General features: G+C 37.0%; 1 long non-coding RNA gene across 1 annotated transcript; it reads right to left on the reverse strand.

The window, feature by feature from the left end:
- Positions 1–24,406: 24,406 nt before the first annotated feature.
- Positions 24,407–50,549, reverse strand: LOC131592617 (uncharacterized). Its single transcript, XR_009280686.1, has 3 exons — positions 50,441–50,549; positions 28,584–28,735; positions 24,407–24,542 (listed from the first exon to the last, which is right to left on the reverse strand). It is a non-coding gene; the product is annotated as an uncharacterized LOC131592617 (long non-coding RNA).
- Positions 50,550–72,089: the final 21,540 nt, after the last annotated feature.

Below are 72,089 nucleotides of genomic sequence, written 5' to 3' on the forward strand. Positions count from 1 at the left end.
TCAAGAGATATAGAAGTCATGTATTAAGTGCTTAAGTCAGCACTTAATCCTTCTTTAGTCTGCTTCAGCTGGGGTATATCCACTGAATAATGTAAAAACTACAAGGGTCTAGGTGTATTAGACTTCCAAATGGAAGCAACTAGTGAAATGGTACCTGTTCTCATATTGAAGGAACTGCAATGCAGGGGTGTTGCACACCTCACATCTGCAATGAAGTTAGTGGGCCGTTCTCTGGCATGTTGCATGATTTTACTTTCCCCTCAATGTACCATAATTTTAAGGTGTGCTTCATAAGCTGTAGACATGCCCTCATGTCTAATCCAGCCTGCTTTATAAGACAAGATATTTTAATAGATTTCTTTTAAATTGTTGAAATAAGAATGTTCTTCCCTAGCTAATGTGGATTCATCTCATGGTTTAACTCCACTTGGTGACTTAATAGCGTGCGGCCACTCACTCATACCCACCACCTCCTGTCTCGATGGGATGGGGAGGAGAGCTGGAAAAAAAAGGGAAAAGACATGGGTTAAGATAATTTATTAATTGAAATAGTTTAATAATTGATATACCTATTATAATTATTACTAATAATAAATAGAAATAATAGCAAAGAAAAGGGAGACAACAAAATCAGAGAGGAATAAAACCCAAGAGAAACAAGTGATGCCCAATACAGTTGCTCACCACCTGATACCCAGCCTGGCCTTCAGCAGCTATTGGCCCCTCCTGGCCAACTCCCCCAGTTTAAATACTGGATATGATATTCTATGGTGTGGAACACACACTTTGACCAGTTTGGGTCAGCTGTCCCAGCTGTGCTCCCTCCCAGCTTCTTGTGCAGCTCCTCACTGGCAGAGCACAGGACACTGAAAAGTCCTTGACTTAGGGTCAGCACTACTCAGCAAGAGCCAAAACATCAATATCACTGTGTTAGCATTATCCTCATACCAAATCCAAAACACAACAGTATAACAGCCACTAGGAAAAAAATTAACTCTATCCCAGCCAAAAGAAGAACTGTTCATAAGGCATGTTTCTGTCTTGTGAATTTAGCCCACTGTAAAGGGAACTTTGTTGTTTTGCTGGTGTCAAAACATACACGTAGCTTTTGAGAAGACAATGAAATGTGTTTTGCTGGCAGAGTCATTCACAGCATCATCAATTCTGTGAGTTTTCTCTGTATCCTGCAAATACTGAGTCAGGAAATTGTCACTTCAGCTGTGTTTACATCCTTTTATGCTCATTTAAAAAAAAATAAAGGTATTAAGCTTTCAAAAATGGCAGATTTGAAAAAAAAATACAAACTTAAGCTAAAATTTTTGCTAAAACATATTTATTATTTCTATTCATTTCTACACCTTAATTTTTGATGCTTGATTATACAGATCAATCTATCACAAAAGACATTAACATATGAGTTGTGTAAATAACAAAAAATATAGACATTTTGAATATTGATATTCACAAAAGAATTCTGTTGAAATAGCTCTAGACTGTTTTTCAAGTAATTAAATTAAAGTTTCTCTATTCTCTTCTAAATATTCTGAAAAAGAAAAAAAAAAAAAAAATCACTCCTAACTTTTATTTTTTCACAGAATGAATTAGGTTGGAAAAGACCTCTGAGATCATCAAGTCCTACCTATAACCCAACACCACCATGACAACAAACCATGGCACTGAGTGCCTTGTCCAGTCTTTCCTTGAACACCACCAGGGACAGTGACTTTACAGCCTCCCTGGACAGACCATTCCAATGTCTAATCAACCTTTTTGTAAAGAATTTCTTCCTGATGTCCAGCTTAAACCTCCTTTGGTGCAGCTTGAGGCTGTGTCCTCTCGTCCTGTCACTTGGTACCTGGGAGATGAGGCTCACCCAGCTATACCCTCCTTTCAGGCGGCTGTAGAGTGCGACAAAAAGCCTCCCCTGAGACTCCTCCAGGCTGAAGGCCCTCAGCTCCCTCAGCCACTCCTCACGGGACATGGGACATGTGCTTTGTTCCACTTCAGTCACAGATCAAAAGATTTCCTGTTGGCATCTCTGACTGAACACAAAAAAACTGCTGCTGAGATTTACTCAGGTGCAGCAGATGAAAATCAGCTGTGTTAGGATCAAATGAAGCAGGCACTGCTCTGCTACCTAGAGAGGAGATAGAAGGGTACACACTGTCTATTTAGATAGAACCCTACCAAAAATGTGTGCCAAATAATAACAAAAACTTCAAAATAATTTGTACCTTAAATATTTAAATATTTGCTGCAGAAGGAAGAAGGAATATTCAATGTGTGTTGAATTCTGTTGAACCCATTCATTTGTCCAACTAATTGGTGTCCTATGGGTGGTATTCACTATCACTGAGAATACAACTCTCATGTGACAAATTAAATGGAATTATAAGAGGTTTCCTTTTCCTTCATTTGGAAAAGATTTCCAGTCTGTGCAACTTTTGCTTTAAGCATAACATGTGGTAGATCTTTGATTTAGTAAAAGAAAAACCCAATAACTATAGGGTCATATGCAAAGACCTCCCCAAACAAAATGTTGTATGTGGGACGTTATATGAGTTTAAATGCAGGTTTGTTTGAACTGGACTACATCTACCTTTGCCTGACATGCCACTACACACACTGCAGGCCTGTTTAAAACCTGAAATACTGCAAATTCTGTCCTAGCTTTAAACTGATTTTTTTTTTTAACAGAAAGTTTGAAATTATCTTTTTTATTATTTGAACATGAAAAACAACAAATCTTATTGTATCGACACTTAGACCTGTGAGGTACATTCAGAAAATGACTTTGCCTAATTTAGATAAGTTTTATATTCTGTGCTATATGCAGTCGATGTAGTTTCTGTTCCTAAGGAACAGATGTACTCATGCATGTGCAGGTGTGTGTGGGAGAGAATGTGCCCTCTGATTCTTGAAAGAAGAGGAATCCATTTCCTTAAAACAGATTAATACAAAAAACTCACAATGACCTGTTAATAATACAAAGTCCAAAAGATGCAAGGGTTAGTGGAAGCTGTCTATCACCCTTTACTTTTCAGGATGGCCATTCTTAGACATCTATTAGAAACTTTTTAATAGAGTTATTTAAGCAAGAATTTATTGCTTCAGTCTCAGCAGTGTATTTAGCACAAGAATTTCACATATGTATCCAACAGACTGCTAAGTTTTCTGTCACTGAAAGCAATAGTCTCTTCACTCCCTGTTGCTTGTGTCTCTGGAATTGCCTGCCAAAGAGGGATTAGGATCCAGAACTAAAGGAGATGGTGGCATTACCACTTTCTCCTTAGGACACCACTGAGAAGGAAGGGCGAGCTAGCAGCTTGCAAAATCCTTCCTTGGCTACTGACTATCCTTTGCTCCATCCTGTCTCCACATGGTATTACCCATTTTCAAGGTTATGACAACTTCTTTGAATTTAGCTACTACTTCTGCACTCACATTTCAGTTTTCCCCTCCTCTCCCCGCCATCTCCCTTTGGAGAGCAGGCTTTCTGCCACTCCATGTCCACAGCATGGGATCCTGCCAACACAACTGAGACAGCAAGTCTGGAATAGCCTATAGAGCCTTGCTTTGCTAGACTGGAAACTTTTAAAAAATAGTCTGGAAAGACTTATACAATGGATTGGCAGCTGATTAACAGAAAAACACACCCAGGAGCCAAAATGAATTTTGAGTACTGTGGAAGGATGCCAGCTTGACAGCTCTGCAAACCAAAGCTATCCACAGGACAGGTGCAGGACAGGGACTAACTCCACCAGCTTCTGCCACCCTCTCTGAGGAAATCTGATGATTGTGATGAGCAACAGTCAATGTCCCTGGATGTGATTTTTCATTGTAGTAAGACCTGAGGGTTAAAGAGTAAAGGAAACAGTCTCATAAGCATTATATACGTCCCTTTAGGCTTTTTCCTTCCCTGAAGTTCATGGCAGCAGTTTGGATCTCATTAGCATTTAGAGTAGGTCAGACTCATACTACTACACTGATGTTTTTAATTGTTCAGCAGAACATTCTTTCATCTAGAAAAAATTAAAGTCATGTGACAAAAAGTTTCAAATCCATCTAATTTCAGGTAAGCTATCTGTTAAATTATATCCTACTGAGATAAAAAGAATGGACAAATGATCACTGGATAGCAAATATATCTATGGGGAAAAAAAGTGCATCTTGTCATGAAGATATTTTCCACTTAGTCATTTTAATACAGACAGAGTTAAGCCCAGGGTTATACTTAATATGTCACAAACTTTGGCACTTTTTTGTTGTTCCTTGAGTAATCCTTAATTTTCAGCATTGAAAACAGAATATTATGAGCATTTTAATACCACCAGCAATATATCAGCCATTATTGTATTTTGTGCTGCCCTGTATCCTCTAGTGCATGTTTTGTTTATTAAATTACAGTGATTCTAAGTGTGTATTCTTTTGGAATAGCAGTAGGAGTAATTGCTCTGATTTATATTATTCCAGTTCTGCAATTTTCTTTTAGTATTTTCAAGCAAAAATCCATTTGAAGCACTGAATAAACAAAATCTTTAATTTTTCTGTGTTGGTTTTTAAAATACTGTTTTTTACTGAACTGAATGCTCATAGATTTAAAAAGATATTCATAGAGAACTGAGGTTTTGTTGCCTACATGTACCACATTCTTGGAGCTTTTGAAAGAGCTGAAGACTCAACCAGGTGTTTGAGGGATTACTTGAAGTTTTCAATCAGACTTTTTTCAGCAGAAAACTGATTTCAATAAAAGCTGTTCTTGTAAAACACTGACTGGTTTCAGCTAACTTTATTTTTAACAACTGACCTCTGAAAAGTAAAACATTCTCTTTTTCAGGCAAAAATATAAAAACATAGACCCAAAGGAAACTGGGGTAAGCTACTACATTAGACAAAATGTTTGTTGCTCCCTATTACCTGGTTTGATTTGGGGTTGTCTTCCAAATGATAACTGGGCCATTCTCATACAAAGGTCTTTGTATTTCATTTCTACTTTATACTTTGGGAAACATCATCACTTCCAATCATGGCTGCCTAAAACTGTTCAGAATATACTCTTATTTCTGTGGGAAATAGTCTATGTTTTCTTACCCCAAAACCAAATAGTCTATCAGTGTCTAGGTTTGAAAAGACAGGTGTCTGCTAAAGGAAGGCAAGAGCCTCTCTTGAAATGGAAAATGTAAACCTCCTCCCTCTGAATTATTATAATTTTGAAATTAAGGGGCTCTCAGGCAAAGATGTGGGAGTAGCATAACCGTTCTTTACTAGTATGTAAAAAAACCCACAAACCCAAACCTACAACTTTGTAGGAAAATTAAAATGAACTGCAGTAGTACAAAAACCACTGACAGAGTCAGAATACAACCTGACTCCCTGTTGCTCAGGTTGTTGGTAGCAGTCCGATTAAATGGTGGCTGCAGTCTTCCTGGAGTGACAGACGTGGTCCTGTTGAAGCAGGGGTCCTGTAGAAGGTGTAGTTTTCCTCTGAAGGGTGAAGTTTCCCCCGTCACAATGGGATGATGTAAATTTATCAGTCATGCAGTGAGACTCAATGGGCCATTAACAGAAGATCCCCCTGGAGTTATGAGGGATGGGTCATGGAAGAGCTAAAGAACACTGACCCACCTGGTTTTAACAGATGGTAATAGAATACATTTGGTTACATCTTGCATTGCAACCTAAAATAATCAGATAAAAGTCAAAATCTCTTTGACACAGATAGTGTAGCAAGTTATTGATATTATTTTTCCATGAAAATATAATTAGAACTTACTTTTCCTTATATATATATATATATACATATAAATTATATGTCTGCTGTTCCTTATCATTTTTTCTTCCCTCCCTTTAGATTTAAATGTTCCAAGTTGTATGTTATTTTGCAAAAAAATTACTGTGGATAATGTCTGACACTCCCACTGGCCTTGGGATGGGCAGTAAAAAAATCTGTGCTTTAATTATTGGAAGCTAAGTCGTACTTTCCACATTTAAAACAAAGTAAAACCACTTTTAAGATCACCTTTATTTTCTTATTGTCGTCTCTCCTCTATGATTTTATGATTGTAGGATAGGTCAGGTTGGATGAGACCATAGGAGGTCTCTAGTCCAAACTTCTTTCTGCTCAAAGCAGGGTCATCTTGAGGTCAAACACAGATGATTAAGGTTTTTATCCAGTTGTGTCTTCAACATCTCCAAGACTGAACTTCTTCAAGAGCTGGACCATCCTCCTGGGAAAAAAAAACTTACATCTGCTCTGAACAGCTCTAGCTTCAATCTTGGTTCATGGTCTTCTGTCTTCCTTCCCTTCCCAGTATTCCTCACACCATGTTTCTCACACCATGCTGTTAGGAGTTGCTGCTCTTTGGTCTGGCCAAAGCCATCTCTTTTCTTCTATGGACAAGCCCAGCTTTTTCAGTCTCTCTTCACAGGACAAATGCTGCAGCATGCCAGCATCTTCACAGCCTCATGCTGAATGGTTCAATTTATCAATAATAGTTTTGTAGAGGGGGAACCAAAGATGCACATATACTCTAGAGGATGCTGAACAGAAGGATAATCCCTTTTCTCAGTGTACTGGCTCTGCTTCTGTTAAGATAGTCTGGAAGGCTTTTTTCTGCAAAGTCATTGCTTTTTCATCTCAATTCCCACCAGGAACCCAAGGACTGCTTTTTGCAGATCTGCTCCCCGTCATTACTCCCCAGCCTGTGTCGTTGAAAGAGGATCTGTCTTCCCAGAGACTGGGACTTGCATTTATCCTGTTTGAACTTCTGGTATTGAAAGGACCTACTGGCCCTTTCCACAAATTCATATTATTCTTCTTCTTTCTTTTAGAAGACTTATTAAAAAATTTCACTTGTTAGCTTCTCTATGATTCCTAAATAATCAGTACCTGTGAACACAGGACAGAAGAGGTACTTGGGGTTCGAGGCTGGAGCAAGCTGAATGGTATCAACTGAATGCATATGGCTGCTGTTAAGGTGGGCATGTGAAAATGCACTTCAGCCAAGTGTAAATATCCTTTTTTTGGACCAGAGATATAATATGTTGTAAAAATATAATATAATATAATTAACATAATATGTTATTATAGAACATATTATGTTATATGTTGTTATATAGCACTAAAAATTTTTGTTATTGTTATTGTTATTGCTATTGCTATTGCTATTGTTATTTAATTATAATATGTTCAGAAACTGAATATATTATAATGTCCATTATTGAGCCCTTAAAAGATAGTTAATATGGTTGAGCTTGACCTGCCAAGACATGACCCAATGATATATCTGTTACTTAAAATGTCCATTATGGATGTCCTCAGCTTTGCCTTTCTTGCTTTTTTATTCCATGCCTTTTTTATTTCATGGATTCATTATGTTCTTGCAGGACTTAATGATAACATTGGCTGCAGCTGAAAGCCATGTCTTTGACCAGTGTTGTAAATTCCTACAGGAACCAGGCTTTTCTGGAGTGCCACGTCAGTAAATCACTGGATAACAGCTACTAGTAGTACTTTCTTCCTGCAGAAGGTTTTCCCACAACCCAAATTGTGCTCTCCCTGATTCTGTCCAGCAGGCACAGCACTAATTTGCACAATTTCTCAAAGCATATTGACAAACATATTGAGTCAACCTCCAGCTTCCCCATAATCCAATTGAACCGTTCTGTGCAGAGGAAGCTGCTGAGAATACCTGAAATGTGGTTATGGGCCTGGTTGCTGCTACCACCTGAAGTATGAGTATATTCATTCAAGATGTGAATATCTGAATTTAGGGTTATTGAAACAGCTTTTCTAGGTATGACCTTTCATACTGAATTCTCCTAAGCTCACCTTCCCTTCCTTGGCTGAGTCTCTGTGCAGCCAAGATCTTGAGAATCATGGTATGAGAAAGAACCTTCACCCAGGGTCTGTCTGCTTTGGTGTCTGGGATATTCAGATGAGACAAAAGATGTAAGGGTTGAAATATCCATGTTTATGACCCTTTCTGTCACTTTCTGTCCAATGTTGATAAATAGATGCCAGGTAGCTTAACTTTCCTTCCTTTAACTGGGGCTAAAACTCTTTTACTTGCTTCTCTTGCACTGCTCTCTGCACTGTAATGGATTGATGATGAGATAGTTCTGGAGAGTGGTGGCTGGGTAGTCCCTAGAAAAGGAGAGTTAGACCTACTTGTACTGAAAGGAACTGGGAATACAAGTCTGATTCCTGAGGTCTTTTACTGCTAGGCTACTAAAATGGAGCAAAGAAAAAGGAACACTATGTTCTCCCAGGAAAAAAAAAAAAATTCCTCAACACAAAACACATCTAGATAATATATTGCTGCTTCAAATTTGAAGACACTTCCTTCTCTTATGGTAGAGGGCAGAAAAATTCACTTTGGGATATTGGATCATTCCATAAGTAATATGAATATAAGATCTGGATGTCCAGATATCTGTGTTTTAAGGCTTGGGATACACAGAGAAGTAGTATTTTAAATTTTAATTTGGAAAATATGTATTTTCCTGTCTTTAAATATCTGTTGTTCTTTTTCTCATTTTAAAGGACAGCAAAGTACATTTTTATAAATTTCTGGAAATAATAGAATAAGTCTTTGCTTTTACTAAGATTTAATTAGATAATTTAACACAACATTAACCTTACTATGAAGCTTTATAAAAAATTTCATCTCCAAGCAGCTCTCCTGTTCAGATATATGAAAGTGCATCTAAACCAATAAAGCCTGATTCAGGAAATGATGGGCTCATTTGCATCCTGGCCAGAACATCAATCAATAGCTTTCATTTTGTTTAAAGGCCAGGGGCCAAATTAGAGTTTAAAAAGTCCTTGTAAAACCTTTGGGTAATTTTGAGATTGGATCTAATGAAAGATTAATGAATACAGGCATCCATTTCTAGCCCATCTATTTACATATGACTTCTACCTTAAGTCCTGCTGAGTGGCAATCAAAGTGAATCAGTCTGTTTCTGCAGATAGTGCTGACTAGCTAAGAATAGCTCCTGCTACCATAGCAGTCTCTTCTTTTTTATGCCTGTATCAAAAGTCTAGAAAGTCAGATATAAGAAGGAACAGCAGGTGCACTCTGTGTTTATCACTCCTAAAATATTTACCAGAATTCCCTTTCTAAGTATTGGAACCACAGTAAATTCAGAAAAATTTCCACTGATAAATGAGAGCACAATAATCTTTGAATCACAAATTCGTATTTCCAAACAAACTGCTGAGTATATTTGGTTACATGGTTCTTTTTGCAGTGGTAATCACTAGATTGACTAATCAGAAGATTTTTTTTTCAATGTAATAACTACATCTAATTAATTTCACTTTTCAATATGATTTGATCTGCAAAAAAACCCACATATTTTCACTACTGTTACTTTATTTACTATTATGAAACATTTGATTTGCTTCCTTTTTAAGGGAGACTAAATATTCCTGGTCTGAAATTTTCTTATGAGAATAGCAGCTGAAATTTTTGTTTTGTTTTGTTTTTGTTTTGTTTTTTGGTTTTTTTTAATATGAAATGTAATAAATTATTTGTAAATAAAAATTCGTAAAGGTATAAATAAGATGTATATGTGTTAAAAAAATATAAAATCCAAAGATGTACATAAACCCTTTTTCCAAGCCTGGCCGGGAGTTTTCCTCCAAAGGCAACGGATTGCAGCCAACACCCAGATAACGAACATTAGCTCGGAAAATAGGCAGGATGGGAGCCATCAAAGACAACAAAAGGACTAGCTCGGAGGAGGAACCCACTCAGGGACCTGACCAACGTCCCTGCAGATCTCTGTTGGGAAACAATCAAGGTCGACAAAGACGAGCCTCAGAAAAAGCTAGTCCTGAATCGCCCACCTGTCAGACCAGTGTTGGAGATGCAATCATTGGAAACAAAGGGGGAGACTCTGCCGAGATTTCCATCGGCACCAATCCCGGATCACACCACTTCTGCCTTGATAACCCAAAATTAAAATACATACAGAGTCTCTTTACATATGAGGAGACTCTGTCCGGACACTGGTTAGGACTATTTTTCCAAGCCAGGAAATCCATTCACCAGACAATCAAGAACACTTGGTGAATGGAGCCTGCTTGGAATTTTTAGCCTGAGGACTTAAAATCCCTATAAAATCCCAAGCCTGAGAGCGCTCAGACGTGGATTTGGGAAACCTACACCTCGGGTGTAGACCCTGTCCACCCAGCGCTGCACTGACCATTTTTATTGTGGTTTTTTCTCTCGTTGTTGTTATTTGCTGTTTATTAATAAACTTCTCTTTTTGATTTTATCCCAAAATTGCCTTTGCATTTATAACATGAAATGAGCTATTTTGATGAAAGATTTTATGTCCCACACAAAAAGAATTGCCTTCATCAAACTTGCAAGATGTTTCTCCTACTACTTAACTAAATTTAAGCTTCATGAGAACCCACCCCTAAATTTCCTCTGATTTATTTTTTTACTGTGGAAATGTTACTTTGAGACTCAGAAATTATGTGAACCCTTTATTTTCCAGCCTATTTTCTAAAAGAGTGATGCAATAGTTTAACATGATGAAAATATTTTTTTTAAAGTAACCTTTCTTACAGATGCTGCTTTTTCTTGTTCCTTCAGAATTCAAACTTTATATATAAAAATCAACAAATGTTTAGAACTATGTTTTATTTTTTTCTCCCTTTTTTCCAGATAATTAGACAATGCATATTTGCTTTGTACTGATCTTCACCAAATATCTTAGTATATCTGAACTATTCTCATTCATTCCCTCACTTTCAAGCCAGCTTCCAGTCACTTTACCACCTGTGAATCACCACTCTAGAAACTGGGAGCTCCTGTTGGTTTTGCACTGACAAGTTCTTTTATGGTTATTAGGTGCTAATCAGAAAAGCCACTGATATTGAAAAGGTGATTTTACAGAGTTCTGTTCATTCTACTGGAAATTAATTCTTTTAATAGACTTAGGGATTAAATGTAAAAATAAAAATTTCTCTCAGGTATCTTTATGAATGTGATTGAAGATCTTGAAACAATCAACAGAAAGCTTTACTCATGCTGTATGTACAGAAATGAAAAGGAATTCCATCTGAGTAGAAAAGGAAGAAGATTGAACTTGAGTCAGACTTTTTTCTAATTGAAGAATGGGCAATAAAAACTTGTTTTTCATTTGCTGTGAATGTTAATAGCTTAATTTTTAATGTCAGTTCTAGAAAATTTGAGGCATTTTATACCAGGCTCAAGAAAAAAATATTGTTTAATTGAACATAAAATACAGATGGAGGAAAGCTACAACAGCAAGGTATCAGTCCTAAAAATACCAAAGATTGGTAAAGAAAGCAGAATCACGTTCAAGGTAATATCCTGATCCAACTGAAATTTCAGAGTTAGGAGCATGAGGGAAACAACCCCAGAAAAGTAATCTGCATTAAGAATTACCACTGGCTCAAAGAGTTCTCCTCAGTTTCCCTCTCAAGGTTGTACAGAAGAGTCAGATCCCTAGAGTAGGCAAAGACCCCGCCATCCTGAGAGGAATCTGGCTGTGCTAGGGTATGGTTGCACAGGATCCCAAATGCGGTGACTGAAGAGGTGAAGCAGCCATCGAGCATATTTTCAATGAGATAATCAGGAGTCCAGAATCAGAAGACGTCACAGGGAGCTGTAGCAATGAGATGCATCGTTCTGTGACTATCCACAAGGGGCCAAAAACCTGTGGATTGATTCTGGCACTACGAAATTCTGTGCAGTACTGACTTGTGCAGTAAACAGGCAGCCAAGTCCCATTGGTTTCCATGGAAAAGTGCCCCAGGATTTTTCCTTTGTGAAGAAACTGAATTAAACATATATGAAAGAATACAAATAAAACTCAACATACTTTGATAATAATGGAGAAACTTTCAATACAATCCTCCTTCTGATAGCTCATTGCAGCTGTTATTTTCTGAGGGTAGATGTGGTTTCTCAATATGATTATATAAAATTCCTAGAGCATGTTATTATGACATGTACATGTTATGACATGTACATATTTATATCAATAAATTACATACTTGAATTGTCTGAGGGAGCCACAAGGTCTAAAAAAGCATATTGTATGAGGAAGTTTTGAAATCTGTTTGATTCTGATGTCCAAATTATTTTTGTTAAAGCACTAATCTGTTTTACTACAAAGCTCAAAGAGACAGCTACTTAATGTGTGAAACAAAAGACACACAAATGCTCACCTCACATGCATAGATGAAGGGTGCACAAAACATTATTCACAAGAAAAGGTCTGCTTCCCTGTGATCACAGTTGTTTTGTCTCTGTAAGAAATTAAAAGCAGTCATATGCTCAGTATCTCAAGCTCTTACTCAAGACCTTGTCAAGACCATCTAGCACAGATGACACAACACAGACAAAAAAGGCAGGAATTTGACAATATGGTGTGCTGGAACTTTGTCTGCTCTTTCCAACTACATTAGATTATTTAAAAGAAGATATCTCACAAGCGTCTTCATGCAGTTCTCACTGCCTTCTGAAACTCTGACACCGCTCTGCTAGGATTACCTCCATCATATATGGAACCTGTTCATTTTATCCAGGAAATGAAGACTGGTGAATAAATACACAGGCTTTTAGTGATAGAGAATTTTTGCAATTAATTTTTCATCAGAGCAGAAATATTTTAAATCCTCTTAGAAAATTGTCTTGAAAAGTGAGCAACAAACTCAATCAAAAGATTTTCATGTCCTTTTACCCTTTTCTTTCAGATGTTACCATTTACCTCCAGATATTATATCATTTACCTCCAGACAAGACATTTTTCACCCAAGTGATTCCAATAACTGAAATAAGTAATGTTTATGAAGATGATATTCTGCGAACCATGTAAATGAACTTATCCAAACTCAGAGCTCCACAATGTAGATATAAATATCTGACCTTGTTCTCCCACAGATTTTTTTTTTAATCTGTGGAGAAAAAAATACTCTTCTTGCATGTTATTCATCTCATGTCAAAGTAGGCAACCAAAATAAATCAAATTAATTGGACTCTAAATTGTCATTTTTATCAATGATATAAAGGGATGTTAGAGAGACTATCTCAAATGTAGAATGCTACAAAGTAGATATTTAAAGTTAGGTGAAATGAATCTCATCTCATCAGAAAATGAATCCTATAAAAAGTGGCTGTTTAAGAACCAGTCTTTAGAAGAGGTTGTGACACCTAATATTTTACTATCTGATTTAATTCGATGAACCAATTATAACTTTACAGACTTCTACAGCTCCTCTTTCAATTGTCAGTTCTAAAAAGCTTTTGTATTATAATTTATTTGCTAATCCAATAAAAATTATTGTGCTTTGATCCCTATCCTCTTCTTCTCTCCTCCTCTGTAACTGAAAAGTTTCTGCTCTTCATTTCTTTTGGTCCTGCTGATTATATTAGCTTTTATTTTACAGAATTCTAAACCTGCTACATCCACATATGTGAAAAGGTATAAAGATTTAAGGTGTCAAGGCAGGAAAAAACCCAAACTGATTTCTTAACAATTTTTTAATGCTGCTAATTTTACAATCTTTAGTTTAGAAACAGAAGATTTTTTTTTTTTTAAGTTATTAAATTATGTGCCAAATTGACTTTTCAGTCCAAATCAGGCATGGCCAAGTTCATAATGTTACTCAATACAGCCTTACAGCATTGCCGAGGTGGGGAAAAAAGGACTTTGCCTTCTGGTGGCAGAAGTCGTGGCATGTGGGGATGAGTTGGTTAGTATCTGTCTATGTCTTCCATGTAAATTGTTTCTTTGCCTATACCTTTTGTTATTTATATTGCTGCAGTTACAGTTAGCTTTCTTATCTCATTTCTATTTCCAGTAAATTGTTCTTATCTCAACCCGTGATTTGCAGCTTTTGTGCCTCCAATGCTCAACTCCATCCCCAGAGCAGGAAGGGGGAGGGCGGGTGTGAGAAATGAGAGAGTGAGAAGCCTCTGCTTTGGGAGGGTGTCAGTGGGGACACTGAATTGGGAAGTACTAATCCTAAACACTGGTACACTCAGCAATGAAAATGTCATTTCATTTCAACCAGCCAAAAGGTACATTCTTACAAATGAGCTAGTTAAAATGAATTGTGGCTCTACCTTAAGGTGATTCTACTCCTCTCTAGTTCTGTTTCTGTATTGACAGAATTGCTGCTATTTGTATTGCTGTAGTATCTCTGTACAAAAATTAGCAATACCTTCTTTCATCCATTGAACAGCAATGTTTGACCCAGAGCAGTTCTTATCTCTGTATCTCTGGCGATTTTACATGGAAATAGTTGTGTGGCTGGAGTGGACAGGCATCGTTTAAAAGACAGGGTCTTTTAAGGCCTGTTTTCATACTGAAGCAAAATGTATTTTGATGGTGTTATGCTATTTCCTAGGGTCTCCCCTGTAGTCAGTAAGTGGAAATGTCCTCAAATGATAAATAATTTCAACTATTTTAGGCATTCATAATAGCATGACATGAGAAGGGCATCATCCGTAGACAGCTGTCTTTATTACTTAGGAGGAAGTCTAGACAGCCCTGCTGCATGTTGTAGTTTTGAAAAGCTGAATTTGAGAGAGATAATCTCATTATAAATCTTTATGGGTTAATTTGGGTTAATTTGGGTATACAGATTTGAATGCCCTTGTGAACACATAAAAAAGTAAACTTACAATAAGAATTCATGTGGATGAAAAAGGAATTTAACAGTACCTGGTGAGACATACACATACTGCCATAAACTAGCATAGCAGTTTTTTATGTATTTATAGGTTTTTCTTAGGCAGATGAAAATTGGTAACTGTGCTAAGAATTAGTAGGTGACCACTAAGGCCTTTTGGAAGACAGTTGGTATTTTTAACCCTTTAATTGAATAATAAATTAACCTTGTGGGACCTATATCAAGACCAGAGCTGGACTTTTCTGATTTTTCAGAGGAAAATACAACACCTGCATAGGGAGGTAGTCCACAAGACAAACACACACACCCAACTTTGCAGGCTTCTGGCCTGGGTACCAAGGCTGGAGAAGCCTGTGCCCTGCTCCCAGCAATGCAAGTGAAGATCAATACTCTGAACATCAATGAAAGACTCTGCCATGGTCAGGGGCTCCTACCATTTGGTCTAGTATAGATATACGTGTCAATGTCCCTTGTGATGCTTTCAGGTCTTCATTTACTGCCCCTCCAAAGGTATTACTGTAGATTTCCAAATATTTTCTGTCTGTTTATCATCATAACAAGAACCAGCTACCCTGGACTCTCTAGAGGAGGCCAATGATGTAACTACTTTAGTAAGGCACACAGCTTTCACAGGAAAAGGTAAACACTGTGCATTTCTAAGGGTTCTGGATATGCTGCCCCAGCACTGACTTCTGGAATCTGAAAAGTTCTGTTCCAAACAGACAGAACTGCAGCTAGGAGCATCTCTGTGACATCAGTTCCACTGCTTTACCTTTCTCAAACCCATGTCCCCACTGATTTAATGAAATGGTAATTCCCAGAATGGCTTATGATAACTGAGTTCAGATTTCCCTCCCAAATATTTCATCTGTTGTGGGAGATATTTCAAGGAGAGTACCTTAAGTACTACAGTACCTTAAGAGATAGAAAATTGGACTGGTTTAATTTGTATTAGCATCACTGCATTACTCCTTTGAAGATATCCTTAGTTATTTTAGAAACTTCACTCTCTCACCAAGCAAGCATGGCAAACTAGACCTTCCACCTGATGGAAACAGGAATATATTTTATATTTTGCTGCCTCAAAAATATCAAAATTCATCTTTCCACAACCAACATGTGTCCATAAACAGTGACTGACTAAATATAGAGTATGGGAATATTTGAGATATTTCTGTGTTTGTCACGGAGTTTGTGGGACCAAAGCTAACTGTTTGCACGGATATACATCACAGTGACTCTAGGTAACTCCAGTAAGAGTTCAGACTAGAAACATCACCTCTGATGGGAGTTCAGAACCTGAAGAACCAACCTGGAAACTCTTTGAATATCAGCAAAATCAGAGTCCAAGGCTTTCATAAAAATCTCACACATTTGAGTAAAAATTTTCTATAAAAATGAAATCCACATTTAAAGGCAGAAAAAATAACACAATGGCAATTTTCCTCCAACTTTGAGACACCACATGTTTGCTGTTTAGTTTGAGGCACCCAGGGATATTTCCATGGTGAGTGGGTACGCTTGGCTCCAGCAGCCTGGATGTGAGGAAGCTCACTCTGAACTACTGCAGTTTTTAGCAGACATTAAAGGAAAGTAATTTCCTATTTTGGGCTCTCAAAAGCTGATAGAGCAGAGTGTCAGGCAGAGACCAGAGGTAACTAAGCCAGGCCTTGATTGCAGAAATAAAGTCAGAGCTTTTTTGCCATTACAGAAGACGTTTAACATTCCATAAATTTTTTTAAGATGCAATTTTGCAAGTCCATTAGTGCTCCACAAACAAAACTCTCCATATTTTTTCTTTTCATTACTATTATTTGTTCCTTATCTGTAAAGGTTAGTAGAGTTGAAAGGAAAAAAAGCACACCATGAAACAGTTTCATTTTCCAGAGCCAATGATTGTCCTATTACATTTACCCTGTGGTAGTTTTACATTTAGTTAACTATATTTCAGTGAGCACAGATACTTATTGTCCCTTGAAGAAAATATTGACCTCAGGTTTTTCTTGGTCAATAGCTTGTCTTACAGAGAATTTAAAGATGTCACAAAAAGTAGTTGTCTGATTATTTACTAGTGCACAACTCATAGAAATACATATTCATTAAAGTAATAAGTTCTCTCTTATACAAAGAAGTATATTTGTAACAGAATCACTTTTTATTAATTCACATGTTTACCTATATTAGTTTTCCCAAATATTTGGTGCTCCACACTTCCAATTTGGGTGATTAAGGCTTGATCTCACTAGAAATTTTTGCAAGAACACTCTTTAATGTTCACAGTTGCAATATTCTGATTTACAACAAAGGTAATCAATTTAATCTCCTTTCTGATTGGTCACAATGTCAGATATGTTTTCTCTTATTCACCTCCAAAAAGTATTCTTAGATTATTTAGAATTATAAGAACTTTATTCTTAGATTATCTAGTATTCCTAAATAATTTAATATGAATTTCCAAAATTTTATTTTAATACTCTAGGTATTTGCAACTTACTATAGCAACTATTAAAGCTGATGGATGGATGAATAAATAAGGCCTTGCACCTGAGTGCAGGAGTGGCTATGCAGCCTTCTGTGAGTGACTATGGGTCTTGGCTGTATATGAGCAGTAACTGCTTTTTCTCATTTTTTCTTCTCCTTGTAATTTGGATGGGTTCAGAGCAGCAATAAAAAATGTTAGTTACACATTGAGAAACTAATTGCTATGGGCAATCTATTAGCCCATTACTGTAAACTCAAAACTCTTATATTAGGACTTGAAATATATTTAAGTAATCAATGTCATAAAAAATACTGAAATTGTCTATATAATATTTTCAGAAGATTGTTACTATTTCAACTTTTCATTGAGAAACATGAGTGACCTCCCTAGAGAGACTTGAAAGATTAAAAGAAATTTTCGAAATGTAAACCCCATGATAATAACTTCTAAGTGGTAGTGCTGACTGCTGCGAGCTATGAGTCTGCATATGGATACTTGAAATTACATCCTACATCAAAGAAGCTTACAAGATGCATAATGGTGTTTAATGTTAAAAGGCAATATCCTTTAGAGCCTTAGAGCTGCTGTAAAGGCACAAAAGCTCAAAGAAATTCACACATTTCAGGAAGAATAAAATGTAGAGTGATTTCTTAATGTAGAACATAAATAGCAGAGTCACATTAGATATTTTCTGTAGCAGGGAAACATTTCACTTTCTTTCTTGTAATAGTGACTTTTCCAAACTTGCTGAAAGGGAAAGTTAGTATTTGTACATTCTTCTTGTGAAACTGAGAAGTCCAGCCATCAGGAGTACAGTTTCTTTACTTTTGAAATATACTCTGACATTTCAAAATCAGAGCCTACCTGAAGAAACTTAGGTTGAAGACTTATTCCACAGGCAACAGCTGAATTTTATTCATGGACTTGATCTGACTGTTTTTATTTAGACAGCTTGTCCCATTTGTCTCATCTGAAGCAGGACAGATAGTTTTAAATAAAAGTAATGGAGAATAAACGGAGTTAAAAGCTTCTGAGTAAAGCTCTGCCCTCAGAGAATTATTAGGTTAGTTCTCCTGAGGAACAAGGCTAAAGAAAAAAGGAAAGTTGGCGGTTCCTCACAGAAACACTATTAAGATCACAATCACAAGCTCTTCTTATGCAAGAGATCAGCTTGACTAAATCTTCTGCTCTTCATTAACCTCAAACACAAAAAGGAACCATGAAGAAATTGAAACTAGGTCAGTATATCAGGCACAAGGATAAAAGAACAGTGTAAGTATGTATGGACAAAATTTAAAAAGCCAAGCTGTGAAGTGTGGTACAATAAGAAAAAAACCACAGGGAGGAAAAAGAAAACATCTGCAAATACATTACTAGCATGTGAAAAATCTAGTGTAGAGCTGATCCAGTAGTAAGTGGGAGGAAACTGTAGTCACAGATGTCATCAGAAGGGCAAGAATAGTTTTGTGTTGTTCCATTTCACTGAGGCTCTGGCTGCAGTAAATTGCTAACGTGCAGCACTGGTTTAATGATACTGAGGGCTCATAACACTGTACTCGGATGTGCATGGCAGGAACAGGGTAAAACAATCCCTCTGCTTGTCAATCCCTTCCTCTGTCCCAGGTCACTGTCCTTGCAGCAGGAACAGCGGAACAAGAAAAAAAAGCAGCTTCAGCTGCTTCACTTAATGGTTTGACATCTTAATGCAAATGAATCTTCACATCTAGTTAACTGAAATGGAAATGGTTGGGGTATGATGATGAATACTCTGAGTCCCTACATCTCAGTATTTAATTCTTTTGAAGAGACTGCAAATTAGAGACTGCATCTCAGAAAAACAAGTTGTTCTCTGTTCTCTTTGGGAGCTCAGAGAAAAGTATGAGAACTCAAAATACTAGAAAGGGTAAATATAATGCTTAGTTTAATAAATAGGAAGGCAAAAGGGAGTAGAGGAAAAGAGAGGCAGAGAAAAAGGAGATAGAATAAGAGAAAGACAGAAACAGAGAATTACAAACCATCCAGCTCAACTTAAATTCCTGGAAAAACACTGGGACAAATAATCAAACTGTCTGCAAGCACCTTGAAGATAACAAGTGAGATGAACAATAGCCAACAGGAATTTGTTGAGTACAAAATGTGTCAAATCAATCTAATTTTCTTCTATGAGAAAGTAACAGATTTTATAGAGAGAAGGAAAGCAGAAGATGTAATATATCTTGACTCTAATACAGATTTTCATTCTTATGCAGCATCATCATTAACAAGTTAGGGAAATCAGGTCTGGAAGCAAATTCTATAGACTGGTGCCAAAAAAATAAAAAAGATAGAAAATCACAACTTTAGTTGACATTAATCTACAGTCTAACAGGAAAATGCACTTATTGAGCTGGGATCTTTAGAAGGGTCTCCTTCATCCAGAAATGTTTGCTATCTTCAATTCCATATGCACTAATCTGAGGTAGAGCTGTTAACTGCCAAATAATACACATGGAACAGGTGGTGAAGTGCTGAGTCCTTAGGGAAAGACACAGGTAGGTGTATAAGAAGCTGAACACAAATTAGTAAGATTGCGCTATTGTGAAAAACTCAGATTTCATGCTGGGATTTAAAAGCAGGAGTAGAGGCTGGGAAGCATGAATTAGTCTTTCCACCGTGATTAGCCCTGGCTAGAAGAAGTTGGATTAATGTAGCTGGTCTGAGGTACTTGAGATGGATTTATGGCAAGTTCAGAGGGGAGCAGCAGGGTTCACTACAAGGTATAGCCTACCAGGGAACACTGAAGGAAACAGGGCTGCTCAAAAAGGCTCAGGGGGATGTGATAATAATCCTCAAATATCAAAAGACGTTGAAAAGAACCAATAGATAATTTTTTCTTCTTGCCCAATGTTGAGAAAATTCTAGGTCATGGGTTTGCAGCAGTACAAGTCTAATACAGGCCCTGGGAAGAAACTCAGTGTCAGGGACAACTGACTGCTCCAGTAGATTGTGAGGAGGATACACAATCACCATTATTTGTAAGAATGTCAGCAGTGACGTAGTTTACTAGGTCCCGCCTTGGACTAAATGACCTCTGAATGTCCTTTCTTTTTCTTCATCAGGAGAGTACATCTGAAGTGGGGCTGAGAGCCAAAACAAATCAGGACAAAGCTGAACAAGAGATGTAGAGGTTTCTCCACGTTACAAGTTTCTATAAAAGTAAAGAATGGAAAAATCATACTATGGGCAGTGTGCACTGACAGTGACAGGCAATTACAGACCAAAAGTTTCAGTAAATACTTTTATTTTATACATGCATATATATATATATATATGTATATAAACCATGTATCTCAATAGACATATAAAAATAATCTTAAGGCCATACATTTTAGTTCTAGAACACTATATGTCGATAAATTAAAGCCAAAAATATTCTTTATGTAATACATTCATTTATATTTATATATATGTGATACATTTCATATATTATTTTTTGATAATAATAGTTTTTGTAACAAGGGTGATACTAGTGAAAAACATGAAGAGACAGATAGGAAAAGCTTTTTTCTCAGTCATGTGATTGTAAGGCCCACTGAATTTAGTAGTAGTTGATGTAAAATTTAGGAAGAACATTCTATATAATAAGGTTTATGCATTTTGTTTAGCCCCATCTTTAATTTTTAATATTGTCTTTTTGGTCTTAAAGAAATAATAATATTTGGTTGTCAAAAGTTAAGTTTTAAATCTTTATAACAATTTTTTAAAAAGTAACTGAATATATGGATATATGTTATTGTACTGTCTAGTCTTTAACATTTTAGTAGAATCTATTTCTGAACAGCATTAGTTCTTTAGATTTTTAATGGTCATAATCAAGGTGCTGCTATCTCCACAGTGTCTACACCTTAGACACAGACATTAACTTCAGATGTAAAACTCAGTTAAAAAAGCTGCCCAAAGCCATCTTTTGATAAATTTTATTGCTGGTTTAAGAAACATCTCAGCCTTCAAGGTTATAGTACTTTCTATCTATAACAATTCAATACTGGGACATAGCTAAAATAATTTCCTCTTGCTGACAATCCTATCAGCACTACCTTTTAACAACTAGTTTATTTAAGATAAAGAAATTTCAGTGAACTTTTACAGACAATGAATATATCTTGTGATCTACTGTATCCTTTCCTACACAGAAAACTGAACTGTAACCAGCAAATATCACATAATATGCTGCAATTTTCATTTTTCCTTGCTTGTCCTTTTTTTAATGTAAACTTTTAAGAGAAATCCCAGGGTGGATGTGCTGAAACTGCACGTCTCTGGTGGATATTGGAAATAGGTGTTGCATTTAAACTTCCTAATCTCTCCACTGAAAGTAAATTTATGGGTGACACTCCTTTAGGTTTTCCCCTTTCCCTGAAGATAACCTTCAAACTTCATATTCAGCTACAACCTGTATATTGAAATGCTGGGAAGATACATATGGCTTTAACATCTGTGACTACCTGGCCCTACAGATTCAGTCCACCGAGTACTTGGTTTGTTGGCTGGGTGGGAAAAGCTGACTTCTCTACTTTGCTACACAAGTCTATTAAAGATACAACTTCTTTGCAAGGTCACTCAGGTGTTGTGTGTTGGAAAGAACAGATACCAAATGAAGCATTTTAGCATGCTATACAATATTGACCAGAGTCCTAATGTTTTTTAGTAGACTATGTCCAACCATGGAAACTTGAAAGGTGTCATTTTCCTGCTTGACATAATTCTGAATCACTGGGTTGGTCTAAACAAGTCATTTTAGCTTCTTTGACATTCAGTTTTGCTATCTGTAAGACAAAGGTTGTGGTGTCTTGTAACAGAAATTGAGAGGAACAGAGTAATGAAAGCACTCTATTAGCAGAAATTGTGTTAGTATTAATTATCTAACTGACATTATATATGAACATTGAATATGTACCATCATCTGTTTTCTAGGACAACTGCAACACTTCTTCTTGGTTTCTCTTCTTTCAAGACTGCATCATTATAGTCGATGAAAGCAAACATTTAAAGATACTGGTATCCAGCCAGCAGCACCTGACTGAGCTCTAAAATATTAAAGATGACAGAGCTACAAACTGACATTGAAAGACTTCAAACACATAAACTATAGAATAAATTGCTGGCTGTTCTTGTGATGCTTCCTGACATTATATTTTTTTGCTCCCCTTACAAAATAAAATCCTTTATTCCTACATTTATTTCTCTCCAAGGAAAACAATGAAGCTTGGTGTGAAAAATACATTAAGTCCAGTGTAAGTCATTCCAATACAAGACTGCAAACACTATGACCACACTACAACTCTGATTTAGTATATTAGTCTAGCAATTCAGACTTCATCCTGAATTGCAGACAGACTGACTTTTTGCTGCATCAAGTATTCTCCATTTTTAAGTATAAATTACATATTACATCTTTTATTTAATGTAATTGCACAGCTTATTATTAGTCTATTCCTATATAAGGAAGTGATGTAATAATACATTAATCTGGTCATCAGATGGATCTAATAGATATTCAGCCATGTCACATCAGAGAAAGGTGGTCAGGTCAGGTCAGGAAAGGTTACAGAGCCATATTAAAATGAAACAAAAAAGGACTCAGTTTCTTGCCACATGCATTTTGCTGTTGTTTATAATTCACTGAAGACAAAGGTCACTTCCAAGTTTTATGCTATTTAGTTACTTGCTTAGGATCTCATTTTATCTCTGTTGAGATCAAGTGAATCAAGTCCTTTGCCTCAGCAGTGTTCTTTTATTTCTGTTTAGTCACATGCATTTCTAATATGTTGAAAAATCTGGCCAGAACAGAAGTCACTGTAGTCTGGAAAGTCCTCGCTCGGTCACCATACTAAGGAACATCCTAATCTGACCTCAAAGTTCTCCAAATGCTTTGTAGATGCCTGGGATGACTCTGTAGTAAGCAGCTGTGTTTCTATTTCTTGCCTGCATCTGATCAGGGTTCATAAATGCAGCAGAGAGGCATGCAGGTTCCCAGCTGGGGACTCCTGAGTTCAAAGCAGCCCTGGCACACTGACCACAAGCAGGTGTGGCTGCACAGCCAGGCACACCAGGAACACATCAACAGGATTGTCTCTTGTCTGATGCAAAACTCACAAAATAGCAAATATCATCTGCAAAGGGTTATTCCCCTTCCATACAATAAAGGAGTGCCTCAGGAGGAGCGCAATGTCAAGTGGTAACAATGACCACTAAGGCTTACAGCATCCTCAGTCTCCCAGGTAATTTGTGTTTTACCATGACAGGACAGGTTCCCCAGTGCCCCAGTCTGATATCTGACTAATCCACCTGTGACACGCTAAGGTAAGTCTTCATGTTTTGCTATCTTTACAGGAATAATGTTTAGTTCTGGATGAAGCTGATAAGAGCCAGAACTGGGTTAAGGAGCCCATACATCATGGCAAGTGGAAAGAGACAGAAAATGAGCTCTTAAGTGTACACAGTGAGCTTCATTATTCTCACGCATTCCAGTTATCTAGCCTGGAAGAGAGGGTGAGATATGCAGGATTGTATCTGATTGCTTGCAAGTTTGTCACCATATATCCTAAGAACTGAGCCCTGGGGTAAAAAGTTACTGGGTTCTGCATATAAAATAAAAAGGAAAACAAGAGAAAAACTGGAAGTTTTCTTTGTGAATATAGATGAAAATATAAGAGGCCAAGGGAATATAGTATTTACTATTGACTGTTTAGGACACAACAAAAATTAAACTGGGAATTATTTAATAGCTGTGAGACATGCAATAAAATATTTGTCAAATAAAAATGAATGTCATTTTTATGAAGATATAAGTTCTTCCATGATATATCACACTTCACTAGCTTATTATTTTGCTTTTGTGAACACATCTTCACAAAAAAAAGTAGATTTTTTCTCCTTTTTTTAATAATTTTTTATTGCAATTCATCATGAAATACCTAGAGATGAAAACTTTGAAGATTAACAGCAGGTTTACTTTAAATAATGTATAAAATTATTGAATAATATTTCTCGTTCATATATTTACATATTTTTGATATATGAAAATTTGTTCAGGTTTATTATTCAACAATAAAAGTCAAATAATTCAAAAGGGGGATATAATCTTTCTTTATTGACTTAATAAACAACTTCACGTACTGTTCATGGCTGTACCTGCAGTATAATCAAGCCAGACAAAGCAGATTTGCTATCATTGGTGACTCCTGATAACAATATAGCTGTTGTTGAGGTAGCTCATCCCACTTTTCAGTTTGGGTCACTTCTTCATAGGTTTAGAAATTCTTCCCAATTCATTCACGTACAGATGGTTGTGAAGCCACAGGATGGGCTATAATCTGCCTGGCTGAAAGTGTCCTGGAAAAGAAAGGGTGGGGGATTTATATATATATTTTTTCTTCTGTAAAATATTTAATATCTTGTTCTTTTGCCATGTGTTGGAAGTGCAGGGGGTCGCAAGGCGACAGGAATGAGGAGCTGGCTGATGTGTGGATGAGGCAGCCCTGTGTGCCACTCTCTGTGACTGGAGATGCAGCTCCATGTGTCACCTTTGATGGCATAGCTGAGTTTGAGCTGACAGATGAAATGACCTCTGAAAAAGACTTTCCAAGCATCCCTCCTTTGGTGGGGTTATTTTGAAATTCCTTTGTTTTAAAATATTTTGTTTATAATGCAACCATCTCAAACAGAGCTGATCAACACAGGCAGGAAAGGCAGAAATCAGCAGGTAGGGTCAGTTTTGAGCTGTGCTATTAAGAGAAAAAGTTGATTTGAGTTACATCCAGAAATGTAAACTAGAATTAATTCCTCCCAAAACCAGCCTGGCTTTGTATTTCAAATTTTAAATTCTGGAATCAGGACTTCTTATGGAAGACAGGAAGACTGGTTCTTGAACTTCAGTCACACAGGTATTTTACAGGTGATCACTGATACATTCTAGCACCCCTGCATACCAAGAATCATTCCCGATTCCACAGTAAGATAAATTTGCCTCTAATTATGTATATTTTCCTACAGAAGCTAAAGGAAAAAAGCCCAAGATAGAAGTGATTTGATGCTGAGCTTAATTAAGTACTAAGACATTCTGATGTTTTCTTTCAGCTCTTTTTCTTTCATAGGCACGTGAGAAACACAAATGTGTGCAAACATGCTGGCACAGGAAAATGTAGACCATGGAAAGGGAAGACGGGAGAATGGAGTGAAAAAACCCAAATAATGCTTTTCAGTAGATCTCCCAGGAGATATTCAGATCATTTTAGCTGTGCTGAGACACTAATCTTGAGTCTCCAGGTGAGCTCTGACTGTTTTGGAGATTGTTATTGCCAGCTGATATCCTGCTGCTCTTCTTGGGGAGCCTCTTGCCCTACATAGCACAGCTGGCAGAAAGGACCATATGCCCAGGCCTCAGCACCATCCTTTGCAGCCCATGCCACTTAGAACTGACAAATTTAGGCTTGTGTTTGCACACCAGGCTGAGCTGTGCAGCAGCTGTAGGGGAGCTGGTGTGTGCTGCTGCTGCCAGGTACAGCCAGCTCAGTGAGACTGGCAGAGGCAGGTGGATGGCAGGGTATCAGTAAGCACCCAAAGAGCCCTGGGAATACTCAGATGATTCCATCTGGAGGTACCTTGATATAACTTAATTTTAGGCCTATTCAACCCTATTAAAGATATCTTTACTAATTTCATTAAAGCAGAAGATAAATTCTACATATAATTTTTCTGTTGGCCTAATTCCCCACCTCATTCCTTTACTTGCTTTTATCAGTACTTTGATTACCACCTTTCTTCCTGCTAACCATTCCTTCCTTTTTATAAATTATTTTTCCCCTGTCCAAGAGATTTAACAGATAATACCCATCTTCACATGAGGTTGGTTTGTAAGTACAAGTGCTGTGAATGTAAAGGTGACAAATACTGCACCAGCCTACATGGCAAGGGAAAAAACCTACAGAAAATATCTGTGCTTGCCATGCAAAGATTCATGGCTACTTTAAGACAACTGGTTCAGTCAGCATGTTTCAGGAGACTTGGGCTATTTCAGTTCACTGTTTGCATATTTTATATCAAGTGACCTGCCAAATGTCATGAAGAGGTGAACAGGGAATAGAGAAATCAGTCAAGGTGATGGATGAGATGCAGACTTGATTGTTTATTTAAATCATTCCCACAACGATTGAGTCTTTCTGATTGCAGACAGCATTTTGTCACAATCATTAGGAGAGGGCAAAGGTGACAGGAATTTAATGGCCAAATTAGAGCTATTGAACGGTGCCGAGTATGACAATATTTTAAAACTCTGAAGCAGAAGACTTTTATCAGTGATCAGCAACATTAAGAACTCTTTTCTCTAAACTATAAGTTTTTTCTGTTTTGTTTGTTTGTTTCTTTGTTTTTCTCTTCAAAGCACATATGATCGCCAAATATATTCCAGAGAGTTTCTTCAGTAGTTCCCAATTTCCCTCCAGGACCTTTCTCTTAAAAGAAACAGAGATTGTCATTATTCCCTCCCATGCTCCTTTAAATATTTGAACAAATACTTCAAATATCACTGCACCATCCCCTCTTTCCTTTCTGTGTTGTTCATGATGTCGGTGTGAGGGAAGCAGCAAGGAGAAGGCAGTAGGGCAGGGTGATCCTGCAAGGGGCTGTGCTGCAGCCTGGGTCCGCACTGCCCTCGCCTTCAAATGGGATAAAGTTTATACAAAGACTACAAAACATTATACAAAACACTTTTGTACAAAATCACACATTTCCATCTTTAAGAACTCTACCATTGTGTTTGGTTTGAAGAAGGAGGAGAGTGTGAAGGGCACAGGGACTGTGAAAAGAACATTTTTTCCCAAGTACCTGAGGTTTTGTCCTTTCTCTTTACTCCAGAAACACTGTTGTTTAGTTCAGTATTGTATTAAGCATGTTGATATAAGTCTTGTAGGATGATAACTAGATCATACTTGCAGTCCTAATCCAAAAAAGGGTATACTCCATTATATAAAACAATACAAATCCTTCTTGCCCGGTAAGAATTCAAATGTTTAAAAAAAAACTTTCCACCTTCTTTGAAAGAAAATTTGAGTCCAGTCCACAGACTTTTTCAACAGCATCAGACTGTAAGCAGTTCAAAGATATTGAAATGTCATCATCTATTAGCCAGTGATTAACATAAAACATTGCTGAAAATAAAAAAAAAATAAAATTGTCACATTATAAAATAATGGAATAAATGCAACCTAATTAATGTCATGGAAATTAGTGAGATTTAGCTGAGAATTTAAAAGACTGTAGCATGAGAAAGAGCTCAAAAAATATTAATTAACTTCTTACTTTGAGATCTTGTGGTGAAAAAAATCAGAGAAAAAGTTTATGTGGAATAAAAATAAAGTAAGAAGAGAAGGAGAACAATTTTTAACAATTTCTAGATATGTTCAGTCTCACTGATAAACAGATCTATGAGTATATCAGACTAGAAGGTAGACTGAAATATGATTTAAAAATTTCTTGTCATAAAAAATGTATAGAAAAATTCCCTTTACACCATCGTTTAAAGTGGCTTGAGTTAGTGTTTATTTTTGATTAAACAAGGACAGTTACTCTCCTGGGTTCACTTTAATGGCAGGTGTTTATTGTGGGGCAGGCTGAATTTGGACTCTTGCCACTACTTACTTGGAGTTTCTGCTATGATCAATAAATTTGAAATTTGAAAACGAATGTTTAAAACTTGTGACTATTAGTTGACCAGAGAATCACTGGGAGTTGCTGGCTTTGTGCAACTGGAAAAGAGATGACAGCAGAATCTACAAGATGCATGAGCATTTGCAGCATGGTTCAGAAGAACTGCTGACATTATCAGGATTTGTCCAGCTTGAGGAGTACTGCACAAAAATCTCACCAGTCAGAAAAGACAAATTCAGAATGAAAGATGTATGATGAATGCCCTTTATGATGATAAGAGTGGAAATCCTTTCTTATGAAAGGAGTGAAAACATTTTGGGCTCTTTATCCTAAACACAGCTAAGTTGACATGATTTCTTTGTATACACACTTATGAAGTTTACTTCAAGTGGGTCAAAATTTCTAAATTAAGTTATTTTTATAACAACTACTGGAAACAATCCAGTAGGATATTTAGACTTCAAATTGAAGTTTTCTGGTTTTCAGAGAAGTAAGATTCTATACAATTTTCCAAAGGCCTCCTGAAGACAAAAGACATTTGTTTAATAACATGGTTTATAAAATACGTTGCAAAATTTATTTGCTTAAGTTAATAAGGCACAAAATCTGGTAACTCACTCTTTACTCTCCCTGTTTTCAAGAAAATCTACCTTTGATGATGAATGCTGTGATGTTAAAATTGACTAGATTAGACCTTGAAGACCAACTTGGAGTAGTGAAATTCCATACCATTTCCAAAATTGTTAGTAGGACAAGTTTTCTGTGGCAGGAAACTCATCTTCTAGAATTTCCCAAAGCCATTAAGCTTCAGGAATAGGGAGATGCATCTTCAGCTTCAGCTTTCTCCTCTCTCTTCTCTTTATCCAGATCTTTATTTTGAGCTGGCTCAAAAGAAGAAAAAAAAAGAAAAAAAAAAAAGAAAAAAAAAAAAGAATATAATTCAAACTATTCTTTATATTCCTTATACAAAATGTAACATATTAACCATGTTCCTTATTTACTTCTCTGTGAAGTCTTGAAGGCCTCGAGCTCCTTGCATGGCTGGTCATTAAATAGAGAATGGTCATGACTTCAAGAAATTTCCCTTTATGTGGACAGGAGTGGGATTTATCCAAGCATTAGTTTAGACTTTTATCTCTGTAATATATAAATTTAACTCCTCTTTCTACTTAAAAATAGCATTAACATTTTACAGAAAAGTATACAGGTTATTCTCAAGTTTGTCTCAAAAGTTTTATTTTGATTGCAATGTCAAAAGGCATTGCAGGGATTGAAAAGGCTCCTGCAGGGTTCTCAGTGATTACTCTCTTTGCAAGGTGTGGAAATAATGAAGTAATATGAATACTGAGATTGAGAAGAGGCTTCCAGGCCCTTCGTTATGATATGTTTTATGAGCTTTTCATTCCTACAGAAAATCTCAGAGTCATGATAAAGAGAGCTCAGAAAATATTGATTTGCCTTGTGTTCAGTAGTGATGACTGGAAGTCAAGTTAATGCAGACAGGTTTGGCAAGCTAAATCTTGATAAGGTCTGAAGTAAAACATTAGCTCTTCATTCCTTGTCTTTTGTTTGGCTAATCAAAGGCAGAGAAATATAACTCTATTGTGAAACTTTATTTTGTAAGCCACAGGGGAGTACCTAAATATGACAGCATGTAGCAATAATTGTCTACATAATGCACCAACTTGTAAATACCACTGCTTCTTTTATTTCACTTATGGAATTGGGCATACTTGGACCTTGGCTATTAACTACTGTATCGAATTAGGAACAAAAAATCACACATGTTGTTGAACTCTTACTATGTCAGATTCTACTGTGAGAGTCTAAATTGCACTTCGTGCACAATTTCAAGAAAATTCACAGCCAAGTAAATAGCATGCCAAAAGTAAAATAAACAAAGTAACAGTGAAATGAAAATATCACCTGCAGTAAAAATGACAACAGTTATTTTGCAAAGGCAATTATTTGAGTATCATTATATCATATATCATATGGATGAGAATGATTTTCCAGTGCTCCAGCATAGTATGGAAAACATACACTGAAGACATTTGCTCATTTCTATTGCAAGCATCATTAAAACAGAAACACAAAACTGAACAAAGAAGTTTCTCTTGAACTACTCATAAAATGTCTTTGCCTCTTCATGACCTTACCCAAAGACATGCATTTGAGAACTTACATGCATTGTACCTGTTCAGTTGTATTTCAGCAACAACAGGATCATATTACAATACAATAACTACAATAAAAGAAGATAAAAGCCTGCTGAACTGTTTATACTAATGACACTTTCCTTATGAGTAATGAACAGTTTTTACTTTTCCTCTTCCACCTTATCTCTTTAAAATGAGTTGTATTATTATTGATAGTGTTGCTTCTACAAGAAAATAAATTCCATTTAGTGGGAGGAGTTGTTTATTTAGGCCATTTTGAAACATTCTTTAAAGTCCATTTAAAATACATGGTTCAGATTCTTATGTACAGTACTTGTGCAGCTCAAGCAGAACTCATCCAAGATCCATGAAGAATCTTGGGATTTACCATAGTAAAAATATCTTACTCAGGTTTTCCCAAATGATTTACCACAGCTGATAAATTTGTTTATCTCTTCCTTTCCTAAGTGTTATTTGTCCATTTCAGTCTTGTGGCCACACCATTTGCATCTTTTCACTCAGTGCTGAAAAGTGTATGTTCAAAAATCAGTTCTTAATCCCTTCTAAACTGGCAACAATTCATACATTGAATTTCAACTGTCACACATTTGATTAACACTGAATTTTTTATTTCAGTTATCTCCATTTGTGGTACATGATTGGTGTTTGTTGGTTCATAGTCTTCAAATGTTTACAGGTCATGAGCCTCTTGGGAAAAAAAAAAAGCAAATATTCTAGATATATATTTTTTCATTTGTGTTAAAATTAATTTTAATTTCTGGATGCATGAGCACAAATCTGAAGAATCTGTTAGTTCTACTATTTAAAACCTTTAACACTTGCTGCTAAACAAAACTATTTATATCAGAGATTTTATTTGCAAATTACTATATTTTTCAAACAGTTCTCAGTATGTGCTAACACTGAATTGTATAGGAGAAAAAGTTGTATATGAAAAAATACAAATTGTGTATAAAAAAATAATTTACACTGCAGTGTTCTAAGAGCAGTGGGGGTGGTGAAAGGTCTGGAGTACAAGTCCTGTGAGGAGCAGCTGAGGGAGCTGGGGGTGTTGAGTCTGGAGAAAAGGAAGTTCAAGGAAGACCTTATCACTCTCTACAAGTACCTGAAAGGAGAGTGTGCTGAAATGGGAGTTTGTCTCTCTTCCTAAGTAAGGGATAGGATGGTGGAAAATGGCCTCAAGTTATACCAGGAGCGATTTAGATTGGATACTAGAAAAAGTTTCTTCAAGCATTGGACAGGCTTCCCAGGAAAGTGGTGGAATCATCATTCCTGGAGGTATTTAAAAGACATGCAGACGTGGTGCTCAGGTGTGTAGTCCAGTGATGGACTTGACTGTGTTAAGTTAATGACTAGACTTCATTGTAAAGATATTTTCCATCCTAAATGACTCAGTGATTCCATAGCAAGCTGGTCAGAGGATACAGAGAAGACAGAGCCAGACTCATCTTGAAGGTGCAGCAACAGTACAAAAGGTGAAGGACACCAGTTAAAGTACTGGAATTTTCAGTTGTATATTATTTTTTTTTTCATCACTGGGATAGCCAAATACAGGGACAGACCATGCAGAGACATTATGGCATCCCCACCTTTGCAATTGTTCGAGACTCAACTAGACAAGTTGACTTGGTTAGGTGTGCTCTGAGTAGGGAATTAGATCTGTTGGTTTCATGAGCTCTGGTCCAGTCCAAACTATTCTGTGATCTTATGTTCACTTCAAACACTTTCAGAAGCCATTTCCTTTACGCAATTGCCTATTTGAACAAAACTTATAAAAAGGTAGTTATCTCTAAATGTTTTTCCCCTATCAAGCTCTGTTGAAATTAGCCAAGAGGCTGAGCGCAGATTTTCAGAGAGTGATTGCGTAAATCATGTTCCACAAAAAAAAACAAGCAAATATGTAGTTAATCAAATATTGGCCTGTAGTTCTTTAGAATAGCCCTATCCAGGTTTTATTTAGCTATCCAGGTTTTATTTAGCTTTCTTCCATCTGAAAAAGTAAAAGATTCTGAGAACAAAGCATCATTGTTGAGAACATTAATTTTGGACTCTCCCAGCTTGGCCCCAATCAAAGCTTTCTTTGTTAGGTAGTAAAACCTTCTCATTCTCTTACAAAGCCAAAGCACTGTAGAAACAAAGGCTGCACATAAGAGGATAAAGAGACCAAGCCCAGCTGACTTCCTTAGTGCAGCTTCAGAACAAACTACAGATCAGATTCACAGGTGGTGTCAACCATCCCAAATCATCTTACTATCAGGTGAGCATTTGGTCCCATACACAGATTAAACAATAAAACCTGTCTATAGAAGAAAATAATTACTATGACAGGTTGGAAACATAGTGCTCCAACATTTTGGCAAAACTTTTTTGTTGCATATATACATTATCATGGCCTTAACCCTGGAAGTCCTTGTACATTTGAGTCTACATTTGGCTGTGATAGTTCACATAATCCTTTCATATAGGCATTCAAAGGCTTGATTCTTCAGTCTCTGCCTCACCATACTTCAATCAATCTGATCATATATCATCAACATGGGTGACAACATAAATCTGTTTCAGTCTGACATGCACTGCAGAGACCACTTGAGGAATTTAGGCTGTGCAGCAAAACGTTTGTCACCAGAGCAGTGAGACACACTCCATCAGCAGGACAGAGCAGCTCCAGGCCACACAACAGATACCCTCCAGTGGTTTGGTGGTGTTTTGTGGATTCATTTCATTTCCCTGGCAGCTCAGATATGCTGAATGACTGGGCATTGGGCACCTTAGCTTCATACTCAGAAGAGTGTTGCTGTCAGTGCCAGGCTTCTGGTAAGACAAGTATTCAAGAGGAGGCAAAGCCCAAAATTGTTTGGTTTGTTTTTTTGGGTTTTTTTTCTTTTTTCCTTTTTTCTTTCCAGTCAGATTGCTTACACAGTTTAATAGTAGTTTTATATTATTAACAATACTAAACTCCTTACCTGATAAGATAGAGCACAATGGTTACATAAGTGAGAGACTCAGTGGAGGGTATACCCTCTTTTGGATTAGGAATGCAAGTATGAGCTAGTTATCATCCTACAAGAGATATATAAACATGCTTACTACAATACTGACCCAAACAATAGTGTTTCTGGAGTAAAAAGAAAGGACAAAATCTAGAGTACTTGGAAAAAACATATTCTTTTCACAGTCCCTGTGCCCTCCACCCTCTCCTCTCTCTTCAAACCAAACCAAATGGTAGAGTTCTTAAAGATGGAAAAGAAACATGTGATTTTACCAAATCCAAACTTCATTCATCATGCTGTAAGGATAAATCAGTATTCTTTCACCATGACATTTCAGCATAAGAAAACTGTATGTACTTTATGTTTTAAAAGCTGATGAAGACACTTGATGATAAAATGATCAACAAACATAGATATAATAATCATAAAACTGAAATGGAACATTTGAGTCAAAGAACCAATTCTGTGTATTTTGAGTCACATAACTCTCAAACTTCTACGTAAAATACTTAAAGGCTGATTTTGCTAATCCCAAGATGGACTCAGGTTTTTACTAAGTGTCTATTTACAAAACAACACATTTGCTACTGCTGTAGTAGGAGAGTTTGTGAGGTATTAGGTGAATTTTGTTGCACACTTTATCACTGCTATATGCATGAAGCAATTGCAGGCTTTCATTTCAGGTTTTCTCAAATTCTTTAACTTCAAAATGAAAACCCTGAAGAAAAAGATCACTCAAAATGTTTATTAACATGTATGCTTCAGTAGCTATTGTGGTTTCATCAATGCCAATACCAGTCTTACATAAACTGCCCCTTATCCTGTAGTTAAGCTCTCTGTGTGGCTGGTTGGGTTGCATGGAAAACCTCTTGAGTAAAGGCTATCAACAAGATTTCTGATAGAAAATGGGAAATAGACCTGCTTCCAAATGCATGAAAATTGGGGCTTTTTATTTAAACAAGATCAAAAAAATAGAGATAATTTTCTCTGATTATCCAAGGCAGCATTTTAGGAGAGCTGACATTCACTGCCAAGTAGGTGCTGTGAGTTGGACCAGAGGACAGAAGGGAACAGAAACATTTACTGTATGTGATTGTTTCCAGAAGGTAATTTAGAGAAGGGTCTGAGTATAAGCTAGCTTCCTGACTCAGAAGTGTGTGTGGAACAGGAGAAATCAACCTGTAAGTTCTAACTCAGTTGTAAATTTCTGATTTTGGGAGTCTTTAAAACAATTTGTATTTACTTGCCTGCTTGTTATTGCAGTTAGGATTGTATTCAAGTATACACATATATGTGTCTACTAATATCTTGATGAGAGGAAGAGAGAAACTTCATTTTCAGAGTTTAAAAGGGTGCATTTATTTGCTTTATGGTTATCAGTTGTGTTCACTATGGGATAATATAATGTGTGAGGAAAGAAGTGCATGCAGTTCAGAAGAATCCACAGCTGTATTCACTCTAATATAAAAGGGCAGAACTTATTGAATGCATTTGGGCACCCAGTCCCACTGCTAAAAAATGGCAGCTACCTCAACTTGGGGGATCTCTAGGGCTTAAAATCTGCAGTCATCATCTAAGAAGCTGACATGCTATTATAGAGAATAAGCTTGGGGTAGAGCCATGCCAGGTCAGTTATCATTCTAGAGTGGAGGTTTCCAGTTCACTCTAATCTCAGTAAAGAATCACTAATAGACTGTGTGGCAAAGAACTCCATTTATGCATTAGATTTTGTGTGGTTGTCAAAATAACATTTAGGGTTAGAAAATGTCCCATGAGAATTGCTTGATATTCTTAGAGGAGGGAAGTGAAGAAAGCAATGACGAGCTTTGAACTCCCTGGATTATATGAGAGACGATACCAGGATCTTAGCTTTTCCACTGAGATGTTATGATATCTGAAGTGCTGGTAATTGTCAATAAACAGAAAACAAGAAAAAGGTTTATATTTTCCTCTTGTTAAAAAGGTCCAATAACAATTCATGTGAAAGGAGAAGACAATATTTCAGTTAAATCTATAGGTGAATCTTCAGAAGAAGGAAAACACAAACTAACATTCATGTACAAAAGTCCATAGAATGTAGTCTGGTAATCAGAGCATCCAAAATTCATCTGCTGGACACTCAGAAGGAAAGAGTTTGGTAAGGATCATTTCATATCTATCACACATCAGGTTTTCTACATATCTGCAAATGCTATTTCAGACTTCACAGATAAGTATTGCTTGCTCTTGCTGTAATGTGGATTGAATGAAAGGTGATTTCAGGGTAAGGAATAATTTCAAGGCAAACCACTAACATCAAGGCATCATTTCTGTGCAGTGGAAATTCTTGTAACCACATATCTGCATTGCTCCTGTGACACCTGTCACTTTGGCTCTCAGAGAACAGGTTGGCATGAAGGCACAACTTGCAGGTTGGCATTTTAAGAGTCCTACATGGAGAGTCAAATCTGATCACTTAAAATAAATATCTCTAACTGGTCAGCTGACTACTTCCTTGTACTCCCCAGACTATTTCCATTGACTAGACTGAGAGCTTGTGTGCTTTGCAGCCAGAGAAACAAATGGTATCCAAGATGTGTATCGTACGGATGCTCTGCGGGGCTGACAGAACAAGCAAAGTTCAAGAAGCTCTCTTTCAGCAGTCAGCATTTGCTAAAAAATCTTTCACACACTGGCAAAGTGCTTTGTGATGAATATCAGTAAAGTCCAAGGGCCCTAAGTGACTGTAAAAGTGCAAACAAGCACATGCTTATGTAAATTAAATACAGCACAAAAAGCCTGGAGCTGGTGGTGACGGAGTCTTTTAGAGAAACCGAAGTAGTTTACTGACTTCAGCACTGCTGGGTCTGAGCCAGTCAGCCTTTCCTTCTAGAAGGGTGCACCAGTGTGACGGCAGTGCCACCGTAACACTACGCTGCTTCTCTCAACCTCGGTTTTGTATTTCTGCCTGGCACCACAACGCACAATACAGGCACGTCCATTCGGAGACCTTTAACTCCTCTGTGACTTATAAGCATGATCTGTGCTTCTGCCAGAAAGTGGGCACCAAAAAGTCTAAAGTCAAAAAGTTCTGAGCAACCAATTCAACCATAGCCACTCTAGGAGATGATTTTCCCGTGCAAGGAGAAGTACATATAAAGTACTGAGGAATGCAGGGCAGGACAACCCAGTATTCGCCTAATTGTACTATTATAGCCAAAATCCCCAGAGCTAGAAAGCACAACAGAAAGGGTGACTTGTATTCATGTACTGAACTGTCCATCTGAATGAGAAAACTGCTTCTTAAGAGAACATACTCAGTTTTCTGCTACTGACATTTTACTGCATTGCTGAAGACACTAAAATATCCACTTAAACAAAGATGAAACTTCATTTCCCCTTCTTGAAACCATCTGACTACTGACTAAGTGTCCTGGGGTGACTTTATGATGCCTGTATCCCCAGTCACCTGGTTTATGTTACGTATTAAGTTCTGCACCTCTAAGATTGGCTGTGAGAGCGAAGTGGGGAGAAGAAGCTGCAGTTTGTGTTGAGAAAGAGCCCTCACTGCCCCACATCCTGCTCCTGGATTGTGTTGTCTGCAGCAGGGACAGACAGCAGGACAGAGCTCTCCTTTGCTTTCAGTTAGTTTTTAGCTAGCTGAGGCAGAGAAATTCCCTAGGCTGCTTTTTTCTCCTTTTTGTTGGATCTGTTCAAACCCGCTCTGGACTGGAAATCAAACCCTGGGAGCTCACGCCTGTGGCCCACCAGGGCCTGGGCCTCGGCACTTTCCAGTGCCAGAGGGACTGATAAGGGACTGAGTGAGCTGAGCTACACCACATGAAAAGGACCTTTCTGGATTTGCCATCTCATCAAACAGCAAGAGGTTTTATTGTTTAATATTATTCAATTTCTGTTAAAGAAAGAGGTTTTTTCCGCTTTTCTCCAAGGAAATCTTTTTCTCAAACCATCTGGGGGAAGGGCCGCTTAAATTTGCTTTCTGGAAGGACCCCATTCAGAGGTTCTCTCCCAGACTTGCCCTAAACCAGGACAAAGAGGAACATTTCCTCCCTTTTTCCCTGGGAGTGATATCTAGGCCAAGTCTCTCTTGGCACGGTAGAGGTTCCTCAGCATGAACATCAATTCCCCTCAGTCTCCACTGTGCAACCTTTGTGACTGGATGAGTCACTGCACACATCCATGCATCCAGGCTGCAAATGTCTCTCCTCACAAGTCTTGGGAGAGGGCCGAATACAGCAGCCTCTCTGCTTCTGACCCTGAGCCATATGTCACACAGCCTGTAGGTATTCCAGATCTACTGATCAGATAGAGAAAGTTTCCTATTCAAGAGAAGAAGGAGCTCCCAGATAGACACAGAACACTAGAGATTTTGCAAAAAGTTCTGTATTTAAAGAGCATATACAATTAATTCTAAAGTTTCCCAGAAAGTGCTAGCACAGCAGCATAAATATAGAATGGCTACCTGATATATAACATTCCTTCTACTCTTGTGACAGATGATGGAGTATGGGTAAAGTAGACAAACCCCCCAGCCAAAATAGTTTCTGTAAACAAGCTGTTCTTGTCACTAAGGCAGATTTTCTGTTCCAAGATTATATAATCTTGGAACAGGGAAAGACTGAACACCTCATGTTCCAGGAGGCTGATTAGAATATAGGTGTCTCCATACTGCTCTCCTGCCCCTGTGATTCTAGCTTGGAAGTGTCTGGTTTGCATTGCACAGACATTACTGTAGAATAAATTGTATATATTTTCAGGTACAAGTCTTTCTAGTCTGAATTCTCAAACTAGCAGCACTGTGTCACTGTGTCACCACTTGTTATTCCCTACAGCTTTTGAACATGCTGTCAAATTTCAGCTTAGCTTGATTTTGAGAAGTAGTGGCCACAGAACTAACATTTCCATAAATTTTGAAATATGTTACAATTGGTGAGATTTAGGAAAAGTCTTCATCATATTAAGTTTCTAAGAGAAAAGGAGTGCCTTTAAACACAGCAAACTCGGAGTATGCAGCCAAGCAGAAGGTAAATCCAAAGAAAATGAAACTTTGTTTGTTCTAATATTAATGCCGTCACTTATTCTGCAGGACAAAATGCCAGGGTGACCAGCTCACTGTTGAGGACATGGCACTGTTGAGGACAGACATAGCAGGAGTCTGCAAATGCTGCCTAGCAAGTGACAAGGTCCTCCTGATGGGAGGAGTTGGATGTTTGATGTATTTGAATATAGCAGTTCATATCAGTTCCAACGCAGTATGTAACAAGTTTTTTAATACAAAAAGCAGAGTCAAATGCTGCATTCCGGGTCCAGCCAATCTCCTATTTACTTTGAAAATTGAAGGAGAGAAGACTTAGTTCTTGTGTGGTCTAATGCTCTTTAAATTAGATGTTGTGCCACTTTCTCACAAGCCAGAATGTTCATTTGAACACAAAAGTAAAAATAATGGTCAGCTTATCTGCAGAAGAAAAAAAAAAAAAAAAAATAAATTAAAACCAAACCAAAACCAAAACAAAGCCAAAAAAACCCTGAAAAAACCCCAAAACAGAGAAAAAACAAGGAAGTAATTGAAAAGACCAGTTCAGGCAAGAATTTTTTGCCAAACAAAATACTGGTACATTTTGATTTTAAGGGCAATGAAAACACCCCACATTTATTCTTGATCCTTCTGATATTAACTCCAGCAGCTACCAGATTAGGACAAAAATGCAGTACAGGGGAAATTTTTCAGTTATGATGCATTTTTTTATACAGTGCACATAAAGGTACTGACCTATAGTAGGATCGTTACTTTCATTGAAATGTCAGCAACAGGTTTTCTTTTTAGCTTAGAATCCCAAAACAGAGCTATTGAGGGACAGCAGATCCCAGTGCTGCCTGCTAATTAGGAGCCCTACAAATGTAGGTCACAAAAACAAAAGCAATGCTTTTCCGGAGAAGACAAATGTGTGATTTGTGAATGAAAAGCCAGGAAGTTTTAAAAGTGAAACAGAAGTAAATTCAATCAAGCTCTTCTTACAAATGAAAGCAGTGAAAAGTCTTGGCCTTTAGGCTTGAAAAGTAGAGATTTTATTAACCCTTTGGTCTTCCAGATAAACTGAAACTGCAGCCACTTAACATTAAAAATATATTTTCCTGTGCTTATCAAAATGAGGAATTTGTTTTAGAAATATCAAACCATCACAGGGCCAACCACTATAGAGAGGCAATAGGAAAAAATAGGTATAATAGTCTGTTCCCCTCACTGACATTAAACTACACTTTGCTAAGTACAGCTGTAGTCTGGCTCCATCAGTCAGTACGAGACACACTTCAAACCTGCCACTGATTGTTTAAGTTCTTCCAATTTGCTTTAATTGTGGAATATGTTTTTATGTGGGTTAAACACTTTCACATGTGAAGATCCCTCACTGGGGGAAAGGTGAGCATTTGTTTTTAATCAAAATAGTAATGTCTCCACTATGTGACTTCTGAAGATGCAATTATTCTCCCTTCAGAGAGACTGATAAGGTTCCTGATTATACAGCCTTGCACATAATAAAAAGGATTATAGGAGAGAGTTTCACACATGCTGAATAACTGCTTGTTATTAAAAATCTGACATCCTATCTTTCCCCTTACTGAAGTCAACATAAGGGTCTTTTCCCTTACGTAATTTATATGTAGACTTATTTACCAAGCCATGTCTTCCTTCCCAGCAAATAACATTTCTAACCATGATGAATGTGATGACTAAGTAGCAAGGCACAATGAGAATTTAGCTCATTCTGCAATAACAATGCACTTGAGTGGGAATTTAGGGTACCTATGTCAGACACACCCCCTGCACTGGCTCTTTCTTTTTGCTGAGCAGAATTTTTTGCAAATATCCATTCAGTACAATTTTTTCCACCTTCCCAAACTCAATGAATTCTTGCTTTACATCTTAATAAAGTAGCAGAGAATTCTAAAAAACTATTATTCTCATCTCTTTCCCACAAACTTAGCTTTAAGAATTTGTTCTTCTGAATTCTTTTCTCTCATCGGTTTAATTACAAAATGCATTTTTAAATAATAGCTATGAAAAGGCATTGATAGGTCTGTCACAGAGACTACAGTAATCCCGCATTCCCCACAGCAGCTACCTCAATAGCTTAAAATATTCACTGTCAGAATATCATCTATTTTATCAGTATATAAAAAGAAAAACCTGGCAACTAGATCTTTAAATATGTATGCCCACCATCTCTTAACCTTTTTATTTTCCATTAAAACAATGTTTTAGCAGCCGAATTATTTCATAGTCCTATCTAGAGTCCAGTATTTATGGGTTGCAATATGAGATAACTGGATTTTATTCTGTGCCACAGCTTCTGCTCTTGGGAAAACTTCTAAATCCTAGAAATTAGTGCTTAAATTCTGCTTAAGTCCAAAATTGTGACTTTCAAAACTCTTTGCTCAACTGCTGCCAACCCTGGGGGCATATGCTCTGACTGAGAAATTATCTCCAAAGACCTGTCATAACCATGGAATTGGGCTGAGTACAAAATGCAGTAGAAGACACATGGGGTTTTTTGACTGATCCAAAAAATTTCAGAGTTTCATTAGATGGGAGTCCTGATCCTATGAAAAGAGTACCTAATTTCCTAAAAATACTCAAGTACAATATTTCTACAGAAATGACGAGTATCTTGTCCATTATCCCTATCAAAGGGCTTGACAAATTCCTAGGGATAGTATGGGGGCACAGGTTTACCTTCAGTAATTATGTATCTATAGCATATTCCCTGTTCCACCCACAGAATTTGCCTTTATAAAGACCTTGTAGGCTGCTAATAAGGTATAAACAATGCTTCATGTTTTAAGAGTCAAATTCATAATATTTTCTTGAAGTTTGATTCGGATCTGTAATATACACGCTATACAAGATAAACGTTTGAGACACTGTTAAATCACAAACAGCCCTACTGACAGACACAGAAGAGGTGTGAATTTCTTCCAAAGAAAACAGCAAACAATTATCGTGTGTAGGTCAGGAGAACCATCAACAAAAGGAACTGAGGATATAAATAAAAATCCACTATATAAAACAGAAAGATGGAATTAGGCCAAGACTCTAATATTGCAGAGGTATTTACTGTAGTACAAAAGCATATCTACCTTAACTCCAAAACCAAAGTTGTTTTGCAAAGACGTGGATATATAGAATAATTAGTTTCTTACTGAAATTAAATTTCACTATTTTCAGAAATTTACTTTTCAGTAGTGAATAATGCTATAGGCCTGTAGATAAATGAATGTGGTAAATAGCAAGGATTATTTTTGCCTTCTGACTTTAAAATGGCAGCAAAATTATTTTCAAGTATTAACAAAAAGCAGTGAACTTATCCTTAACTTATATGAATGCTGTGCAAATAGAGACCTAATATTATAAGACTAATACAGAAAATGCTTTCATTTCCAGAGGAAAACCTCAGGGGAAAAAAAAGGAACAAAAATTCTCTTCATAATATAGTGCAACACAGCAGAGCACTAAAGTGGAAAAATAACTCTGGCTTGGAGTTTTGGGGCATTTTAATTGAGTAACGAGTCTTGAAACAAAGTAAGAGGTTTCAAATGAGTGACTAGTAGCAGAAATAATTTTGATGGATTAAAGTACATCAGTAGCATCTTTCAAGTTTTTCTCTGGAAATTCTCATCATTCATTCTAGCAAAAGTATTTCTCCTTAGAAGTTTGACCTTATTTTTCTTTCACCTTCTTCCCCTCATATTCTCATTTTTTTCTCAGACCAGACCAAAGAAAATGCTTTCCATTTTCCCTCCCAGATGCTCACCCATCTCTCTCCCATCCTTCACTTTGATCTGTTACTAACCTCTTCAATCATTGCTTAACCACAGAGCTGTTATTTCTTTTGAACTTTGAGTTGAAAGTAAACTGATGTACAGATTGGACTTTGGTGAATCTCTTGCTTTATTAGAGAATTATTTTGGAACTTCTGGTAGGTTGAGTTTTTGCTTTTTCCTCTTAGGTTTCAATCAGGATGTGATCTCTTACAAGAGAACCCCTCAAAATGTAAGCTTTTCATTGATCTAGACCTAGTTAAAGGATTAAAAAACATTTTTTTATCTATTGCTGTATTTCAGAATGCTTAAAAACTTCATTTTTATGTGAAGAAATATTTTAACTTCTGTACTATAATTCCACAAGCTAACATACTTTGCATGAGGTAAAAGATGCCTATCAACATCTCTTAAATATTCCCATTGCCCTTGAATCCAGAGCACCCTTCCCAAAGTTTCCTCATTATACTGTTCAAAATCTCTCAAGAAGCCAAGAAAAGAGTATAGTTTTCAGAAATGAAGTGTTTGTTTTCAGCTTCAACAGGAGACAAATTTGAATTACATCTGTCATTGAACTGTCAGAATTGCAGACAAAAAAGCTGCCACAAAAAGATAAATTCTTTTCCATTTTTCCTTATTCTTCCCCCTCACTGACTAATGCAGCATTTGGCCATTTATAGGCATAGGCATAGAAAAGTTTGTTTCTTGATATCTCATTTGTTTCTTGTCTCATTCAGTTGTCCCTTGGTTCCCCATTCAGGAAGTTTCTCTTTCAAGGAATTTTTTAGCACAAATTACACATGAACTAATAGTCCATTAGAAGTATGTGCTAATAATTCCTCCAGACATTCTGGTATTCTAACATGGAGTACTATACTAAGCCTGAACATTTCTTCCTACATCACATGGATATATAATTTTCTGTTTTTAATTTGATATCCATATTTAAATACGTGATCTAGATAGAGACCATGATATTTCTATAAAACAGAAAATTAAGCTAAATTATATAAGTATTGCAAGGTTGCTTAAACAAACAGGTATAAAAACATAAAGTGAATAATAAAATAATAATATAAGTGAATAATAAAAAAATCCCTAAAATTCAAAAGAATTTTTTTAACTATTACACCATATAGTTTCTTGTGATTTTAGTGTAAAAATAATTTTCTTGTCTAGATATGCAAAATGACTGCAACCTCACCTTGTACTCTGCTCAGATATTTTCTATTACAATTAAAAATTGTACTTATGTACAGATTTCAATTGTACAATTGAAAATATTACAACATACTATCCTAGTAACCCAAACTTTTAATCACTTCTTAAACTTATAAAGATATGACTCCAATAAACTGGGTAAGGATGCATTTCATTGTATCTGCTGAAGATTATATTGTTAAAATTTCTTTAATTTGATGCCCATATTGACATCTTCTCAAGAGGAGGTTAGGAAGCTTAAAGGATCATGCTTTAGAGTTCCTACCATTCCTGCCAATGACCTAACCTTGTTCATGTTGTTGATTATAATTTATTTTTAAATATTTTTTCACCCCACTAAATATATTTCACTTAAGATGCCATTTGTATAGAAATTATTATTGTGAGGGAATCTATTTTCATAATCTCTTTAAAGTTATCCTTTTTAATTCTGCAATAGAAAGCCAAAGGAAAGCTCTTTTGATAAATCTATTTCATTTGCTTTATCACATTTTTTGCTTATCAAATGTTAAGGGAGCATTTTTATTGAAGTTTTTCCACACTCTAGCCGCATGTAGAACAGTTCTTTTACCAATAAACATTTACAGATATCTCATCAAAGAAGTGGAAAGACCATTCTTGCTGAATGCTGGGCTACCTTCACAGGATGGTGAGTAGTTATATGTTTAGTTTATTCTAAACATGTTATATATTTAGTTAATTCTACTCTTAACAAATAAATAAGTGTCCCCCAATTCATGAAAATTCTTAAGCATGACTACATGTCTGCAAGTCTAAAAAATTATAACGCTTTCCCCAGAAAAAAATTTCTCAGGAGCAGCAGTTTTCCTGTACAAAGAGTCCTTCAGGTCTTATACTGATAAATAATTAAGAAATAAGGACTGTGATAATTTAGTTTGATTTGGTGAATATGTGCCTTTGATAACACAGCAGAACTATAGTGTCATTTCATAGTTCAAGTATATATTAGACTTTAATCTTCTGTGAAAAGACAAAAATAAAAACAAAAACAAAGACATATGCATGAATGGCTATGTTTGTCAAAGTTTGAAAAATTACTAGATTCTCCTAGAAAAAGTATGTCAGTTCCTACACAGTTATATGTCACCCTATATACAGTAGACTTTTAGGTGAGAAAAGAAAGGAGGATTTTTCTGCTGACAGGTAGTAGCCATTAAATTTCCAAACAGGGAAGCATAGGTGCTAAAATGTTTTATGAAGAGGCAACCAAATATCTCAGGGCACAAAATGAGTCAATCTCAAAGTCTTCCAGCTAGCAAAGCAGCTTAGAAATTTTCTGTCACCTCATGTCCCTTCTCTGTAACGCATTTGACTGTTCCTCTCACAAAGATTTCAAATAAAATGAAAGCATAGAGAGAATTTACATCCAGACATTTAGTCCAAAAATTTCCTCTGCCTTTATCCTAGAGACTCTGAACCAGGCAGCTGCAGAAATCCTACTTGTATGTTTGGAGTGTCCTCTACTTAGAATCTCTGTTTTAAAGTTTTCATGTTCCTATGAATATTTTTCCACTCCACCACTTAGTCTGCTTTCCCCGAAATGGTCTGTCCTGGCTTCAGACTTTTACCCTGGTATTTGACAATTGACTCCTTAATTACATCTGTTAGAGTAGCTGGTGGATTTTTAACTTCTGAATTGCCATGGTATTGGATCTCATTAAGTCAGGGTGCAAGGTCAGTAAATGCTCTCCTTGACTTGATATAAAAAGGAATTGAGTACATACATTTAAAATAAAATACAAGAGGTTTCTTGTATGTCCACATAACTCTGTGATCTTGGTGTAAGAAACCTGTTGCCAAACTCTGATAAAGGGGATGAGGACATGAGCTACTGCGAGTCTTTCTGCAGAGTCAAGGCAACTTACATTTGGTAAAGGTGTTATGACCCTGATTCCAGAATGAGTCAAATGGCTGTTTCTTAGAATCTATGTGCTTTGGAATGGACTTTCCACTGCACTGGACCAATGTTATGCTGAAATGAGGACAAAGAAGTCTTTACTGGCATGGCACTAATATCAGGGTACAAAAAATTAGAAGCAAAAAAAAAGGGACTAGGCAAATCTTAAAATTGTCACAGACACAGGAGAAGTGAAAGCATATTGCCCTAATAGGCAGAAACAGGGAAAAAGTCCCAACAAGTTCTGAAATCAGCCAACCTAACCACCAAAATTGTACCTTAATATTAGCAAATATAGACAATTCAGCTGTTCAAAATAAGTAATGCAGTAAATCTGTCTAGACTGTATCACAATTTGGTTGGATCCCATGCCATTTTTCCTATACAGGAAGAAAGGTACAGGCCATGAGATAACTGTCACAGGAATAGATCAGGAATACACTCAGCTAATAAATAGGAAATGACAAGTTGCTCTCTCTAATTTTGCTGCAGTACACAGGGTTTCAGGTATATTACCTCTTCTTCATCCTTTCAGACCTGATCATGTTGTGCTGGAATAATCCCCAAGAAATACAAGTCAATACAGTTTCTGATAAATTTCCTGACCATAATACTAGATTAGGTAATCAGAAAATATCTTATAAATTGTGATCTTTTATAACAAACATAACTTCTAATTAAAATGCAGAAAACCAGAAAATAACTGAAATGTTTTCAAGCATCTCAAGAGTGAAAGCAACTATTACTGAAATATCTATCAAAATGATTTCATTTTTTAGATGTTTTGTAAAAAGGAACAATAATTTTGACAAAAAAAAGGTAAAAAAGGTAAAAAAAAAAAAGCTATGAATCCAGCTGAAGTAATTGAACAATCAGGATTCATTTCATGCTTAAGTGTCTAATGTAAATCTGAGAAATTAAATAGCCACTTCTGAATACCTTGATCCATTTCTTGACAGCCAGTGATTGGTGCATAAGTATTAAGGTTCTCTGTGAAACCCAAGATGCCATAGTTAACATGAGAGTCTTTCACATATTTGGTACATTCCACCTTGTAAAATGGCTCTTACCTCCTGCTACAGCAAATGCTTTAAACTGCCATTGAGTTCAGTGAGCCAAAGGCAGTCAATATACTTAGAGGAGTCCAGCACTTAAAGGATATAAAAGCTTGTAATATATGTTACTATCAGCCTTTTTGTTTGAGGCTCACGTGATTTCAGTGCAGTAGAAAGTCTCTCCCATCTCTTTTCCCAGATTTGTTTCCAGACAATAAAAATAAATCTTTAGGATAACTAGAGATATTATATTTACTTGCAAAGAAACAGCTTAGATGGGGCCATGTTTTAAATTTGGCATTAGTTCCAGACTTGACTCAGAGTTAGTACAAGAACCTTGCTTACAGGGATGACAGCGAATGATTCACTCTGTGCTGTTTTGTTGATCCAGCTGTAGGGCTGAATTAGACAACAGGCTTCGAGAAAGACAGAAAAATATAATTTTACAGCAGACAGAGAGTGACATGCCTTGAATCCACCAGGATGACTCACATGCTTGCAGTAAGATGTAACCCTCGTCTTAGTCAGTTCACAAATTAGCAATGATTAATCAAGCATATAAAAAGGCTGGAATGACTATAGCAAAGTACATCCCAAATAAAACACAAGTTCTTCCAAAAATACTTGTGTTTTTTTTAATATATGCATATTGTTATGGTTCATTCAACCTGCAACCTGCCACTGTTGTACTTGCTTGTCAGAGAATGTTACTACAATGAAGAATAGCAAAATGTAATTTCAAAGTAATATTTAGAAGGTTTCAAGCATGTTTTACTTCAAATTTCCATGTCAGATTTAGGTCTAGAAATTACTCAGGAAAGTGCTTATTCTATTAACCAACCTTTTTCAATTTTATTTTATGCTGCACCTGTTTTTGTATCTTCCCCCAGGTTTTAATACATTGAATAGATTAAAAATCTGTGAAATTGTTCATCATAACATCTTGTTCTTCTTGAGATTATCTATCAAAACAAACAAAATAAGATTAAACAATAGCAAATAGCAACATACATGAGCTCTCTATACCTGTGGCTGAAAGACACTACCCTGATGACTTCTTCTGTGTCCAGAGAACAGTTCAGAGGTCAGGTCAGGATCAGTCCATAGAGATAATTTTGTTGGGAGAGGGGAGATGAAAGTGGAGGAGGTGGAAATCATTGCATTTTTTAGAAAGAGAAACATGAGGAAACTGCAATCTATTCATAGCTACAGGCAGATGGTTTCATGCCCAAGAATTAAAAAATCAGCTCTGTTTGTCAGGAAAAATATATACTGTGAAATATTCACTCAGCTCAAGTAATAAGTGGGGTCAGGGTAGAAAAAAATAGACTGATTTTTTTTCTTACAAAAAGGCAAGAATGAGAATGCCTAGTGCAGGTATTAATTTCAACTGCTAGCCCAAGCCCACGGACTAGCTGCTTACCTCCCTGATGAGGGTTTGTTCACACTGTCTATGTCCCCAGTACCATGTCCACAGTTCTCAAACTGCTGATGTTCAGGTCCTGTCTAAGCCTTGAAGGTACTTAAAATCAATTTGTTCCTCTTTTTAAATGCACAAAGATCCTGAAGACTGGCATATCACTTACTCAGGGATGCATTGGCTGAGGGTATGAAGCTTCTACACTCCAGTGCAAGCTGATAAAAGGCACAAGGCAGCTAAACCTACCCTAATTTCTTAGAGACACTGTCAAGACACCTGACCCATTACACATGCTCAGGCCATGAACTGACTTCCACACAATAGCCTAACAGAATAGACTAACACTTACAACATGGGAAATCCACACTTGTGACTCTTTTTGGCCGGTGGTAGTTTTGAATCTGCAGATCCCATTTCCAAGAAGGTGTTCTTACTGCCAGGCTGTGGAACAGCTAAAGACTAATCCCTATCACTGGAGATACCAAAGGTGTGATGCTGAGCAGAAGGGAAAGTGAGACCGAGGGCACTGGAGCAAGACTGATCCAGATGGCGATTTAGTACCAGAAAAGTAGAGTGTCTTCATTTTTAATAGCATAAATTTTGATTCAAAGAGTGGGCTACATTACAGGAAGGCCTCTGAAGATGGGGAACCAGCACTTTCTGAAAACTTTCCTCATTCATATTCTCTGATAACTTGTAAATATCATGGCCACTCTTGATACTTACATGGTTTTTGACCCTTTGTCTACTGACTGAGTGTGCTGTTTTCTATCATAGCCTGTTATCTATTACAACCAGGTGTCATTATCATAATTTATTTTCTAGTTCTTGATTAAATCAGCTAATCTTATAAGCACGGGGGGGGGGGGGGGGGGGGGGGGGCAAAAAAGCAGATTTGCCCCAGAAAAGCTCAGAAGAAATAAAAGGTGAGAAGAGAAATGATGGAGCCTGGCTAGGTAGCTTGCTGAGGGCTCAGCAGGAATGCTGACATGAGAACCCCAAGACTGTGCTTTACGCTGGTATTTCAGTGTCTAGGATAAATTTCTTCATTTCTATTTCCTTTGTTATGAACATTGTACAAAGATGCGCATTCACAAATTTTACGATCATAATTTGTACGCTTTTCTTTACCTGTGGTCCCAAAACACCTGTTTAAAATTTCAAGAATGAGAATGGTGAAATGTTTTGGTTTGGGCTGTTTCTTTATTTGCACTAACTTTGTTAAAAATATTTGCATGGTATGTTATCTATTACATCACAAGCTGGATAAAATACTGGAAACACTGCATGAGTGTGTGTGGGGCTATATAAAGATTTTATGCTACTTTGCATTATATTCTCATCTAGACTTAAATTCTGGACTTCAAAGTATCTTTTCTGTGATGTTGATTAGAATTAGTGCAGTGACAGCTGGTAGGATTTAAACTATATAACTGGATTTAAACTATATAACTTTAATTTTGGACATTGAAAATGCACTTGTGACCACATCCTAAAGGCCTGAAGAGGGAAATGCTGGACTTGGGACGTAATTGATTTCCAGCATATTTTATCAGAAAAATCTACTCATGGCTAATGTGCGTTTATCCTTTTATGCCTTTTAAGGTACATCAAAATACCATCTATTCTCATTTAAAACACACCAGACTCTAGTGAACCAGACATTTGGAGCTTATACAAGCCAGCTACTGTTTGACCTAGTTTCATTACAAGCCTGAAACTGCCCATTACACACTTAATGATGAGTAAGATGAAAAATTGAATTCAATCTACCTCGCAGGACTTGAAAAATCATCCAGACAAATCTCATCCAAGAAAAGCAGCTGAAATTAATATGGCAGATTGTGAACTCCAGTGTCTGAGGGAGGAGCTGACACACTCATTTTTTCTGCCCCTTCCACAGGTGCCACTTCGCACTATGTCCCAGCTGTGGGGCAGGTGAGGCTGTACCTGAGCTCATCTCTGCCAAATTCATCAACTCCTTCCTGCCAGAGTAGGCAGCCTTTCAGTCACCTTTCAACCAGCAGCAGCAGCAGCAGTGGGGCTGTCATGCCCAGGTTAACAAGCTCTGCTTTCTCAGCAATGACTATTGACTTGGGTTTAATATTTCACTCACGCTCTTTGCTGGCTTTGAGGATAGCTCAGACTCATTACTTACTACAGCCTGTGATATACATAACTATACACTCAGGTATGAAATAGTACATCTAATTACATAAGACCAAAGTCTCTTTCTTTCACCGAAATAAAGAAATAAAAGCAAGCCCAACCCTTCAGATTCTTCTTAGCTATCATTGTGTGATGGAAATATGCTTAGAATCTTGTTTAAAACACTGAACAAATCAAAGTCTATCACTGATGAAAAGAGATAGCGAATCCTGGATTTGCACTAGTATGATTGAGAGAAAATTTTTTTCTGGAGTGTCAAAGAGATATCACAGTGAATTAAACAGAGCAACCAATTTAAAAGAAAAATGTTCATTAATGTGAATAGAAAACCATCACAGCAGAAAAATGCCAGCACTTACTGCAATACATCAGCTATTCCCATTAACACAGTAACTAACCATTTCTGGGTAATATGATTAATGGCTAAACAGAATACTGAAAAATTATATCTTCCATTCACATGACTAAATTAAAACTCTTCCTTGTCTCTATCAGCCTATCTCTGCTGATGTTATATTGAATGTTTTTAGCATAGACAGTGGAAAAGGTAAAGTTATTTTATATACAATGATATGTGCATACATGAGTTGCACTGATCCTATATATAAACAAAATAAAAATGAGCAAAACCAAACCAAACCTTTGGTTTCAGAGATATTCCCCAAAAGAAATAATCTCTAACACTGCTGGTTTTGAGCAGAGCGATTCCAGACCAACTTTGAAAATCCCAGTCAAAGCACATAGTTTTGCAATAGACTCATCTGGACAGTTTCTTAGCCAAAACAATTTCAACAAAAAGGCTGGTTCCAGACATACCGTATTAAATAACCCTGAGTTGGCAAAGAGTGATGCATACATTCCATCCGAGAGTCTGCTACGGCTCCGGTCAGTTGAGGTAATGTAAGTTCAGCTTCACAGCTAGAAACTGTAACAGCATTTTCAGCAAATTGTCAAAACAGTCCTTTTGTACCTTCAGTGTTGAAGTACATATAAAAATCTGACTAGATAATGTCCTATTTCAGACTCTTTAAACTTGTAAAAACAAAACAGCATAAAAGTGGGATGAGTGGTTACAGTGAAAGCAGAAATAAATGTGAGTGTGTAATTTTATTGGCAGACAGGAGTATATGGTCATCATCAAACAAAATCCTGGTTTTTTCCTCAATTATGTCATAGTTCACTGTAATTTTAGTTGCTCTGTGGGAGCTACCCACAGACAAGAATTAAAGCAGTCTGCAAACTATAAAGAAGGGAGAAGTTCTCATCTCCTCAGTCTAAATTATTTTTTTCTTCTCATGGCCCTTTTCCTCACAACTGCGGCACATTTCTGCTTACCTATAGTTTGAAAACCATTTCTATAGGCTGGGTAGAGGTGGATGGAGAAGTGCCTAGAGGTGCAGAGCCGTGAGCAAAGCAGGAGCAGTAGCCCTGCTCCTGGCAGGCTCCTGCACAGGCAGAAGGAGGGAGGGCAGGGGCTGAAAGGCAGGGATCTGGCCCAGCATCCTTGTCCTCTCCCATCAGGATCCTTCTCTACATATCACTCCTAGAAAATACTCCACAACTCTGTCTTTCCCACCCTCATATTTTAATTTTTAAAAATCTTAACCTATCCTGTGCTCTGCTACATTCAGTGTCAGCCACAAAATTTGACTTAATAATATATCAAACTTCTGAAAAATGGCAAGAAACTTGGCTTTGCCTACTGTGACATCCAGTTAATATCTGCAAAATCTTCTGTTGATATTTGCTACCACACAGTCCTTTTTTCATCATGATTCAGGGACAATCTAGTTAACGGTCTTCTGCATAGTAGTTTTCTTGGGTCCTTGAAGAACTAGAAGGCTTTAATACAATACAATGCTATAAAACATATGCAGATATGCAACATTTGCATTGGCAGCCAAGAAAACAAACCCCATCCTGGGGTGCATCAAGTACAGCATAAACAGCTGGTGAAAAGCAGTCGTTATGCCTCTGTATTCAGTGTTGGTGCAGCCTTACTTTGTATCCTCTGTGGGGTTCTGGGCATCACAGAGAAACATGACACTTTTCCTCCAGTTCACCCACAAAGACCTTTAGTTGAACTAGTGAGTTTCTTTAGTCTTTTCTTAAAAAAAAAAATCTAGAGAGAGAGAGAGAATATTTCAGACAACATAATAATACAAAGTGTCTTTGCATCACTGATAATAAAATTTCACCTTGTTCTAAAGATTCTTGAATTTGGGTCCAGAGAGGTACATATAGCCAAAGGGACAGATTTCCCACTTTTCAAAACATTTTTCCACAGGGTTTGAGGTATGCACAAAGAATAAAGGAAGAGAATGAGGAAGACAGGTGCACAGATTGATACAGGTTTTTTATTCCAAGTGAATCTCAAGGGCAGTACATGCAGCACACTTATTTGGCTTCATGTAGTTTGACTGAATTCAAACCAGCATAGCTTGTGTGGTGTAGGTAGAATGTCTATTAATGTGAAGACCTGTCCCTGTGCCTCTAAAAGCAGAACAAGCCTCAGTTTACACTTTGCCTATTGTGATGCCTTCTCCCAAGGTTAAGAAGTTGTTAACTCTTCTTGTTACAAAGCCTTATTAAAAAAAAAAAAAAAAAAAAAGAAAAAAAAAAAAGGTGGGTAGGTCTAAATCTTACAAAGCTTTGAGCATTATTGAAATGACAGAGCAGAAAAAGACAGGGCTGTAAATTACATGTGATGAGTGCTGGTTCTTCAGTGGCTCATGCATTGTTTAAGGTCAAAATCTGAAAACCAAATGTTTACATCCATTGATATAATTAATCAAACTTAAGCTCCCAGAAGTGTTAGTGCTTTCAGTTTGAAAGGATATATTTTACTGCTCTTTGCAGATCTAGGACAGTTTGCATGCTTAGCACCCTGTAAATCTTTCAAATGCAGAATGGCTCAGTTTATGCACCTCATTTAGAGTCTGTTTATATTGATACAAAGAATAGCTTCAATATGTCATGAATGTCATTCTAATGCCCTTCAGAAATAATACCTGCATGATGGTAGATATTAGAAACATTTTGGATGTTTTGGTGTGTCCAGAGCCTTTCAGCTCACCGCAAAAATAGGAAAGCCAAAATGATACAAATTTAATTGAAATTCACACAAATGGAAAAGGGTCTATAACGGTCTAAACACATATACATCACAAGACCTCCATCCTTCCCTGACTGCTGTGTTTTCTTTATTAAATTGCAAATTGTTAGGGGCTGTCCCTCAACAAATGAATATCTTGGCTAGAATATTACAGATCAACCTTGTTAGGGACTCTAGATGCTAATGAAATACAAATTATGTAAAGAAGTATGATTTCCTTTGTAGTCTTTAATCTAGGAATGTCACATTAAAAAGTTAATCACTGAATAAATCTACAAACATTTGTGGAAGCAAAGGAGAGCTTAAGACTTTATGGGTTATCACCCTTTGTGTTGGCAGATAGAGGTGTATTTCCCTCCTTCGTTTTCCCTGTGGTAGCACAAATCCTTCCCTCTCCTTTGTGAAGTAGGCCAGCTGTGGTGGAAAGCCACCTCATGGCTGGTGTCCACCACAGTGACTTGCTGCTCGGAGTTATAGACTCACTTTTCAAGATGGAGAGTATCTGGGATGGTGATCAAGCTGGTTGGCTCTCACAGGGATGGTGAATAATTGTTTCTGAACAAAAATAATAGCTTTTATATTTTCCCAGCGTGTCAGACACATTCTGAACATGCCTCATGGCTCGCCTAGGAAGGTTAGGAGACTTCCCTAGACATCTCTGAACTGCTCAGCCAGAAGGTAGGTGCCCAAATGCACAAACTGGGATGTGCCCAGGCAGGCAGTAGGTGGACTTGGAGCTCGAAAGTGAACTGATTGCAGGTACTTCCACAGAAGCCACCCAGACTGCTCTCTGAGACTTCAGCTGAGACAGCAGTGCTGTCCTATTGCCAGCCTTGACAGAAAATTTGTAACCTGAACTTTGGTGTGGACTACCAGTTTCTTTGCTATTCTTGCTGTGAATGTATCACAGTGAAACTAGATCTCTGAATCAGTTGAGCTGGAAGAACTTAAAAGATCCACATGTTAGGACAAGCTAATATAAAGGCTGTCTGAGTAATGAAAACACTGGGTAAATGCTTGTGGAGTGCTTTACCACTTGCAGTCCATATAAACTGTAAACAACATGTGTCTAGCATACAGAGTGTCCTGAATAGAGCAGTATTTCCCACTGTCCTTGAAAATTGTTGCATGTAAGATGGCTTTCTTCAACTACCCTTGTGCTGAACTAGATGTCAAACCTTCTGGCAGTCCATCAAACCAGATAATCTATTTCCAAAGTAACAGCCCATTTAGCATTAAAATTGGCACTTAAAGGATGATATAAAATGCAAATTAAATGTAGGATATGAGTAAATGAGGCTACTCTTATACTTCAATTTTTGTATTGGCACCAAGGTTGATAATTTTACCCAAATCATAAGTACTCTTTCTCTTTTAAAAAGTATGGTTTTCAATTTCATTGTGGCATTGCTTTCAAAGCAGAGAAACATCACCTTCACTACCAATTCACATGAGAGTAATATGACTATCAATCACTGTGGCTTGGAAAGAGCTGGTAAGATTTCAAAGCTAAGGATAAAGATAAAAGAATTAAATTAAGTAATGCTAGAATGAAGCAATCAAGATTAAATATGTTCTCAGCTGTTAACTGGTTCTGAGTTTTTATCGAACAAAAGGTTAAAGAAATGAACCTTTAACAGCAATTATTTCAGTTTAGTTTTTTAAGCTCAAGCTCACAGCAGCTGAATTTCTTCTGTCACTTGAAAAACACCTGACATTATCATGTCTCATTAATGGCTCTCAAGAAGTTAATTTAACACTTGTTATGATCATGTCCAAACAGGCTTTGTGATTTAATTAGAACCCTAAGAGTTTTGAAGTTTTGAAAATCCCATGTAGTAAGTAAATTTATGGGCTGATGATTTAAAAAAGGCTCAAAAATCTTGAAATTAATTGTTTATTTAAATTAATTAAATTAGACATAACTGAATTAAACTGAAAATAATGTATTTTTTTCTTAAAATGTTGAGAAAGCCCAAGAAATCTTGTGTGGTAAATGTTATCCTGGGAGAAAAAATGTCAGTGGATGATGAGTGAATATCCTTGATGAAACTAGTGTAAATTCAAACCATGGTTGTCATATCTAACAAGAATTTCCAGTAGAAATTTGAGAGCTCATGGCTCAATTTTCCTCAAAAATATGTAATATATTTTCCTGGGTAACTGTTGTGTGAATTCCTCCACCAACCAGCTTCCACCCAGAAATAAAATTCTTGTTATTGTGGTTTTGCCTTGCACTGTGAAACCAGAGATGGGGGGCCAGAGAAGGGTACATTTGAGTTAAGGGCCTCAAGATGAAGACTCCTTGGGAATCTCCTGGAGAAGACAGTGTCACCTCCATGTCTTGGGGCTGCAGCAGGACATCACAGCTTCCAGTGGCTCTGCTCTGAGTCTGCCCCAGCAATCAGCACACGGCCCAGCGCTGCCTGACCACCGTGGTGTCTCTCCTGCTTCTCAGTGCATTTGTGTGGGCAGCTGGTTCACAGCAATGGGGCAGTGGCCTGCCAAAAGAGAGAAGACCAGTGCATAAACTAAGACTGGTAGTACAAACCTGGCATTGAAATCACATGGGGTGCAAAAGACCAAAGCAAACAGTTCCTCCTGGAACCTCCTGGGGCTTGTTTTAATGCTGTCTCAAGAAAAGTAAGATAAATTAACGGAAACACATGAAATTTGAATGGGGGAGCTAAACTTCAGTGAGCTTCAATGTAGATAATCCAGCTAGAATTATATGCCTTAACCTGGTTTCAGGCTTTTGTATAAAGAATGGTCAGCTCAAAAATCAAATAAACTGATGTTTATTTCTTTCCCATCCCTCACTCTGCTTTTCCATCCTCATCTCACCACCAGACCCCTCATTGTCCCATAGGTGTAAGATCTTTATGTGTTCCTTCACCTATAGGAGCTCACCCAGCTCAGGCACTGGGGCCTGCCCAACATAGAGGATCCTGCCTGATCTTTCAAACACAGTCCCACATGCTGTCCATCTCAGCCTCTCCAGCTGCAACATCATGAGACAGAATGAAGAACAGACCAAATTAAAGACAGCTCTTTTGGAGGGCAGAAAAGAAAAGGTCCATGTTTGACATCCATGGAGAAGAGCAGACAACTTGGTGTATTTTCACAATTTGTTTAAACCATTCACAGTGCCAGCTGCATTGACAGGCACCTGATGTCTTTCTTCCCCCACCTCACATCTACGTCAGACTAGGGCTCATGTGGTCATCTGGATCAGGAGCTGATGTGGCTGAAAAATAACTCTGTAAATGAGTGAATGTGAAAGATTTATGATTAACCCAGATCACTTATCTAATCAAGTTCTCTACAAAGCCCTGCAAATGGTTGTACTGACAACATGAGGGCATGATGGAAGAGTGCGAATGAGTAACCTGAGGTATGAAGTAGTACAGGTTGTTTGTGCTGCATTACAGTTGAAACAAATGTGGGTCAAATGACAGACTTAGTAGCTTTTTAAAAAAACTTTCACAAAGGAACATCTCACACTGGAAAAATATTAGGGAATTTGAAAAAATTGGAAGGTTTGTCTTTTTCACAGGAGTTCACAGATAGACTTCAAAAAGAATCAAGCATCAAGATCCTCAGCTTTCCTCTTTCACTTTCAAACTTGTCAGCACCACATTGTCAAATACCTAAATCACAGCATTTTCTTCTGAGCACCAAAAAAATGGTCTCCATTTGGTGCCTAAGTGTACTAAGTATACTTGAGGAGTGAGACCCCTGAGGATAGGGAGTGTCTGGCTGTTAATGTGCTTCTTCAGTTTTTGGCATATGCTGAGAGAAGAAGGGAAGAATTGAGCCAAGAATTCCAAATGCTATTTCCCCATGCAACACATTCTGCTGTAAGGATGATGCTGAGCTTGATTTTAAAATTCAAAAATCTTGCAATTTTCTTTCCACACTTGATTTTATTTCTTTCTGGGCTTATTTTTAATACAAATCAGTAATGGAGCCAGTTTCTTTAGTAGCTTCAAAAAAGGGTTTCAGAGTCAACCATTGTGACAAGTAGCTCTCACAGGAAAACACCCGGTGACAAAAAAATGGAGAGGAAAGGTGGATCCACATAAATGCCGTTGCACTAAAGAAAGGAGTAGGTTTGAAGCAAAATTTTATGACTGATAAGTTGAAAGTTTAATTATGAGTGACCAAACATTTGTCTAATAAAAACAAGGCTTGATGCTTCTAAAAACAGTATCATGAGCCTGTAAAACTCCTTAAATCAACATAAATGGAGAATGTAAGTTCAGGAATGAGAATCAAACCTAAGAACAAAAAAAAAAAATAATCCAGAAAACCAAAGAATGAATGAGCATGCAAAATTAACACAAATCAAGGCAAAGAGTATCTGAACGTGGAAGTTCTGAAAGGTCACTCACTACATCCACATCTTGAGGAGAATGTGTAAGGCTCTAGCCAAGTGGTGGCAGTGGTGGTGGTGGTTTCATCTTCATCTTTCAGCACCAGCACTAGCTCTCAGTCTTCCCACACCACTCGCCCTTTTCCCATGGCATATCAACAACCTGGTCATGCAACCACGGCTTCTTGGGGCCTGTGCTGCAAACAAAATCCTTGAAATATTCCCTTTAAAAAATAGTCTATTTTTTACCTCAGTACATTTATTTGTCAGTCCAACCTTGCAGGATAAGTTAGTCCAGTGGAACTTGTATCCGGAACTGGTGGATTTGGCAGAGGGTTAATGATCAGACTCAATGATCTTAGAGGTCTTTTATAAACTAAGTGATTCTATGATTCCATGACTTTTTGTGATAATGTTCTCCTTTAATATCTCACTGCTTCAGGCCCTAATTCTGGAAAGGATCCCACTGAATATGCTTGAGTCCTGCTGATGCTGGGCATATGGATAAGTACTTCCCTGATCAGGCATGTGCATATGTGATTTCTCAGACTGATGTCTTAGATCATAATTTATTTACAAAATACATTATTAATTCTCTGGCATGTTTTTTGGAGAACATGAATAAACAGATAAATAAATAAAGGGAAATTGTTTCTCTGTTTTTTGGTAAAGAGAATTCTTTTGGCTAATCTTCCTTTGCTATGTTCTGAATACAGTTTAAGTGTATCTTTTACCTCTGTTTTGGGGTTTTAAAAACAAACAGATTAGAAGAAAGTTAAAATTATTTCAGATTTTTAAAGGTCATTAATTGATTTTGCTAAATAAAGGTAAAATATTGTTTCTGGCAAAATGTTTGTAGCAAACACTTGGCTGTTTTAGTATAACTGAAGGCCCTAGAGTGATAAAGTCAAAATAAATTCAACAGACTTGACATATTCCTTTTTTTTTACATTATTCAAATAATAAAGACCCCCATTTACATTCTGTCAGAGACCTTAACAGAAGGCTGTCAATTGTGACAAATTTCACAAAGCAATACTTGATGTGTGTTTACATCTTTGTGTGCTTGTAGCTGTCATGGAGTGACTAATTCACAACAAAAGCTTTATTTGATAAATTTAGTATCTTAATTGTGTTGAATATCTATGTAGGGAATTCAGTTTTGAGAAAACAATCAATTATTCAACTTTTCCAGTAATAGCTTTTTTTTGAAAGGGTTAATGCTGTAATCATTCATGGACATTGAAAATCTGGCTGTGTTGCGTAGACATGGTTACTCACATCACTCAGATGGGATCATTTTGCTCTGATGTTTGTCTGGGCATGGGAAAGTGTCTGGTAATGACTCTCCCATGTGCACAGGTGAAATATGTTCCAGTGTTCTGTGGGCATGAAGCTTTGAAAACTGCTTTTCAAAACTGTGTATTTCAACTTAAAAAGTCTACTGAAACTAGTGTAGGAAATGGAAAAAAACCCCAAAACTATAAATAATACACCAAAAAGTCTCAATAAAATTCATTGTCATATACTGGTTAAACTGTTTAATGTTACTTGTCTTTCAGCTATGCTGCCTGGACTTATCCAAATTCAGATACCTGAACAAGATGTATCCACAGCTGGAGCATCTGTTCTGACTAGCCAGTACAGAGAGCTTTGCCCGTTGGAAGTGACTTGGCTCACCCAAGATCTGAGCTGCAGTTGTGGGTTGCCTCTCCCTCTGCACTGGATGTGTTGAGAGCCCACAGCATCGAAGCTTCACAATGAGAAGGTTCAAACAGATGCATGGAGTGCAGTGTCCTGGCTTGAAAGCAACACCTGAGCAGCTGTGAGGACTTAGTTGTCTCCTATTTTATTCCTTGGCTAGCTAGTGCAGTTTTGTGATAGCTGTCAAAAATGAAGCAACAGAAAATGTTAGCTTTTGGAGTCTCTTTTACAAGGGGGATCTTGCCTCTGAGCTGATCTGGTTGTCTAGAATAAGTGCTCTTGAAAAGGAATCAGGATCAAAATCTTAGAAAGGTAAGCAGGCCAAAGGTGACTTTGGCTTATGCTCCTTTTTCATGTGATCAGGAAATGTCATGTATTAGTACAGTGAAAATGTGTACACACATTCTGAAGTTCAGAAAAAGGGAAAAGGTAAAAATTATGGAATTGTTTTGGGAAAAAAAAAAAAAAGAAAAATTAAGCAAACAGAGAAAAATTTTGAATGGCTAACAGAAACATGATGTCTCAACTGCCTCCTCTGCTTTCAATATCTACTGGGAAAGCCCTATCACAAACTTAAGAAGCATAAGACCTTAGAACAGCAGATGGAGAGAATATTATACACATCTATATGATTTTCCTTAATTAGGCATCCTCTTTCACTCACAGAGAGAGGACATTGGTTTAGACTGCTTTTTCCTCTGATCTGACATTTGTTTCCTTAAAAAAATTACTTTTAAAACAATCAAATGGAGTTTAAGTTGGAAAAATATTATAAGACTGCACCAAGGTGAATCCCCTTTTCACTGAAAGGACTTTCTTAATTTATCAAATGCAACCTTAGGTATATTATTCTGACCAAGAAGCTGTTCATTGACTAAATTATTGTCTTCATTGAACTGTAAAGTTCATAAGAAAAGATGATTAATTCATGTATGTATTGTTTATGCTGCCTTTACTAAAGAAAGTATTCCAATTATCATTTAAGTAATGGTATTTAACTTTAAAATGGACCAAATATACAAATATTTTTCTACTGCTGTTCTGAGCTGAGCCATTACACTTCAAAATCAAAAAAGGGTGGGCCAGTTGTGTTTCAATTTATAGCTGTATGATGACAGAGCTGATTTTTTTTGTGCAAGGAAAATTACTCTGTGTTTACCTCAGCACAACAGATAATCAGATGTGAGCCATTGGAATGAATATCTCTGGGAAACTTTGACATGTTATCTTTGAAAATATGATATTCACTTACTGTTAGGAATGAATGATTTAAATCACAAACTTGGTGCATTATTTTCCTTGGGCTGCTACACTTTCAGGACATAAACCTAGCTTTGAGAGAATTGCCAGCTATCTCAATTTTCATTAAAGAGAGGAATTTCAATCTAGAAATCCATGCAAAACATTACAGATAAGCTGGTAAGTAGAGAAAATGTGCTTTCATGCAACAGCCATTAAAAGAAAACTCTGCTCCTGATGAGAAAACTTAAACCACCCCAAATCAAAGTAACCCCCACCCCACAAGAAAACTCCTGAGGTCAGCAATTCAATACTTTGTTTTTCTTGATCTGTATGGCCGCATATTAATAATGTCTGGGGGTGGGGGCATGTTAACTATGAAGGAATTTGGGATGTTTTCATTATTGCTGGGCAAATAACTCTTGAAAAGTAAGCATCTCTTTTATGCATAGATCAAGTGAACTTGGCAGCAGCAGTGTCATTGATGCTAACAGTGTGTGACAGGAAACAAACCCATGTGACTGCTGTGTTTTGTAAGTCGAGCTCTTGTGTAAGATTCCGGTACATTCTTTTCCAGCTATTCTCTCAGAAATTTGAACTTTTAATTAAAAGGCAACATTGAAGCATGTCCAGCACTGACAGTCTTAATGCTGTTTCTTCTCCACATTAACATGCAAACCAGCTTCAGTCAGCATGCAAGAAAATCCTGTATAATTAGCTTCATCGTCCACGATGAACAAATATGTGTTTTGGGGAGGGAGAGGATGTACCAGTGTTTTCTAATCAAATGAACAGGATTTTCAACTCCTAGTACACGTGTCATTTTCTCACAGAAACTCTAATGACTATTTTATTTTATCATTTGGAACAAAATACGTGTATCAAATTCAGGTTGACAGGCTATATGAGCTGTTAGAAAAGAAAATTCATTTGAAAAAAATTATTTGGACTGTAACACATTTTTTAAAGTAAATACCTACTAAAATTGTAGCCAATATCAAAATACAAATACATAACCAGATACTGATCTCTGGAAAGATGAGCTATAGTATGTTTCATATAATGTGCAACATCATTTAAAACCCTAGACTCCATGTCAGTAGTAAGCACAGAGCTTTTGTGTATGTATGTGTACTAAAGATCTTCAGTAATATGTACAGATTTTTAGAAGTACAAACATAAGGATTGATATTACATGACACTATAAGTTTAATACATTGACTGCTGACTTCAGTGTTGGGTTTGAATTCTGAAATTAATTTTGAGAGATAAATTAAAAACATATTAGCTGATATGAAGCAGAGAGTGAAAAACTGAAATATATATTTTATTATGAAGCTTAATATTTCTTTTCCCTGTGGTTTGGAGGTGTATTTTATATGCTACAGAAATAATGAAACACTTACTTGACCCAAAAAAAAAAAAAAAAAAAAAAAAAAAAGCAAAAAAATCCCTATAATTTCAATTTCTGAATTCAACATCCTGCAATGGCAAGAGAGAACTATAGGATTAGATCTTGATCCTTTCCAGGTTCACAATATCCACATTTTTCATTTCCATGGAACTAGTAATAAAGTAGTATAAAAACAATCTGTTCCTTCTCAGATTATTGAGTAATGTTACGGAATCAAATTTTAATAGTGTATTCCATATGAAGCAACTTAAGAAAACAAATCCAATATTTTTATAGGTCAATCCTCAAGAAATAATCAATCATTTAAATATCACGTTTTCACCTCCAAAGACAACTACCAATCTTGTGGAAATCAGTCTAGACACACACACAAATAAATATATCAAGAAAGCAGTAACTCAAAGATACCAGCATAGTCATTGAAGATTTCTGGATTATCTACAGCTCCTTCAGAAGATGATCTTCTGACAGTGTTTGCAGATAGCTTAATAGAAACAATCTTAAAGAGAGTGTTTGACAGGAAGATCATGGGAAAGTACAAAATTATCTATCTGTTTATATGCCTCCACCACTAAATCATAAGCCAAACACATTTTATTAGATGTTCCCTCATGGACACAAAATTAGATATTATTCATTAATCACTAGATTAATGACTCATTGGCTATTTCTTCACCATCCAGATTTTCTCAAATGATAGTTTCCTGTAGAAAGGAAACCTGTTTGCTGCCTAGTCTAGTTCATCCTTGTTCAGATCAAGATGATGGATCTATTCCTTACTATTCTATTCTTTTTTGGGTTTTACCATTTAACATTATTTCTTCATACAGCTGTCTCAAAGGTTTCTGAAAATTCAGCTCTAGGCACTGCAGATGAGGGCAAAGACTTCATAGAAATGAAATTCTATTACACAAATGACTTATCCAAAACTTTATCAGGTAAGTAGCAGCCTTTCTATCTATTTTGGCTGACTTGTAATGAAGCTTTACTAAAAACATAAAATGGAAGATTGCTTCAGATGAACTTGCATTTCTTCATTATTTTAAAGAAGAAAAAGGTGGAAAGAGAATTTTTGAGCATCCTTTCTGTTATAATACAAGGACTTCAGTAGATTCTGCGAATGTTCATAAAATATGCAATCTGCGTTATAATGCAGTGAATTCATCAGTGCACAGATATCTGACAATATATTTAACAGGAAGACTTCTTAATAACTCCAGTGGTATGGGTTCAGTTGGCTTGATTTTACAGAAAATGAATGCCTGATACTTCTATGAATCTGACTCACAATAAACCAACATCAGTGCGGAAGCAATATCCTGATAGACCATGAACTTAAATCTACATAAAAGGTAGTCCTGATTTTCTTCCTTTCATAACATTTTTCATTCTTTTTCTTACTGCTGAGGAATAGAGGCTTTCCCTAGTTGATGTAACCATTCATTGAGAAATTATGCATGTTTAGAAGAAAAAACCATTTTTTTTTCCCCAAAACAAGGGAGACTCAGCTATGATAGAGTGCTGAGATTAAAGTTTCAACTGTACTGAAATATTCCAAGTTCTTTATCATTTCCTATAAGAACTGATATAATGGTTACTGCCTTCTCCAAAACTGCAAATAACCTTCAGTGCTATTAGGAACAAAATGAATAACATACACTTGCTCTTCAGGTAAAATAAACCACTAAAATTTGCATTACATGGGTATATACAATTGAGAAATCTTTGACTGTCTCTTGACGGAGTCTAATTGTGAAAGACATTCATGAAGAAGTTTGTAAGAATAATTGTGTTATCTCTGAAAAGCCGAGCAGCTTGGTAAGTGCTGTTAAATGCTCTTTCAGATGCCTAATACATGCTCTACCCTCTGGGATCTTGACCAGCAGGGTGGAACAGCTGGTGCTCATTATTGATGGGATAGCCTCAGAGAATTTAGAGATCCACAGGGTTGATTTTAAACCTGTGCTGCCTCTACACCTAATGAGAAATAGGATATTTCTGATAATCACATATTTAAGTTGTGAGTAACTCTATATTAGCCTGATAAATGTTTAACAGAAATGCATATTTGCAGTATCTCTTGAGAACCAATCCAAAATCAATTAAAATATTAAAAAGCAGTATTTTTTACCATATCAGTTTTAGAGGACCCACTTTACAGAAAGGATTTACAGAAGCCTCTTATTGATATTTATAAGCAGTGATTGTCCAATTGCCCAAAGGGTATTTTACATTAGACTTCACAAAGATTCAGGTATTTCAGAAAAGAGAATGTTCTAGAAGACATATTTTTTTTTCTTATAAAATCAATATTAGTTTGTTTTAACATAATTGTGAATTATTCTCATAAGTAAGCACTACAACCAGGGTTTTTTCCAGTGGAGTTATTCAAACTGATACAACGAATGTAGGAAAACATGAGTTCTCCTATTCAAATCCAAGGGCTTTGCTTATATTGAGACTCCTGAGATGCTTGTGCATGGCACGGGATCAGGCACATGGTGCCTGAATTATTCTCCAGTTGTTAAGTGAGTGAAAGGGTTGAAATTCTATAGATGTATTCCTGTTGTATTTCTGAAGATATTCAGATATTTGTTTTGCTTTGAGTTACCACTTTCACTTACCTATGTAAGACATATGTTATAACACCTGTTAAAACTGAAGCTCAGTTTTAACTGAAGATTCAGTTAAAACTAAAGATCAGAGTCTGTACAATTTTGTCTTCGCAGCATCAATAAGATGTGAGAAAGAACTGGTTTCTCCTCATTGTGGAGGACGAACAGTGGCATGTACACATGTCTACACTGCAGGCACAAGTGAGGACCTCTGTCAGAAGTCACCTCACAGGAGCCTTATTCCCCTCCTATCATAGCCACACGTAGTGCTGGGAGGCCACAGGGTCACCTCTGTAAAGGAGTTAATTCAGATTCAAATTAACCACTTGTATAGCAGGTAAGTTTTACCCTGATGACTTTCTTGCTCCAGTTCATTATACAGTTGCACAAATTCTTATGTAACTGAAAGGGATGATCGTGTTTGTGGGCAGGAGGGGAAGCAGCTGTGATCTGTGAGCTGCCAGAGTACAACATGCACCAGAGGAGCTTTATGTCAGCTCATGGTGTTGGTGGAAGTACAGCAAAGGCTCATCCTTAAAGGATATTCTGTGTCTGACTTCCCCTGAAATTAGTGCTCTGAACCTATCCGACTTTCCAAAGTCAGATGTAAAATGTTATTAATAGTGCACAAAATTAACATAATTATGCTGGCTAGAATAGGTGAAAGAAGCCATTTCAATGCTGAGGGCCAAGGAAGCTTCACATATACCTTTGGTGATTCATATCTTTACTCAGACATAACACCAGAAAAACCAACAAACCAACAAAAAACTGTGGCTGCAGGCTGCATAGAATTAAGGAATAACCCATTTGATAATTTTTCTGTTAGTTTTCAGTATAGTACTTTCACTGAAAAAGTTCCAGGTGTTAAGCAGAAGACAAAGGTGCACAGAGCTTTTCTTGTTATTGCTGAATTAGCCATTGAATTGCACTCCCAAGACAGGCCCAGGTTTTGCATCTTCGTAGGCACAACTAAGTCTATAGAGAGCAAAGATACCAGGGTTTTAACCAACATAAATATGCAAAAAACCTCCAAACTCTAACCCTAAAAGGTTCCATTTAACCAGAAAACATTTTTTTTTCTGTGCAGCTTATTCTGAGAGTGGTACTGGCAAGGAGCTCCTTCTCTTGTATGAGCTGTTTCTGTGCTGGGAGGAGGAGGGATAGTATTAGCTCTAGCTGTGCAGCTACCCGTTTTGAGCACAGACAAGCCTTAAGGAGACAAGATACTGGCAGGGGGGCCAAAGTAAAAGATTCTGTTGGGCAGGTATCTGTGGGGGAAAAAATGTGCCAACTGCTCTCTGGCACATTTTGCAAAAAGCAGAAATTTGCAACTGCCCCAAGCTGCCCAAAGTTATTCCTTCTTAATGCCTATCCACATTGGAATTCTACTGGAGGGTACAGTAGTCAGTTTAGCTTCTTTAGCTGAATCCTTTTTGTGAGTTACTTCAACTGTCCTGCTTTCTTTGTAGTACAGCACACACTGTTGATGTTAAGGGTCCTGCATGGCAGAAGCAGGATGGCAGAACATTTTACACAGAAATACAGACCAGCTATCTTCAAGTGCTGCATGTCAAGCCAGTCCTTGGCTTGCTTCATGGTAACATTTTCCTTTTTTATAAGAAAAGAAAGAGAAGGAAAATGAAGAACCTCTTGAACTAAGGACTTATGTGTCACATGCAGATGAGAAACCATTTTCATCCACTGAGGGATAGAAAGTCTATCCTGTGTCTGAAGAAGTGAGTCCATTATAGCAGAACAAGATCTGAGATAACCTCAAAGTACTGATAGAAACTGCCCTGATGCTCATAAGTTAATCACGTCAGCTCCAGTCAAGTTAATTAGCAAAAAATATTCTTGTTCTGAGATCATCTATGTTTCATATAATTCTCTATTTCCACTTGCTGCTGGAAAAATATTAGCAAGCTTAACATTGAGGATGAATTGTATTTCTCATAGAGCTTTTTTTAGCTCAAAATACATGTGACAAATCTTTTTTAAGGACTTGTCAGTCACATTCCTTATCCATCCAGCACCCTTAACATCAAATGCATCATATACACTCAGCCAGGGCTGTGCTTAGCCTGGTATGAAGACACAAATGAAAAGCAAGTAGGGAAAAATTTTTCATATCATGTTACTCATGTTACATGAAAGACATCCATGGTAGCAGGTCTTTTTCAAGTATTAAAAAATATAGAGGCATATCTTGTCTCCACAAGAATCAATAGTAGTTGCAGGAAGGACAAGGTTAGACTCAAAGACTCTGATAATAAGAGACATCTCTGTTGATATTTTTGTATGAATGAAACTATTGTTTGTAATGAAAGTTCCCTGAAGTATGTGCCCTACCACATGGCCAAAATCTCTTACCTGTACTGATTTTGTATCACTTAAAAGTTGTGAATGCTTTTAATGGCTATTGCTTCTGGACAAAAGTACTAGGTCATGAGGAATAAATTTTGTTTGCTACTACTCAAAATGATTCAAGGACATTTTATATTCCTCTGTAGGCAATTATACTTGTCACATCATTTATTTTATTGGGGAAAGATACATTTTTCCAAATTCTTGGTGTTTTATTATCTCTTATTTAAAAGAGGTAAAAATCAAATTTTTTCTACATGTGAAAAATAAATTCCAACCAACTTAAATGTTATTATTTTATTCATACCTCTGGAATGATTAAATGGAGCACAAACATTTACATGACAAAGAAAAAAAAAGTCCCAGAAGAGCAGGCCTTTTAATTTACTTTTTATTTCCTGTGCTCTCCAATTAGAGGTGTATGCCACGTTATCCACTGTAGCCTTTAAAATAAAAAGCATTTATTGAGGCCAGCTCTAGAGTCTGTTAAAGTTTTTAGGTATGGCTTCAAAAATACCGTAAGAGCAGTTTACCTTGTATCATAATATTTCCTCAGAAGTCCTCTGTATTCTTCGTTACCAGCAAATGCCATCCACTTTGTCTTCTGCCATCCTTGGCACTTCTGCCTGCACCTAGTGTGGGACAGTCTGCAGCTGATCTGTCCATATGGGAGGAAAAAGGGACTTGGTAGAAGAGGGGTTTGGTGAGACTGTGCCTGCAGTGCTGTGCAGGAAACACTGCAGTGAGGGCAGAACTGAGGAGCTGTGTGGTGGCAGAGTCTGGCAGCAGCCAGTGACCCGAGATCCCACCTGTATCGGGGGCAGAGGGGCAAAGGTGAATGGAGATTAATGGGGTACTTTGGGTATTTTTACCTTGATTCCATATTCATTTTGACACTAGTCTCTGACTTCTTTGCATGAGCATTGCTTCAGCTGAAGCCAGGCTGGGTTTGAGGTACATGCTGACCCTGCTGCTTTTGGTGACTGAGTGCACCCTCAGCACACATTTAGAGAAGCCCCACTATGGAGGGGGCTGCATAGGCCACAAGGGCCATCCTCAAGACAGGAGCAAATGAACTGTGTCATTTGTCACACTTCAACTTTGTGTCCCCAGACCCGGGCCAGACAGGAGTGGTGTGGAGAATAAACGGGATGGGCTCGCTTGCGTGACCCAAAAAGTAAAACTGCTTTAATGGCAAAATAACAAATGGCAGAAGGCCAACACACAGTATAGGGTCAACTGCAAAAAGGTGAAAAAAGTGTGGGTACAACAGCATATATACAGAAATCTGAGGGTGGATCTGAAGGCAGGGCTCCAATCACAGACTGAGATTAAGAGTATTAAAAATAATGCAGCAAGCAACAACCAATCAGGGGAGAGAACTAAGAACATTCTGGAAGCATAACCTTATATGAACAGGCTTGCTATCATACCACAGTCTTAAGTTGATGCCCAACCAGTTCTATCTCCACAGTCATTCATAAGAAATGTCTTTTGAACTTGTTTGAAAAATCCCAGACTCTCTATCTTGCTGCCCAACAAGTCCTGTGTCTCTTGAGCCCTGCCATTAAAGCTGCTTCCTTGGTATTTCCATACTCTGAAATGCAAGCCACCATTTCTTGTCCTGTAATGGACACCACAGGGAACACACATGTCCACTTTGCAGCAAATGAACTGGAAAACTGTTTTCACATTCCATTTTCTGTGTTCTGTGCAAAAAGAGTGCTAAATCTTCTACCATTTATTGTGGCTTCTGGTAAATTTTCCTCAATTACTTTCCATTGCTTTGGAGCTGTTACAACCCAATCCATGTGCTATAATCTATCTGAGACTTTACAAATGTTCATTGGTATATAAAGATTATTTTATATGACTTGATGATCACCTAATCTAGAACAAGTTTCACATTTTTGCAGAAGTAGGGCAACATTGCCTTAAGATCTCATTCAATCACCTGTATCTCCAGATTCTTTCTCTGTGGACTGATACCTCTTCCCTTACTCATTCAGTTATTTCTTTTTCATCCCTATGTGTGGCACTTTGCCTCTTTCCATATCAACTAATCTTACCATTTTGGCTAGGGCTTCCCTGGATTTACAGCTACTCAGCAGTTCAGGTTTCTAGATTTTAAAAATATGGGAAAGTGTTCTTAATACTTCAAGGCAAAGGTAATCTGTACATGAGTCCAGTGCTTCTACACTGTGTTATTCCTGCTGTGATTACCCAAGACCATTAGACATATCTAGCACTCCCTAAAAATGACAATCAAGTCTGAGATGGGACTCCCAATGTTTTATTTATCTGGCCAGATCTGCAAGAATAAATGTGTCTTTTCTACCTGAGCATTGAAAACCAGCTTCAGACTATAATGGAAGTACATCTTATGTACATATAAACCATTCGTATTTAAACCCAACTTAATACTTTTTCTTTGCAGATAATCATGCCCCTCACTATGACTGGTATATTTATAGGGTACTGAAAATACTGTATGAAATTAAACAAAGTAATAAATTCCATCTAATTCATTACATTAAAAAGTGGAAATACTTTTTAATATAATGAATTAGAGGTTTAGATTCAGGAAAAGAATAAAAAGTCAACTAATATCAATCAGTTTCAATTCACTGATCTCAGAGTGTGCTTCCTACTACCCATGGAGTTACAAGCAAATTCAGTTTTTAGGTGTGATTTGAGTGGGTTTGTGAAGTGTCTGGGATGAAATTGTCCTCCATTCACTGGGAAAATGAAGGAAGAAACAGAAGTCAGGCCATTAAAATGAAAACAACACAATGAAATATTTAATAGATGGACTAAACTATTAATAATATTAATAACATATATCAATAATATTTAATATTAATAATATTTAATAGATGTAACAGCAATTCCTGTGACTTTCAGGTACCTATATATTAACATGTCTGTACTCATGAAAGTGTGTTGTTAGACATCTGTGGATTGCATAAACATCTTAGCTCTGATTTGTGATGTTTCCTTTCTCAGCTCAAAATGCTTGGCTCCGCACAAGAACTGTGCTATACAAGATTCAGCCACAAATGGTGAGAATGTTCTCACTCAGTACCAGCTATTTATAATTTCAGTGTGCAAGCTTATCTAGCTTGGGTAGTAAACCATGGAAACATATATGGAGAGTTTTGGGTGGAATGAATCTCTTCCCATCAGCCTTGGAGGAGATGTGATCAATTAGCTTAAAAGAGATGATTAACTGTTAGAAGGTCAAAGCTAAGTGAAGTAAAACCTGTGATGTTTATAACTGTCAGAGAAGCAGACTTAAGAAGGTGGGTAAAATTAAAGGTACAATTTTGGATACCTGCATAAGAATTTAAATATATTCTATATACAAATCCAAGAAAGTAGATGAGATGGTGATCCAGAGGCACAATACATGTGGATTATTTACATTGCTGCTCAGCAGAACAAGTTCTCTATGTCTTTTTCTTGATAGATTTCTCAGCCCTGCATTACTCTGTCATCACAAGAGTTTTTCTGTCAGCACATGAGCTTTTCTCTATGTGTCAGTGACAAACATGTTGGCTCCATTTCCACTGCAGAAGAACCACACTTCAATGCACAGGTGAGAAATAGAACTACTGCCATGCTGCTTTATTGTGTGGCAATTCATTTTATGGATTTGCTGATGTGATATGCCTACTAGAGTATGCAAAGAACACAACCTGAGAAGGGTAATGTTTTCGGGAGATATTTCAGCTGTAGTAAATCAGTGAATTGCCTTTGCTTTAACAGAACTGTACCATTTAATGCAGGGAGGGTTTGATTAACAGAACTCCAGGGAAGGAAGGAAAACATGTGTGATAGTAATCACTGTGTAGTTACTATCTGTGGTTCAATATCAGCTAATATCTGCATAAGTAAAAACAAATTCATGAAAAATACTCCTTCCTCTTCTTTATTCTATAAATTTATGTGTATGGATTAGATCCTCAAGTTTTCATCTCTTTTGGAGCTGAAGTGAAAATGAGTAGAAATAAAGAAACAGGAAAAAAAAAAAAGAGAGATCAGGATAAAAATGAAAAGCAGAAGGCCTGAGCTGGCCCTGTTGGAGATTGTGTTCAAACAGCTCTCGTGTAAACCCCAGGTAAGAGGGATTGTTTTAATTAAAGGTGATTTTTAATTAAAGGTGATTTTTTAAAAAATGTTAGTATTTGTAACCATTCAGTATATCTCTTTAAGAAAAGCACAAAACTAGACAACAACAAAAACAAAAAAGCAAGCAAGCAAACAAACAAAAAACCTAACTAGCAGTAAGGGAAGGATTAAAAAGTGGATTTAAGATAAAATATAAAATGAGCAGAAAAGAGACTGTCCTTTGAAAGAGGAGGACTTGGGAGAAAGCATGTGGAAACGTAAGGAAAAGCTGAGCACAAAAGCTACAGCAGTACAAAGGTGAAATAAGAAGCTTGGTGAGCAGCTGGGAGAGAACAGAACCAGGAAATGTGCCAGTGAGTGGAAACGATTAGTTTACTGTCTCTGATGATGAGAAAAGGACAAAATCAAAAAGATGACTCAAACCATGTAAGAAGGCAGATCCAGGAGTTTCCAAATCCTAGATATTCAGCTGGACACTATTTAATCAAATGTATTTGAATAAAACCATTATTCCTTTGAGTGTAACCATTTCAGATTCTAATTTCATATAAGTTATTTTTGCTCAGAAAGTGACTCATTTATGGAATCAACTTTCAAGATTCATGGGTCCAATTTTGAGCAAGAACTGTCATGTGGAGAAGAGGTGAGGAACCACACACCTCCCTCTGCCCAGGCTGTTCTTGGCTCATTCACTTCTCTGAGCACTGAATTCATTCACAAATTGGGAACATCTCCTGCTGTTACTTTCCAGCACATTTAGTAAAGTTCTGAATCCCAAATTAGTAGTGGGGTGTTGCTAGGTTTTGACAAATGTTCCTATAAATTTACTGCAGTATTCCCTGCTTTGTTCAGAAAGGCTGCTGTTGTCAAAGACAGAAGTAAGCTTGAAATTAAATATTTCTGAGAATATATTTTAAGGTATAATTTTCCTCAAACACAGCTACAACACGACCCAGCTCTATGTACAGAATTATAGCATTAGCCTTTACACAGAGTTAATATGGAGGCTTCTGGTTAACCTAACAATACTTTGCTGTGTGGCCAATGCATTAACATGTGTATGAGTGAACACTTGTCCATAAGGAATTTGTCAGACTGTCACCAAAGACCAAGATAGGCAGACCATGATCTGGGTAAAAACACCTGAGGATCACAGCAATCACTCTGAAGGGAATTAAAGCAATAGATTAATTGACCATAAGAGCAATTTTCCTTGTTCATGAAACTGGATTTCCCTTGGCTGCCAGAATTGTAGATGAAAGCAGAAAACATCCTTGACCTTCCCTGTCAAATAAAATACTTCTCCCTTTCTCTTTGTCTGATTTGCAGAAAAGTGGATTTTTTTTTTTTTTTGAGTGATTTACAGGGTCTGAGAATTACAAAGAAAAGGTTTCAATAACATAGTACCCAGATTCTCATTTATTCTGCTATGACCTGACCCATAAAGACAGGTAAGAGAATGTTTCAAAAGTTGTCAGCTTGTATCCTTGTAGTCTACCACACTT

Source organism: Poecile atricapillus, chromosome Z (assembly GCF_030490865.1).
Source record: "Poecile atricapillus isolate bPoeAtr1 chromosome Z, bPoeAtr1.hap1, whole genome shotgun sequence".
NCBI classification, from domain to species: Eukaryota; Metazoa; Chordata; class Aves; order Passeriformes; family Paridae; genus Poecile; species Poecile atricapillus.